This window comes from Rhinatrema bivittatum, chromosome 2, assembly GCF_901001135.1.
Source record: "Rhinatrema bivittatum chromosome 2, aRhiBiv1.1, whole genome shotgun sequence".
NCBI classification, from domain to species: Eukaryota; Metazoa; Chordata; class Amphibia; order Gymnophiona; family Rhinatrematidae; genus Rhinatrema; species Rhinatrema bivittatum.
In genome coordinates, this window is record NC_042616.1 from 30,167,603 (window position 1) to 30,239,691 (window position 72,089).

A 72,089-nucleotide genomic window follows, 5' to 3' on the forward strand; every position below is an offset into this window, starting at 1 on the left:
TGGAGCTGGGTTGTAGTAGCCTGGTTCCCCTCAACATCAGACTTTTCCTAAAGAGAGGTCACATCAGGAGGAGTCCGGACAGAAGGGACAAGAACTTTTGAAATCCCAAAATTGGATTTCCACCCTTAGGGACACAAGGCACAGGCTGGAGTTTTATTGGGGAAGTGGACTCTGCGGGCCTCAGTTATGATTTTTTGGGACTAAGCTGATCCCCTGCCTCCACAATCAGGATTTCCTTGCCCAGCTGGGACACTTGTCCATTCACATCAGGAGATGTGAATCCCAGAAGTTAGCATCAGGAACACATACACCAAGGAAACCCAGAAGAGTCCAAAATATATATACCCTAATATGAGCACAGCTGTAACTTGGAACAATGTATGCACTTGAGTAGATATTTATTTTGAATAAATCTTATTCCATTTTAATTTGAACACCTGAATTGTGTCCTGCCTGGTCCCTGCTGCACCTTTACAAGGTACAGTATCACCCAACAGGGAGGAGTAGCCTAGGGGTTGGAGCAGTGGGCTACGAACCAGGAGATTAGGGTTCAAGTCCTACTGTCGCTCCTTGTGACCTTGGGCAAGTCACTTTACCCTCCATTGCCTCAGGTACAAAACTTAGATTGTAAGCCCTCTGGGGATAGGGAAATACCTGCAGTACCTGAATGTAAACCGATGTGATATGTCAGTAAATAAAATAAATAAGTCTCTATAAGACTGGGATCACATCACTGCAGCCCAGATACATCTCATGAGATTCACCTCTCCCTCTCTCCTCCTTCCACTGCTTCCTTGCTTCAGTAAATTCCCCAGGGCTGTTGCTACTGCTCCTACACCTTTCAGTGAGGGGCAATCTTCAAACTGCCTACAATGCTGCACAGTCCTTGGGGAATTTCTACCTGCGCTCTTTGTACCAGTTTTCAAAGGGAAAGTGCACAAGTGACAAAGAAAAAGAACCTGCAAAGATTTGCACTGACTTTTCTGTGGGACTCTTTCCAGCCAAAACTACACATCATTTTTTCTCCCCAAACCTGATTCCACCACTTGCTGAAATGATCACCCCAGCTTCAAGGTGAAGACTGATTTGGGCCATTTATTTCATAATTCAGCAGTTTCTGAGTATTACGATCTGTTGATACTGTTAAATATTCTTGAAGGCCTATAATAGATGTATATTAGTAATCTTATATCTATCAGACCATACCCAGTGTCCCAAGGTTTTAAATGGGGTTCATAGCCCATAGTAAGACACGGAGTAGCCCAAAACTAGCCCAAGGATCCTGGGAAAGGAAGGTCCCAAGCCCAAAGATAGTCCAATGGAACACCAAGGCTACAGAGAAATTTGAAAATATTTAAATCTAACCTGAAAACCTGGCTCTTCAAACAAGCTTTCAATAAAGATAAAGAGGAGAAAAACAATTGATTGACAAGGACGCACCGAACAAACAGTTGTTGTTGTTTTTGTTTTTTTAAAACCTACAACTGCACTTTAAGCGGTTCAAATTTAACATTAAACAATTTCCTACCAAATAGATAAACTCAACTTAAACAAATAGCTTAGTGTACTATATTGTTACCGTACTTTGACGGCACGTGCTTAATTTGTAATCTATACCACTCATATTTTCATTATCGTGCCTTGCTGTAAACCGTTGTGATGGTTATCTAACTTAACGACGGTATAGAAGAGTTTTTAAATAAATAAATAAATAATATAAAGGCTAATATAAATGGTGTTTTCAATAAGTGTTTTATTTCTGATGTATTAAAACATATAAACTTGTAGTGATACACAAAACTGCATTAAGCAAAACTGAAAAGAAATTAAAACAAATCGGAGAAAGCATTTTTCCGAGCAGCGCACAATCAAGCTGTGGAATCTGTTGTGAGGATGGATCCAAGGCATCGAGCAAGGTGAGGTTTACAAGGGATTTGGACAACTTCAGAGGAAAAGTCCATAAACCATTAGCTGCGGAGACCTGGGAATAAGCAGCAAGGAATGATCTGCTCTTCGGGATCTGCTTGGTGACCTGGACGAGCTACTGCCAGAGGCAGGGTGTTGAGCTCGATGGCCTCCGATCTATCCCGATATGGCACATCTTATGTTCTTAGCTGGTTAAACCCAATAAAGATACTCACTGCACAGTGCAATTCTGCAAATATTTTAAGCAAAATCTTGCATGGCAATGTTGGAATAAATTCGAAAATATATTCATCTTGAGCAGGTTGAAGCTTCCTGCCCAGGAGACAGACAACTCCATCCACTCCAGCAGTTTTTAACCATTGTTTTGAGAGAGGGAAAGGGGTGAGGGAGACAGGGAAGGATGGTGCGTGAGAGAGGAGGAGGGTAAGAGAAAGTAACATAAAAACCCGTGTTTTGATGGCCCCAATATAAAACACCTCCCTTCCCCTTACAAGACCATCACCACCAATATCCCTTCCCGATCCTCTTCCCTCTCCCCCACTGCAGTGTGCAGTCGACAAACCTCTCTGCCCTACTTCCTCACCCTTCTACCTCACCCCATTTATCTTCCCCATCCCCCACTCCTTTCACTCGTCCTCACAATCCCCTTTTCCTCTTATGGCCTTATCACCCCAATCCAGTTTGTGTTCTTCACCCCCCCCTTCTCCCTCCTACTCCCCTCACTCTCAGCCTCTTCTACCCTCTATATAGCACCAGCATCCCTCCCCACCCAAGCCCTTCTACAATTTCCTACGATTCTCACCGGCCTCTTTTCTTCCCCCATCTAATTTCTCAATGCTACTCTGTCCTTTCCCCCTCTCCCAGGAGCCTAAATCCTGTTACCAGCAGAGCAAAAAACGTCTCTTTCCCTAGTCTTGCCTCTTATCTCCCGTGGTGGTATGCAAAACTCGCTGGGGTCGAGAGTCGGCAGGATAAAGTGGAGACTTCAGCAGCTCTGGAGCCAGGATGGAAGAATTCAGCAGCTTGAGAGGGCTGTGTGGGCTGGCTGCACCAATCAGGCAGATTCAGATCACTTTATTGGCAGGGCAATTTTACATGTGCTTGCAAAAGTAACGTACAAACTAATTAAAAGAAACGGGGATGAAAAGAAAGGAATAAAGTTACAAAATAACAGCAAAACTAAAATTACAGGATACAAAAACTTACAACAAATCTCAGGTTCTGCAGTGATTAAAAGCCGCATTATTGGTGTGAGTTAAACACTTTTCTCATTCTATGCTATCTCCCCACCCCATACGTGGACTGGGTATTGAGTGCCTGTTTCTTTTTTTCTTTCTATATTCTCTTTTCTTTTATATGTGCCCGATTTCTTGCTCGGGGCCAGACTGCTTGATTAATGTATTTGAAAAATTAAAGAAATAATAATAACAGAACAAGCTGTAAAAAAAAAAAAAAAAAAAGCTACTTATTTTCCAGGTTTGAGTTTTGTTTAGACAATTAATTGCTTTATGAGCAGGGTGCAGAAAAGAAGAAACACACAGACACAGGTTTTAAAGCTCTCCCTATGCGCCAAATGCACGGTGCCTTCTTCCCACCATAAATGGCAGGTCAGTGCGCGCTGGGCTGAGAGCCTGAAAGCAAGCAGACAGAAACCAGCAACAGTCGCATCCTGATGCAGTCGATCCTGTTGTGTCGCCTCTGATTGGCTGCTACCTGATGAGTCATCACTCTAACCCTGCTGACAGAATGCATGCTGGAGGGACGTCCTGCTCAGACAAATCAAAATGGTGTGGTTGTTAGAACAACTCGGCCATCCAGTCACCTAGCCCAAAACTAGCCCAACTTGCAGAAATTATTTTTTCCCTACACAAAAGCAACAAAATAAAAAAGCTAGCCAAATTGGGCATGAAACAGACCAACCTGGCAACCATGCATGGCCTATAAATACAGCGAGGTTCTGAAGTTCACCAGAAGATTCAGTGCTATCGCTACCACCATCATTAGCTCTAGAGGTTAGAAGAAGGGTGGGCACATTTTTATTGAGGGCAATGTGCAGTCAATGTGAATTACCTATTTGCTTCTTCACATGCTTCAATAGTAGATGTCACGTGACTGAGATTAGGCTAAATATTGTACAACAGGATCATCACGTGAAGGTTCTCTACATGATTTACAAAGAGTTAAAGTATTCCATTTATTCCATCTAAATATTCTCTCACTCCTAGAAGCCTGTGTGGAGCCCTTGATGCGTTTTCAGAAATGATTTCCAACTGAAGCTTTTAATCATAGTGAATATGTGTATATGGGTTCTATATTGTGTGACTCATTTGGTGCTTTTTTAGTCGAGATTTCTGCCCAAAGCTTTTACCACACTCAGAGCATGTAAATGGTTTGTCTCCTGTGTGGATCATTTCATGCCTTTTCAGTTCTGATTTCCAAATGAAGCTTTTATCACATTCGGAGCATGCAAATGGTTTCTCTCCCGAGTGGATCCTTTCATGCCTTTTCATTTCTGATTTCCAAATGAAGCTTTTATCACACTTATTGCATGTAAATGATTTCTCTCCAGTGTGGATCCTTTGGTGCATTCTCAGATTTGATTTACAACTGTAGCTTTTATCACACTCCGTGCATGTAAACGGTTTCTCTCCAGAGTGGATCCTTTCATGCATTTTCAGTTTTGATTTACAACTGTAGCTTTTATCACACTCTGTGCATGTAAATGGTTTCTCTCCCGAGTGGATCATTTCGTGGATTTTCAGTTTGGGTTTATAACTGTAGCTTTTATCACACTCTGTGCATTTAAATGGTTTCTCTCCAGTGTGGATGTTTTCATGTCTTTTCAGTTGCCATTTCCAACAGAAGCTTTTTTCACACTCAGTACATCTAAATGGTTTATCTCCTGCATGCATCCTTTCATGCTTTTTCAGTTTGGATTTACAAATGAAGCTTTTATCACACTCTATGCATGTAAATGGTTTCTCTCCTGTGTGGATCCTTTCATGTATTTTCAACTCGGATTTCCAACTGAAACTTCTATCACACACAGTACATACAAATGGTTTCTCTCCTGTGTGGATCCTTTCATGTCTTTTCAATTCCGATTTCCAAATGAAGCTTTTATCACACACAGTACAAGTGATTGGATTTGCTCTGGTGTGAATTATTTCATGCTGTTTTGATTCTGATTTCCAACTAAAGCCGTTCTCACACTCAGAACATGTCAATGGGTTGAAGCTGAGGTGGATCCATTTATGTGTTTTCCGTTCTGATTTTGTATCAAAACCTTTATCACACTCAGTAGAGGTGAATGTTTTTTCTCCCTTGTGGTTTATTTGGTGGTGTTGCAGATGAAATTGCTGACCAAAGCCTTTATTACACACAATACATGTGAATGATTTCTCTTTTATATGGATCAATTCATGAATTTTCAGTTTAGATTTAGAACTGAAGCTTTTATCACACTCAGTGCATGTAAATGGTTTCTCGCCCGTGTGGATCCTTTCGTGCATTTTTAGGTTTGATTTAGAACTGAAGCTTTTACTACACTCAGTGCATGTAAATGGTTTCTCTCCTGTGTGGATCCTTTCATGAATTTTTAGGTTTGATTTAGAACTGAAGCTTTTGTTACACTTAAAGCATGTAAATGATTGCTTCAGTGTGCGACTCTTTTCATGGTTTTTCAGTTCTGATTGCTGTGTACTTAGTTCACAGGAAGTTACATGCTGAGTGGAGTCTCCTGCTAGATTTCTCAGCCTTTCCTCTGGCTTGCTCTGATTCCAGCAGCTTTTCTCCCAATCACAACATGGGCAGGTAACAGCTCCATCTTTCTGAGATACAGTTTTATTCACTTCCAGATGTTTACAGGGTTCCTCAGGTTCACTCCCCTCGTGCCTTCTCTTGCACTTATCGCTCTCTGGATAAGAAAATAAAGTACAGACATTACTTAATATGAGGGCAACTCACAGTAATAATGTTCAGGGTTTTCCCAGCATTAACACACCTCAGAGGGAATAGGAGTGTAAAGCTTAAGAACATAAGAAATTGCCATGCTGGGTCAGACCAAGGGTCCATCAAGCCCAGCATCCTGTTTCCAATAGAGGCCAAACCAGGCTACAAGTACTTGGCACGAACCCAAACACTTAAGTCTATTCTATGTTACTGTTGCTAGTAATAGCAGTGGCTATTTTCTAAGTCAACTTAATTAATAGCAGGTAATAGACTTCTCCTCTAAGAACTTATCCAATCCTTCATTTTGGTCACCCTTCTCCATACTTTCTCCAATGCAGCTATATCTATGAAGCCGAGGATTGAACATCTCATCATCAGGTGTATAAAATTCTAAGAATGTTGTTTTATGTAACTTACACAAAACAAAAATTACTTTGTAAGTTAAATTAAATAGCCCTTTATGATTTTCAGCACTTAATTCAAAATATTAATGGAGGTATTCAATTACAGCTACCGTTGACCTTGGAAATGCAATCAGTGCTTTACTGTAATCATAGACCTCACCTGAAAGTCCTTCAAAAATAGGATAACAGTGAGCTTTTTTAAATTTTAAATTATATTTTTGGGTATTTTTGTCACATTTGCAATCAGAAGTACTTATCACAGGTATGACTTTTAGATGTCTCCTTTAAATGAAGCTGTCTCCAAGTGATAATCAATATTCCACTATCAAAACTCAACACATACAGCTGAAACAGATAATTTTCGAAACACGGATCCACGTCAGGTTTTGATAGCTGAATGTTGAATATCACCTAAGGAATGCTTCATTGAAAGAGTCAGGCACCTGTAGTGATATTAGGGGCCTAGCAGGAAAAAGTAGTGTGCACAGAGCAATCAGATCCCTTGGTAATGTATAAGACCTAGAAAGCAAAAGGACAGTGTGCTGTCAGGTCCTTGTGATGGTGGTTGAGGTAGAGCAGGCAAAAGAAGTGTGGGCTTTCAGGCTCCTGTAGTGGTGTTGGAAACTAGCAGGCAGAATGAGTGTGCACAGAGCAGTCAGGCCCCTATGGTGGTGTTTGGGGCATGACAGACAAAAGGAGTGTGTGCTGTCAGGCCCCTATGGTGGTATTTACATAGTAACATAATAATGATGGCAAATAAAGACTAAATGGTCCATCTAGTCTGCCCAAAAATGTGCTTATGGCAGTACATAAGAACATAAAATTTGCCATACTAGGTCAGATCAAAAGTCCATCAAGCCCAGTATCCTGTTTCCAACATTGGCCAATCCAGGTCACAAGTACTTAGTAGGATCCCAAGGAGTAGAGAGATCCCAAGCTGCTTATCTAAGCAGTGGATTTCCCCAAGTCTACCTTAATAATGAAGAAATTACTTACCTGATAATTCTGATTTCCTTACTGTAGACAGATGGACTCAGGACCAATGGGTTTATGCTCCTCTGCCAGCAGATGAAGACAGAGTCAGATTTCAAAGCTGACATCACCCTAGTTACACCCCTACAGTGACCTCAGCCCTTCAGTGTGCTCTTCAAAACCACTGTGGACATTCTAACGAAAAAAAAACTTGATTAAAAACGGATAACCGTAACTGTACTCAACCAAACAAACACTGAACCCCAGTAAGATTACAGATTCCCTGATCTAGGGACTGGATAACGTAATCTCTTGGGATCAATATCAACTCCATGGGCAAATCCTTGGCACCGCTCTTGGGCAGCCGTGGACGGGATGCTGAGTCCATCTGTCTACACTAAGGAAAACAAAATTATCAGGTAAGTAATTTCCTCATTTCCTAGCATGTAGCTAGATGGACTCAGGACCAATGGGATGCAGAAAAGCTACTCCTATTTGGGGCGAGAGGCTGCCTGCGATCTGGTTAACACCGCCCTTGCAAAGGCTGTGTCCTCTCGGGCCTGAATGTCCAGGCAACAGAACTGGAGAAGGTGTGCAAGGAGGACCATGTCGCTGGTCAGCAGATGTCGATGGGAGACAGCAATCTAGCTTCCGCCCATGAAACCGCCTGAGCCCTAGTGGAATGAGCTTTAACCTGAGAAGATAATGGCTTTCTTGCCTGCACATAGGCTCCTGTGACCACTTCCTTAATCCAGCGAGCTATGGTAGCCCAAGAAGCTGGTTCTCCCTGCTTCCTTCCACAATGAAGGCCAAACAGGCAGTCCGTCTTTCGGACCAGTTCTGAAACTTCCAGATACCACACCAAAAGTCTACTGACATTCAAATGGTGGAGGAGGTGGTATTCTTCCGTGTCCTTGTGCTTATCTAGGGAAATGGATGGATTCAAATGAAACTCCAAGACTTCCTTGGGCAAGAAGGATGGAACGGTATAAAGCATAACGCTCATGGGGTCATTTGGAAGAACGTTTCCTGACACGATAATGCCTGTAGTTCAGAGATGCAACATACCAAGCATATAGCCACCAGGAATACCATTTTCAGGGTTAATAAATGCAAGGAAAGACTGCACAGCAGCCGAAAGGAAGGCCCTGCCAAATTTCCAATACTAGATTAAGATTCCACAAGGGAACCGGCCACCATAGGGATGGCTGGAGGTGCTTCACCCTTTCAGAAAATGGACCATGTCCGGATGAGCCAACAGGCGGGGTCTATTCACACCTCACCCCTGAAACAGGAGAGCGCCGCTACCTGGACCTTCAAGAAGTTAAGGGTCAAACCTTTTTCAAGCTGTCCTGCAAAAATTCCAGAATTAGTGGGATTTTGACCATCCGAGGGGAAACACAGTGTTCCTCCCACCAGGCCTCAAACACTCTCCAGACCCGCACAAACGCTAAGGAGGTAGAGAACTTCCACGCGCGGAGTAAGGTGGCAATTATTGCCGCTGAATATCCTCGCTTCATCAGGCGAGCCCTCTCAAGGGCCAGACCATAAGACAGAATCGAGTCAGATCCTTGTGAAGGACCGGTCCCTGCTGTAGCAGGTCCCTGTATGGTGGGAGGCACGGGGGGAGGGGGGGTGTCTCCACTAGGAGTCTCGACACGTCCGCATACCACGGACACCTGGGCCAATCTGGAGCTACTAGTAGGACTAATCCCCTGCGGTGCTCAATTCTGCGAATGACCCTGCCTAGGAGAGGCCACGGAGGGAAGGCGTATAGCAGCTCATCTTCTGGCCAGGTCTGAACCAGAATGTCAATCCCCAGGGTCAACTGATCTCTCCTGCGACTGAAGAACTGGGAAGCCTTTGCATTGTGAGATGCAGCTAGTAGGTCGATGGACGGGAGGACCCAGCTGTAAGGTTTTGGCCGACAACGCCCATTCTTCTGGATCCAGACTCTCCCTGCTTAGAAAGTCTGCTCTGACGTTGTCTTTTGCTGCGTTGTGGGAGGCTGAGATCATCTGTAGATGTACATCTGTAGATGTAGCATACTTCCTGTGACACTTGTTGGCTTCTGGTTCCACCCTGGCGGTTGATGTAGGCTACAGTTGTTGCGTTGTCTGACATTACGTGGACCGCTTGACCCTGGAGTATGTGGCTGAATTATAAATATGCCAATCTGACTGCCTGGGCTTCCAGGCGGTTTATATGCCAGATGGCCTCTTCCTTGGTCCAACGCCCCTGGGCCATCAATTCCTGACAGTGAACTCCCCAGCCCTGAAGGCTCGCGTCATCGTGAGGACCAGCCAGTTTGGAGGGGACAGGGTTACACCTCTGCCCAGATGAGCTTCCTGCAGCCACCACTGGAGCAGAGAGCATACTTCCATTGGTAAGGGGAGGCGAATCAAATAATCTTGAGACTACGAGTTTCAATGTGACAGCAGGGAGAGTTGAAGTGGTCGCATGAAGCCCTCATCCATGGCACTACGTCCAGTGTTGACGCCATCAAGCCAAGGACTTGAAGATAGCTCTACACAGTCGGGTGTATCGTGTTCATCAACAGATGCACTTGGGACATCAACTTCCTTATCTGCATGGTCTGAAGGAAGACCTTGCACTGCTTGTTGAAGAACCAGACTCCCAGATATTCCAAGGACTGGGAGGGTTTGAGACTGCATTTGTCCAGGTTTATGACCCAACTGGGTTCCTGAAGCAAGGAGGTCACCCTGTTGGTCAAGCAAAGACTCTCTTCCATGGACTTTGCCCGGATCAACCAGTCGTCCAAGTACGGGTGTACCAGGATTCCCCCTTTTCTCAATGCTGCTGCTACAACCAGGCTAAAGAGCAATGCCCGGAACTGATAATGGCAACCAAGTACCGCAAAGCTTAGGAAACGTTGATGTTCTTTCTGGATTGGAATATGTAGGTAGGCCTCAGATAGGTCCAGGGAAGTTAGGAACTCTCCTGATTGTACGGCCATTATCACAGATTGTAGGGTTTCCATGCAGAATTTAATCACCCGTAGATGTCGGTTGATGCTCTTGAGGTCCAGGATGGGGCGAAAGGAACCTTCTTTTTTGGGAACGATGAAATAACACCCGTATTTTCCTGGGGTGCAGGTACTGGGATTATAGCCCTCATCCTGAGGAGCCTTAACAGGGTAGTCTCCATTGCCTGCTTCTTGTGCTGGAGTGGAAAGGAGATAATATGAATACATCCCGAGAAGTGCTGCGAAATTCCAGCACAAATCTTTCTCGTATGACCTCCAGTACCCATTTGTCCGACGTAATCTCGACCCACTGTTGGTAGAAGAGGTACAGTCGACCCACTATCTCCTGTTCCAAGGGTGGGTCAGCAAAACTTCAATGGTAGGTTTGGGACGAACCTGAACCCGAGCCTGACCCTCTCTTGGGCTGCCGACACCCAAGAAATGAGGCCTCCCCAAAAAAACCGTGTCCTCTGACATGTCGAGTTTCTGTAGGGGCAAAAGTGTTGGGAGCTCCTGCATTGTCTCCTCATGGTAGAGGGGCACTTTAACTGCTTTCTTTTATCTTCTGGTAGCCAGGCTACTAGAGATTCGCCCCATTTTCTGGCCAGCTTTTCCAATTTACGTCCGAAGAGAAGTGATCCTTTAAAGGGCATCTTTGTAAGATTTGCCTTGGAGGTTACATCTGCTGACCAATTCCGCAGCCATAGCTGTCTTCTGGTCATCACCACTGAGGCTATTCCTCTGGCCGAGGTACGGACTAGGTCCAAGTCCGCATCAGCTAAAAAGGCGGAAGTGGGTTCCATAATCGCTCTGGAATTCACCCCCAAATCATCCACCTCCCGAAAGAGGAACAGGCACAAACAAACTACCAGGGCACAACAGGAAGCAATCTGTAAGGTCATTGCTATTGCATCAAAGGCCTGTTTAAGGATGGACTCCATCCACCTATCGAGCGCATCCTTTAAGGCCGCTCCTCCCTCCACTGGGATAGTTGTTCTCTTAGAATAAACCAGGGTTCTGAAGGACAATTTTCTCAGTGGAGGGAGTGGGCAGTGCAGTGCCTCAGGGATCTGTACTTGGACCCGTGCTTTTCAATATATTTATAAATGATCTGGAAAGGAATACACAATTGAGTTAATCAAATTTGCAGATGATACAAAATTGTTCAGAGTAGTTAAATCACAAGCAGATTGTGATAAATTGCAGGAAGACCTTGTGAGACTGGAAAATTGGGCATCCAAATGGCAGATGAAATTTAATGTGGATAAGTGCAAGGTTATGCATATAGGGAAAAATAACCCATTCTATAGTTACACAATGTTGGGTTCCATATTAGGTGCTACAACCCAAGAAAGAGATCTAGGTGTCATAGTGGATAACACATTGAAATCGTCGGTGCAGTGTGCTGCGGCAGTCAAAAAAGCAAACAGAATATTTATTAGGAAGGGAATGGTGAATAAAATGGAAAATGTCATAATGCCTCTGTATCGCTCCGTGGTGAGACTGCACCTTGAATACTGTGTACAATTCTGGTCGCCACATCTCAAAAAAAGATATAATTGCGATGAGAAGGTACAGAGAAGGGCGACCAAAATGATAAAGGGGATGGAACAGCTCCCCTATGAGGAAAGACTAAAGAGGTTAGGACTTTTCAGCTTGGAGAAGAGACGACTGAGGGGAGATATGATAGAGGTGTTTAAAATCATGAGAGGTCTAGAACGGATTATGTGAATCAGTTATTTACTCTTTTGGATAATAGAAAGACTAGGGGGCACTCCATGAAGTTAGCATGGGGCACATTTAAAACTAAACTGAGAAAATTCTTCTTCACTCAATGCACAATTAAACTCTGGAATTTGTTGCCAGAGGATGTGGTTTGTGCAGTTAGTGTAGCTGGGTTTAAAAAAAAGGATTGGATAAGTTCTCGGAGAAGTCCATTACCTGCTATTAATCAAGTTTACTTAGGGAATAGCCACTGCTATTACTAGCATCAGTAACATGGGATTGGCCATCACCGCCATGCTCTGCTTCCTGCACCCGCTGCCTTTCAGCTGCTTCAGCAGCAAAGTCCATGCCGGAAACCGGCTACCGGACCAAGGCTCACCTCTGCGGGATCTCAGAAATCACCTCAGGAATTCTCAACTGAGGGAGGGACCATTAGGTATCACCGCAGGAGAGCAGGGCTCGAGGTCTCTCCAATTTAAAAGTAGAATTTCTTCTTCCAAAAGGTACAGCGATGCCCATAGGGAAAGCATGCCCACATCTGCTAGAGACAGAGAAATTCTGAAGGGCTGAGGTCACTGCAGGGGTTATCTAGGGTGACATTAGCTTTGAAACCTGACTCCGTCTCCATCTGCTGGCAGGGGGGCATAAACCCTTTGGTCCTGAGTCCATCTGGCTACACGCTAGGAAATGGTTTATGGACTTTTCTTCCAGGAACTGTCAACGAATTCCAGAGCTTAATTATGCGTTGAGTAAAAAAATACTCTCTTATTAGTTTTAAATGTATTACCTTAGTCTTTGTTCATTTTGAAAGAGTAAACAATTGTTTCGCATTATTTTATAGACCTCTATCATATCTCCCCTCAGCCGTCTCTTCTCCAAGCTGAAAAGTCCTAACCTCTTTAGACTTTCATCATAAGGGAATTGTTCCATCCCCTTTATCATCTTGGTCGCCCTTCTCTGAACCTTTTTCTAATTCTGCTCTATCTTTTTTGAGATGTGGTGACCAGAACTGCACATAATACTCAAGATGAGGTGAGGTCGCACCTCTCTGTGCAAGTTATCCCCATGCGTTCTGTTAAGCGTAATAGCTGCCGCTCTGTGCAGGTTACCCCCCTGCAGTAATGTTTCACCATCCCTTTTCTTCAAGCCTTGTTCTATGCCCTTTTGAATTCATTAACTTTTTCTTGTCTTCACCACCTCTTCTGGGAGGGCATTCCAGGCATCCACCATCCTCTTTGTGAAGAAATACTTCCTAATATTGGTTCAGAAACACAGGTCTGAGGTAAATTGTACTCAGATAGCACTAGTAGAGCATTCCTTTCAGATCCTAAAACAAGAGATATATGAGCATGGTAATGATGTCATGAAAGAAATGGGCTGGCAACGTGATTACTGGAATCCGTACCTCTATGAGGGTAATTAAGTTCCAAATGATGGGCATTAATTGCACTTTTGCAACTTTTTTTTTCCCCCAGCTCTACTCTAGAGAGGAGGGGTTACTGCTTTCTGAACGTAATGAATATCTGAGCAGCATTCATCTTCCCCAGGTGACAAAAAAAATGCAAAACAAGAGATGGATCACACTAGATGAGATTCAAATGACAGTGAAACAGCCGCCTAATGGTAAATGCCCTGGCCCTGATGGCTATCACCTGGATATTTATAAAATAATTTTTTCCCAAATAGGACCTATTTTACATAAAGATTTTCAGTATTTACAGGTGAATCCTAATTGTCCCCATAGAATGACGGGTGCTACTATTGTGGTGATTTGTACAAAAGGTAAAGACGCCTTGGAACCTACCATCCCATTTCATTGCTTAATGCTGACAGCAAGATTCTCTCTAAATGACTGCAAATACGACTGGAAAAAATGCTAGATATTATACACCCTGATCAAACAGGCTTTGTCAGGGGAAGGCAATCCTCAGCAAATACCAGGAGGGTTTTTTTTTTTAAACATATGGCGTTGGCTGGAAGAGGTGCAGGATCTGGGGTTACAGTAGCATTAGATGTGGAAAAGGCCTTCAATTGCCTGCATTAGTCATTTCTTTTTGGCTATTTTTGGAAAATATGGGCCAGACCCTCAATTTGTTGCATGGTTGAGGGGATTATATGCTCATCCAGAAGCTAGGGTTCTGACCAGTATGGGTCTATCGGATCCTTTTATAATTCTGAGAGTTACTAGGCAGGGTTGCCCACTACTCTTGTCTCTTCTATCTCAGCTCTGGAGTATTTACCAAGGCAGGATCGTCTAATAGCTGGATTCAAATATGATAGCAGAACAACATACAATTCTGCTTTATGCAGACGATGTTCTTTTATTTTTGACGGACCTCAGGACTACAGTCCCCAGACTGCTGGAAGTCTTGGCTGAGTATGGCAGAGCTTCTGGTTATAAAATTAATCATCAAATATCGGAAATTCTCCTGCTGCATCAAGGATCGGTGGGGGAAGGACATAAAGCTACTTTGCCCTTTCAACAGGCTAAAGATGGACCTCGTTACTTGGGAAATGTTATTCCTTATCACTGGAGGCACAGATACAAACTGAACTATGCTCCTGTGGTCAGTAAGCTGCAAGCTGATTTAAAAGAATGGAATGACCTGTTGCACTCATGGGTGAAGAGAACAGGAGTATTAAAAACAAACGTTGTGCCAAGATTGATTTGTGTGTTTCAACAAGTTTTAATTCCTCTTTGGAGAGCCATATTTCAAAATGTATATGGAGGGTTAAGACCCCCTAGGATTAAACTGGCAACTGAAGAGGGAGGAAGCTGCTTCCTAAGCTGCAGGGCTACCACGGGACTGCAAGTTCAGGCTGTATTAATGGGGGGGCTTGCTCGGGGATCCTGCTTCAGCATGGTTTGCCCTGGAGTGTGGAACAGCAGAGGGATTGGACCTCATCAATTTGCTTTTTCTTCCTCAAACATCATCTGCAGGGGTCCAAAAGGTGGCCAGATCCGACCATGTGATAGCCCACGTGTTGAAAGGGTGGAGGGAAGTGTGAATATATCTGCAGCTTCCCGAGGGGGAGGGGTCCTGTCATTAGATTCCTTGCTTAGCTGTAATCCAAGCCTTTACACACACACCTTTAATAGCGAAACGCAGGCATGGTGGGACGCAGGTCTTAGGCATATAGGGCAGATCTGGGAAAATGCAGGATGGGTGTCTTTTGACCACTTCCAATCGGACTATGGTATAAATCTGACATCCTTATGTGCTCTCTGACAAAATGAGAGAGGTCATTCAAAAACTGGAAAGTGCCGACTGGGTCCAGTGACTACTCTCCGCTTCTTAACACGCATTTTGTGATGGTGTGACTCTATTTTCCCTCTTTAACATGTGCAGGACCAGGCATTTAGCTTGGTCCACCTTAAATCCCACAGAGAGCTCTGCGGGAGGGGAATAAGATTCTGAGCTCAGCTGGGATCCGGAGGCCTCCATGTCTCCAGGAGTAGGAGCTCCTGACCCTCTGTGAGAAGTGTGCTGCGAGTTTACTGCACAGGTAGGAAGCTACTGTTGGGAGTATTTTCTGTTTATTGTTAATAAAAGTGGAAATTGCGTGAGAACAGGCTGGATGGAGTCAGTGTGGTTCCCGCTCATGCCCACCAGATGTCGCTCAGTCATCCTGACACATGGTGACAGGTTAAGGACTCTCTCAACGCAAGGCACAGAAGGAAAGAAAAACAAACAAACCGAGTCTCCTGGGAAGACTGTAAAAAGAAAGTTTGTTGGGTGTGGCCTGCCAAAACATTTGGAGGCACAGCAGCGGTCTTGGAAGTGTGCACAAGAGCAGAGAAGTAAAAGCAGTGGAAAACTGGGTGGCTCAGGGAGCAAAGCAGAAAAGGGAAAAAAAAAAAAAGGTCTGGCTACAGTAAAACCAGGACTGGACTCAGTACAGCTGGAAGGGGAGAGCGCGCCTCAGCTAACCAAGTCACCTGTCTGCTCTACCCTTAAAAGGGCCACTGCTTCGGAGGAAGCTGGAAGCAGCTGATTTTAGTGCAGGTTCTGACTGGCAAGAGCCCACTGAGAAGCGCGCAGGGGGAACCCAAGAGTGTCCTGGGGAACCAGATGGTCCGGGAAGCGCGCTGGGTTCAGGTTACAGACCGCCTGGCAGAGATAAAGAGGGAAGGAAGGGGAGCACAGCGGCTTCACTAAGTCCCAAGACTGCAGCACTACCCCTTCAGAAGAAAGAGCTGAAAGCTTACGGTAGGAGCTTCACAGCCTGGCCTGGAAAACCCAACACAGACTGCATAGAAAGGGGCAATACAGAAAGGCCTGCTGGATGCAGCACTGATCGACCTGTGGAAGGCAGCGTAGAAAGGCCCCCAGAAGTAAAGCCAAGGGAGGGCTCAGGGCCATCTGGAGGCTGCGAGGAGGCCCCGGCAGCCGTTCGAGCCACGGGGCAGGTGCTTTTCCCTCCAGAACGACAAAGCTGCAAAGGAAGAGAACAGCAGCAGTGGGGCTGGAGCCAGGGGAAAGCCTGTGAACGGTGTGAGAAGGGAGCCTGAAGGGAAACCAGTGCTCAACTCCGCGGGAACGGATGGCAGAAGGAGAAGCCTAACTTGCCAAGAGACACAGCTGCAAGCCAGAGGAGAGGAGAGGAGTCGGCTGACGGAACTTGCAGCGACCGTGACTGGGGTGCAGAATGGGTCGTGGCGGAGCTTCGGAGAGTGGCCTGAAGTTGGCGATCCAGGTGACCCTGGGGGTGGCCGTGCAGCATGGCCTGTGGAAAGCCAACTGGCCGCAGGAAGCCAGCATGGAGGACCCAGACAGAGGGGCAACAGAGAGCCCTGAGAAAGGGGGTGTGGAGACACCAAGTGAGAGCAACTGCAGAGGAGCAATGCATGGCGCTACAGAGGAGCCAAAGAGTGGCGTGGTTGAGAGCAAGGAAGCAGCCTCTGCAGAACAGCCAGAGGGAGGCGCTGCAGACTGGTCAAAGACAGGCATTACCGGGAGCCTGAGGGGGGTCGCTGTGGAGGAATGGAGCCACGGCCAGGAGCAAGCCAAGGCTCGGGAACGGGAGGCCAGCAATGCTGAGCTGCATACACCTCAGGGAGAACAGTGCTCTAAAGAGAGAGGAGGCAGTCCCTGCAGACCCGGGGAGAGTCTGAGGAAGGAATTGGACTCATTACACAGACACTACGAGGGGGGCAGAAGACGAGGTGACCAAACTCCCGCCCACAAAGCAGCCCGGAGTGAGGCACTGGCTGCAGAATGCGGGCAAACCCAGGTGATGGCAGATAAGCAGATCCGGGAACCGGAGAATGCGCTGCAGGATGTACAGAAACGCATGTCTGACTTGAAGGAAAAGGGCAAGCGGATGCGACGTCAGTTCCTGGCACTGATGAGCCAGGATGCACTGGAAGGAAGTGCCCGGCTAAGGAAGCTGTGGGAACCAGGCTTGAGTGGGCCCAAGGACAGCCCATGGGTGCTAAAGCTGAAGTCAGAACAGCAAAATGTACTGGGAATTTTAAAAAATTAGCCAAAAGGCTGGAGAGATCCGCTCTGCCCTTTGGACACCACGAAAGGTGGTTTGAACAGACTGCAGGTGACTGGAATTAAGATCAAGGAAGCGGAGGCACTGCCAGTAAAATGCAAGGGATAAACGGGTGGCACAGACCATTTTACAAGGCAGATGTTAGCCGCTGAAAGAAGAAGATAAACCTTGACCTATAAACAGGAAGCCAGCCCTGAAGGGAAGCTGGATACTCAGGACGCTGAAAGAGAAACCTGCCAAGAAAGGAGGTGGAAACGGGGAACGTTCCTCTGAGGTAGCCGGGACGAGAAGCCTGCTGGTCTCGGGAATCAGGGGGCCTGCTGAGCGTCACTTCCAGGACTCTTCAGCAGAAGAGCTCCAGGGTTAGGAAGAGGATCGGGGAGGCTAAGAGCTTCCGGGAAAGAAAGCCAAGCAGAAGTGAAAGTGCAAGAGCAGCGCCGGAGAGAAGTCACAAGAGTGGAACTCAGAGGACGGACTCTGGGTGGACACTGGCGATAGTGCCAGCTGGGGTAACCCTAACAGGTGGGGGGAGGGGACCCTGGAGCCCCGACACCCCCCCCCCCCATCCCCCCCAAGCCTAGCTGGCAGGAGGCCAGGTGAGCAGGAGTGGGGTTGTGTGGAACTTCCCTGGATGGGATCCAGGGGCAGTAATAACACTCGGACTGACGGGTCCAAGCTTGGGGGGGGGGGGGGGGGGGGCGGTGTGTGAGGGAGTGACCCTAAGTCTCCTCTTTAACCTGTGCGGGACCAGGCAAATTTAGCCTGGGAGTGGATTAAGATCATGGAAGAGCTCCAGCAGAAGCGCGCCCTTCCCCAGAAAGTCTCCAAGAAGCAGCCGCACCGCTCCGACTTCTCTCTTGCGCGCCTCCTCGCGACGCGCAGGCTCAGCGGCACCGGATCCGCCGAGCGGCAGCAGGCCAAATTGGGGGGGAAAGGGGGGGGGGGAATGCTTCACGCCAATACGTCGGCATTCGGGGGCCCCCTTGCCGGCACATCCTGACAAGGGCTGTGAGGTCAGACAGGAGTCGCCGGAGAGACCTCCCCGAGAATCCTCAGGCTTCCACGGACTTTAACGAGCCACCGGGCTCCGGGAGGGCTAACTGAGTAGGAAGTGTGGCCATTCGTGGGAAATACTCCATTTGGGGAGGCGAGGGGAGAGCAAGGTGGAGAAAGGAACTCACCAGACATCGTTTCTCCAATCCCCTCGGAGAGCAGCTCCAGCAGGCCCCGAGGGAAATGGGGAGCACAGCCCTGGGGAAGCACAAGAGTAAGCAGCTCTCTTATTTTTATTTGAAGCACATAACATTTCACAATAAACACTATTTGCTTTTGTTTGTTAAACAATTGCTTAAGCACATCATAATAAACACTGTATTTTAAACATTTGCATAATAAACATGAACCAACATCATATTATTTCTGCATTCTTATTTATTTAACATTTTTCTATACTGAACTTCATGACAAGCTTCATATCAGGCCGGTTTACATCAAACTTAGGGGTTAACTTAACATACCTTAGACCAACATGTACAAACAGTTCTTTAATGCCCCCCCCCCCCCCCCCGCTCCCTCCCCTCCCTAACGTACCGTGCTGGGATGAAGTAATAGATTTTTTTTTTTAATTTATACTTTATTGATTGTTCAAACAAGTTGCAAATCCAACAATACTGTGTTCAACAGAGTAACTGTCAACAATAAACAATACTCAATAAACATTAAGCAATACGACTGTCATCACTTCGTGTCTTGCAATGCTACTTCAGTTGACCACGTCCAACGGTCAGCAATCGCTGCACGTTGTCTGCTCAGTCCCGGTACACTCCCTAACCCTCCCCCCTCCAACACTTAACTGGCATTCAATGATAGGAAAAGATATAAAGGGGAAAGAGCCGTAGCCCTACCAGAGACAACTTGTTCAGTGGTGATAATAATAGGCCTTCGGATTAATCGCATCAGAGGAAGCACAACATCACAATTAAGGAATAAGAAGAGAGAATACAGGATATATAATACAGAGAGAAACCATAATATAAAGATCAGCCGATGATTCAAAAGCCATAGAGCAGGGGCACCAGATCAAGAGTAGGATCCTCCGTGTCGTCGGGATAACCAGCGCTCCAAAGGTGCCCATATCTGTGCAGTCCCCTGTGTGCTATACCGGTGTGGAGGTTCCATAAGTTATGCAATCTCCGACTAATACTATCCGCAGAGGGTAGATCGCTCGATTTTCACAGCTTAGCTAACTCGCACCGGGCTCCAGTTATGATAAGGCGTACTAATTTCCAGTGGGTTGGGGATATGTCTACTGGTAAATTCAAAAGGGCGAACTCTGATTCCAGCGTAAGTGGGGTCTCTATAAATTTGGGTTATAGTTTGCGTAATATCGGCCCAAAAGGTAGCTACTCGAGGACAGGACCACCACATATGATAAAATGTTCCTACATGTCCACACCCCTTCCAACATAAAAGGCTCGCAGAAGGTTTAAATTTATGTACCCAAGCAGGAGGTAGGTACCACCGTAGCAATACTTTATAGCAATTTTCAGCTAATGGAGTAAATTGGGAGCTTTGCTTGGTAGCCGCATAGACATCGCTCCATAGGTCCTCAGTGGCTAATCGACTAATGTCCACCTCCCATGCCTTCATACAGGCCGGTTTTAGGCTAGGGTCCTTATTTACTAAGTTATAAGATCGAGATATTCCCTTATTTAAGGAATCTGCGCGCTCACACCGGTGCTCAAAGTGGGTTTTCCCCAATGCTAAGTCTTTATGAATCCCCTCCGTATGGAAGAGATGGCGAAGCTGTAAGTAAGCAAAGACATCTGTCGAGGGCAACTGGTATTGTTCCTGTAATTTGGGAAAGGGGAATCATGTGTTCTTCCACCCAAATTTTCCCCAGGCCGTCAATACCATTTGTGTCCCATGTTCTGAGGGATTTCACCTGACCCCCTTTATATAAAAGAGCATTAGCAACAATACTGGAGCTATAAAAGTACTTCCTGTCTCCCACATAGTGAGAGTGGTTTGGACCGACAGAGGGGTATGTTGTAATGGAGTCCACGCCTCCCGGGGTAACCATATAAGCGTGCGGAGTGGCATTATACTCACCAAGAACTGTTCGACATCTCCCCATTGCTTTTTCTCCCCCTTTCGATGCCAGTCAAATACCGCCCGGAGCTGAGCCGCTGCATAATTCCATTGTATATTGGGAATGCCCAGCCCCCCCCCCCCCCCCCCCCCATCTTTGGGCAAAACATTACCAGTTGGGATACCTGCGGGGGCCGGCGTCGCCAGATATAGGAAAAGATCTTCCGTTGCCATTGTTTTAGGATTGCATTAGATATATGTATGAGGGGGAGAATCAAAATGGCCGCGGTCAGAGAGGTTGTGCGTTGAGGAACTCTCTTGGTTTGGATTTCCTCGAAGATATGCCCCATACAAAGCGAAAGGGCAAGCTCCGGGTGGAAACCCCGACCACCCCGACTCAAACCCTTTCTCAAATGAATATTGAGAACTTTTTCGCGCCGACGGCAAACTCGACCCCAGAGGGGAGATCCGCTGCAGCGTCGGGCGGGGAGCTTGGGCGGACGCCGCTGGATATGATGACATCTTTGAATCCCCGGGGGCTCCCAAAACACCTTCACCTCCCCGAGCTGACCCGATGCAGGATCCGGGACTGGACACCCGACCAGAGATGCCGAGTGATTCTCAGCCCCTCGGGAGGGAACCTTCAGAGGAGGAACGGCTTGCCGATGCAGTCGGGGGAGAAAGTTCACCGCAGCACACGGAACAGCTTTTGCTGGTATCGAGTACAAAGAGAGACCGGGAACTGAACCAGACAGCTTCTTCACATCTGGAGGTGGAAGGACTTTCGGCGAACTCAGTTTTGGGGAAGGAATGCCGGAATGAAAGTGGGGTAAGAGCTGTTTCTTTCATTCCAACTGAGAAAAATTTTCAAAATGTGACTCTAGAAACTGTATGGAGGACGCTCACTTCCTTGGAATCCGCTATTGGAAATTTAACAAAGATCATGACAGACACTCAACAACATGTTTGCCAAAGAGAACCCTTATTAACAACACATTCAAATAAGATACAAGAACTGGAAAAACAAGTAGCACAGATACAAACAACACAGAATACCCTTATACAAGGTGAACTGATCAATACCAGGAAAATTGGAAATCTGGAAAACGAACTGAGAGCAAGAAATTTAAGGATCTTAAATTTCCCACATATTGCTCTAATTTCACCATTAGAGCAATTTAAGAAGTATCTGTTGGAAACTCTGATGATATCAAAAGAAGTAATACCAACTATTACAAAAATGTATTTCATTAAAACAGAGAGAAAGGAAGGACAATGTAATCGACCTCCTAACTTTGAAGCTGGAAATTTAACAGAATTTCTTGAACAGCCTTCGGAAGAACAGATAGATTATTGTGGGACGTTGTCAGTAAGTTTCTCATTAGTCTCTGAGAGAGACAGATTTTGAAACTTTTTTTGAGACATAGAGAAAAAAAGCATTTGGGGTATAAGTTATGGATGTTTCCAGACTTGACGAAAACAACTCAGCAGAGAAGAAAAATATTTTTGGCTATGTGTCAGGAGGCCAGGGATATAGGTGCGCAGATTACCATACGATATCCCTGTAAATGCATTCTTAGATTAAATAATGTGAGATATATTTTCTTTGATCTTTCACAGTTGAGAATATTCCTAGATACACACTCTTTAGGTAATCAAAGCTCTACTTGAAACTTGGTTTTGGGATTAAAATGTATAATTGCCATCCCTCTCTTGATTTCCTAAATATATTCTACAAATATATTCCCATTTCTTAATGATCTCCCCTAATTTCCTTATAATGGGTTGGATTTAAGGTTGTAATATATGCCTAAGTTTTTTGAATAAGTTATGGATATACCTGTGAAAAATTGCTGGTTTTTGTTGTTTCCTATGTTATTCCTAAAGACCCTTGTATTGATATGCGTTTATTGCTATCAAAAATTGTTTGAAAATGCAATAAAAAAATTAAAAAAAAAAGATATATGTATGGAAGAGATTGAAATAAATATCCCAACCTAGGGAGAATATTCATTTTGATGGAGGCTATGCGGCCAAACCATGAGAGATAGAGGCCAGACCAACGGTCTAGGTCCTGAAAGATCTTATTGACTAGTGGGGGATAATTTAACCGAAAGAGATCACTAGGATTCTTGTTGATGTATACCCCCAAACATTTAATTTTCTGGGGCACCCAATGGAAGGGAATCAACGACTTAATTCATGGATCTGGTCTGCAGGTACGGAAAAATTTAAAATCTCAGATTTCTCCACGTTTAATTTAAAGCCAGATACCTCGCCAAAGTTCTGCAGTTCAGTTAAGGTTGCAGCCAGCATAGAAGCTGGGTTGGTAAGGGAAAACAGAACATCATCTGCAAACATTGACATCTTATAATTTTTATCTCCCAGCATGATGCCCTGAATGTGAGAATTCTTGCGAACTCTGGTGGCCAAAGTTTCCAAAAATAAAGCGAAAAATGGAGAAAGGGGACATCCTTGTCTTTTGCGGCATCGGATGGAGAAGGCCTCGGAATATGTTCCATTTACTTTCATCCTAGCTTGAGGGGCTGTATATAATTGCTGCAGACCATTTAAGAATTTCGGACCAAAATTGAATTTCCTCAGGGTGCTAAAAAGAAATGGCCAGTGGACCATATTGAAGGCCTTCTCCTCATCGACCGACAGTACAACAGTCGGTATATCTTTGTCCTGAACCCACCATATTAGGTCTACAATCTTGCAGACATTGTCCGCTGCCATCCTACTGGGAATGAAGCCCACTTGGTCTGTGTAGACTAGTCGACCCAGAATTCTATTAAGGTGAGATGCTATCATTTTAGCAAGAAGCTTAAGGTCAATATTTATGAGTGAAATCGGTTGTACGACCCCCAATTAGTTAGGTCACGTCCCAGCTTACCAAGAATAGTAATTCCAGCTGTATTGGCTCCCTCTCCCATTTGATTCCCATCCCATAAGTAGTTAAAGAATTCTTGTAGAGGGGTTATTAATACTGGGGCGAACTTTTTGTAAAACGAGGGAGTGTACCCATCGAGCCCTGGGGCTTTGTTGGCCTTGAGGCTCCTAATGGCCTCGACAATTTCATCCTGCGAGATCTCTCGCTCCAAGTACTCCCTATCCTCCTCCGACAGACAGGGAAGATCTACATCTTGTAGATATGCTGCGATTTGTTCTGTACTAATGGTGGGATTATCGGTATAGAGATCCCCATAGAACTGTTGAAATCTGTGTCTTATGTCGGGAGGAGACTTAAGGAAACTCCCATCGGAACTACGAATCTTAGTAATCTGTGACTGGGTTTGCTTATGTTTCAGATAATGAGCTAAGAGTCTCCCCAACCAGTTACCCCATTCAAATTTCTCTTGGGTCAGCAAGGCTAATTGGGCCCTCAATTCGGCCAGTGCTTGCAACTCTTCTCTTGTTTTCTGCAACTGGGCATATACTGGCTTAGCCAATGGTCTACGATGTTGCTCCGACAGTTTGGCGATAGTGTCAATCAGGTCTCTTTTCAGTTTCTCCTTTAGTTTTTTGAGTTGGGCACCCCTAGAAATCAAGCATCCCCTTAACACTACTTTCAAACAGTCCCATATAACCCTAGGGTCTCCCTCATTAACATTGAGGTAGGATATGATTTCCTCTTCCAGTTTTTTACAGAAGGTATCATCTCCAAGGAGTGAATCATTTAACCTCCACGGGTGGAAACCGGCTCCTGCTGCCATTGCCCCCATATCTAGACTAACTAAAGCGTGGTCAGACCAGGTTATGGAGTTAATATACGCCCTCTGGGCCCGTCTGTGTAATGTTTTATCAGTCAAGATATAATCAATTCTCGAATAAGATTGATGTGGCGGGGAGAAGAATGTATAATGTTTGACACTTGGGTGTATTTGACACCACACATCCTCTAGTTCCCATCTGGTAATGAGGGACTTGAGCTTCTTTCTGGGTTTCCCTGCTCCCGTTATGTTCCCTCCCGAGTTATCAACTTGTGGGCAAAGTGTGAGATTGAAGTCCCCCATTATTAATAAAGACCCTTCCGCTTCCTGGGTGAGTAGCTGATCCATAGAGTCCCAGAAACTCAGTGGATTTGTATTGGGGGCATATACATTCAACAGAGAGAACAGCTCTCCTTGATATTCAAATTTAACCAATAGATATCACCCTTCTGGGTCTTCAATATGAGATTTAATGACAGTCATACCCTTGCTTAAACAGGACACATACCCCAGCATATTTGTGATTTTTAGTCACTGGGGAGAAGAATCGGTAGGCAAACATGGGCCTCTGTAATAAGTGCTCATAGCGCCGTCTCAGATGGGTCTCTTGCAAGCAGATAATCCCTGCAGGAGAGTTACGTAAATCCTGCTTCAAGAGATGGCGCTTGCGCGGGATGTTAAGCCCCTTGACATTTAATGATACAAATTTAAGAGCCATAGGTTACAGGGCTATAAAATGAGTGACTGAGTCCACATGCTCCTTTCTCCTGATCTCAATAGTTCCCTCCCAAAATATCCCCCCTTCTAAGGTGATGCGATCTACAAAAGGCGCCTGACTTCTCTTAAATCCATTGCAGCCACTGACCACCAAGAAATCTTGGCTTTCCTGCGTGTGCAGGTGTAGGGGCTCTGTGCGGCCCCGGTAGCGAAATAGTCTAGCCCCTTACACCATTTACCTCCTCATCCCATCATCTCGATCCCCCCCCCCCCCCTTCGCAACAAAAAAACCCCTTTCCTTACAACAGTTCAACTTATATAATCGGCAGTTACCAAAACTTTACCTCCTGAAAGAACGTAACCCCTGCCGCCATACCAAATTATCAATTAGAATAGAAAACACTCCATTCATGTATTTTTAGAGCTCACAAAGGTCCACCGGGGATCCAGTTCAGCCCAGTCCTTCTTGTGTCCCAGTATTACAGGAAGCCTCCTGTCTCCGCAGTCTTCTGCCCCCTTTTTCAACAGCGCGGTGCTTCTGGGCGGCCTTCGCTCTCTGCTACAGTGGACTGAGGGAACAGGGAGACCCGCAGCGGCTAAGATAGCTGCCGCTTCATCCGGGGTAGTTGCACATGAAGCAATGCCCTGAATGGTCACGGATATCCCTACCGGGAAGAGCCATTTGTAGCGAAGACTTTCTTTTCTTAACACGGAGGTAATCGGGCTGTAGGACTGTCGGCGCTTCAATGTTCCGGGTGAGAGATCTGGGAGAACTGAAACGGTCACGCCTTTCCATTGCCATGCTTGCTTTTTCCTCGCCACCATTAGGACCTTGTCTTTGTCCGGATACCGCAGAAAACAGGCAATGATATCGCGTAGCAGGTTCCCGTTGCGCGGCCCTAGTGTTCGGTGTGGACGCTCCAGCTTGATCGTATGTTCAGGAGCCGGCTCATTTTCTGGGCCTGCCACCTGAGATAGAAAAAAGTTACAGCGGGAGCGGATCCCCGGATGGCAGTCGTTACAGGCCTCCACTTCAGGGATGCCTCTGAAATGGAGATTGCTTCTCCGATTTCTGTTTTCAAGATCCTCTACTTTGAGAAGCAGCTCATCTCCACCTTTAGTCACAGAGTCGCATTGTAATTGCAATTTCTCGATCTTACTTGCATGCGATTCTAGCCTAATATCGCAGTCGTCCACTCTGTGTCCTATCTCTCCCATGTCCTCGTGCATTTCCGCCATTTTATCGAGAATTTCTTTTTTGTTTTCTTTCATAACACGGCACAAATCACTGAACCAATGTCTAAATTCATCCCTCATGGGTACCTCCAATAGCTGAGGACTGTGCTCCTCTCCTGATGACTCAAAAACGTCCTCGGGTGGAGTCGCCATATCGAGATCCATGCTGCCACCCTGTATCGCCGGATCGTCTTGGGACTTCAAATAGGAGTATTTGCTCAGGTCTGTCCCTTTTTTCTTAGTATACATGAATATATAGGATCAGAAAAGTCTCTCTCATCAACTTAGCTTCAATTTTTGGGGGGGATGGATGTTGATGGATCTTAATTTTCGTTCGTGGTGCACTGGAGCTCTCCTCTCAGGCTGCCATTCCGCTCTGTGGCCAAACCACACCCCCAAGCACCTCTCTTTCTAAAAGGCCGGATAACTTAAAAACCTAACTGGCTATATTCAAACACAGCCCGATAGGTTTTAAAGTTATCGGCTACACTGGAGAAATTACTTACCTGAGAATTTCGTTTTCCTTAGTGTAGACAGATGGACTCAGGACCAATGGGTATAATGTGCTCCTGATAGCAGTTGGAGACGGAGTCAGATTTCAATCTGACGTCAGCACTACATATACCCATGCAGGAAACTCTGCTCTTCAGTATTCTCCTCGAACAGCAATAGTGGATACATGTGTAGCTGGATAACTTGATTAACTTGAACTGGTTGATTTGGACTATAGCTGGAGACCGCCAATGCACTCAACCGAAAAATGCCGACACCCGGCAATTATAGGTGTCTTAACTAGGGGTAAAGTCCAACTTACCCATGCTCTTCTTCCTCTCGAGGTTTCCGAATTTTGGGGCAGCCGTGGGCGGGATGCTGAGTCCATCTGTCTTCACTAAGGAAAACGAAATTATCAGGTAAGTAATTTCTCCATTTCCTAGCATATAGCAGATGGACTCAGGACCAATGGGATGTACAAAAGCTACTCCTGAACCGGGTGGGAGGCTGCCCGTGACCCACTTAGTATTGCCCTTGCAAATGCCGTGTCCTCCTGAGCCTGTACATCCAGGCAGTAGAACCTCGAGAAGGTGTGGATGGAGGACCACGTCGCCGCCTGACAGATCTCGGCGGGTGACAGAGTCTTGGTTTCTACCCAGGACATTGCCTGGGCCCTTGTTGAATGGGCATTGACTCGCAGAGGTGGAGGCTTGCCTGCCTCTATGTATGACGCCTTGATTACATCTTTGATCCAGCGGGCTATGGTTGCTTGCGAGGCCGCTTCTCCTTGTTTCTTCCCGCTGTGAAGGATGAATAGGTGGTCCCGTCTTTCGTACAGATTCCGATCTTTCCAGGTATCGGACTAGGAGTCTGCCGACGTTAAGATGGCGAAGACAGCGAGAGTCTTCTGAGTCCTTATGCTTGTCTGGAGATGGTTTGGTTTAGGTGGAAATGTGAAACCACTTTTGGAGGAAGGAGAGGACAGTGCGTAGCTGTATGGATCCCGGTGTGAATCTGAGGAAAGGTTCCCGACAGGATAGTGCTTGAAGTTCGGAGATGCGACGGGCTGAACATATTGCCACTAGGAATGCAGACTTCAAGGTCAGAAGTCGTAGGGACAGACTGCAGGTAGGTCTGAAAGAGGCTCCCGCTAGGAAGTCTAGTACTAGGTTGAGGTTCCATAGGGGTACTGGCTACTTTAGTGGTGGTTGGATTTGCTTGACCCCTCTCAGGAAGCGGGAGACATCTGGATGGGAAGATAGATTGATGCCGTCCACTTTGGCCCTGAAGCAGGTCAGCGCAGCCACATGAACCTGGATGGAGTTGAGGGACAATCCCTTCTGTAATCCGTCCTGCAGAAATTCCAGGATCATGGGGATTTTGACTGTCCGCAGAAGGATGTTGCGGTCTTCACACCAGGCTTCGAATATTCTCCAAATTTGTATGTAGGTCAGAGACATGGAGAACTTGCATGCTCGGAGCAATGTATCAATCACTGCCCCCGAGTATCCGCTCTTCCTCAGGCGAGTCCTCTCAATGGCCAGACCGTAAGAGAGAATCGAGTTGGGTCTTCGTGGAGGATTGGTCCTTGCTTGTGCAGGTCCCTGTGTGGAGGTAGACACAGGGGGTTCCCTGCCAGCAGTCTTCGCATGTCTGCGTACCACGGCCTTCTTGGCCAGTCCGGGGCCACTAGAAGTACTAGCTCCCTGTGGTGTTCTATCTTGCGGATGATCCCACCCAGTAGTGGCCAAGGAGGAAAGGCGTACAGCAGGTCTTCCTGTTGCCAGTTCTGGACGAGGGCATCGATCCCCTGGGATTGTGGATCTTGTCTGCGGCTGAAGAACTTGAGAACTTGGGCGTTGGACTGGGTTGCCAGAAGGTCCATGGCTGGTGTTCCCCAGTGTTTTACTATCAACTGGAAGGCTGTGCTCGACAGCATCCATTCCCCTGGGTCTAAACTCTCTCTGCTGAGGTAATCCACAGTGACGTTGTCTTTTCCCACGATGTGGGCGGCTGAGATCCCTTGTAGGTTTGCTTCCGCCCACGCCATTAGGGGGTCTATTTCTAGGGACACTTGTTGGCTTCTGGTTCCTCCCTGGCAGTTGATGTAGGCAACTGTTGTGATGTTGTCTGACATGACTGACAGATTCGCCCCTGAGCCTGTGACTGAATCGTAGGCAGGTTAGTTTGACTGCCCGGGCTTCTAGTTGGTTGATGTTCCATCCCGACTCCTCCTTGTCCCATTGCCCCTGTGCCGTCAGTTCCTGGCAGTGGGCTCCCCACCCTCGTAGGCTCGCATCTGTGGTGAGCAAGATACAGGTCAGGGGGGATAGCTTTACTCCCTTTCTCAGATGGTCTTCTTGTAGCCACCATTGAAGCTGGATCTGCACCTTCTCCGGTAGCTGGAGGCGAACGGAGTAGTCCTGGGACATCGGGTTCCATCGTGACAGTAGGGAGCATTGCAGCGGTCACATGTGAGCTCTTGCCCATGGGACCACTTCCAGGGTTGATGTCATGAAGCTGAGGACTTGGAGGTAATCCCATACCTTGGGGCGAGAACCTCCCAGCAGATTTTGCAATTGGTTCATCAGTTTTCTTCTCCTTGTACGAGGAAGAATGACCTTGTCTTGATTGGTGTCGTCCCGGACTCCCAGGTATTCTAGAGATTGGGAGGGCTGCAGGCCGCTCTTGGTTGTGTTGACAACCCACCCGAGGTTCTCCAGTAGATTCTTGACTCTGGTGGTCGCCTGATGACTTTCCTCTGGAGATTTTGCCCTCATCAGCCAATCGTCCAGATATGGATGTACGAGGATTCCTTCTTTCCTCAGTGTCACCGCCACTACAGCCATGACCTTGGTGAACATCTGGGGGGCTGTGGCCAGCCCGAAGGGTAGCGCCCAGACCTGGTAGTGGTGGTCCAAGATCATGAAGCATAGGAAGCGCTGGTGATCGTGATTGACTGGGATGTGCAGATAGGCTTCTGACAGATCCAGGGAGGTCAGAAATTCTCCCGGCTGTCCCGCCCTTATGACTGAGCGTAGGGTTTCCATGCAGAAGTGCGGTACCCTCAGGTAGCGGTTGACAGACTTGAGGTCCAGGATGGGCCGGGTAGATTCCCTCTTTCTTGGGAACGATAAAATAGATGGAATAGTGCCCAGTATTTTGTTGGTGCATGGGCACCGGCGTTATGGCTTTTAAGGCGAGCAATTTGGTCAGTGTGGTTTCCACTGCCGTCCTCTTGGAGGGAGCGTAGCAAGGGGATTTTAAAAATTTGTCCGGAGGGATGTTGTGGAAGTCCAGATATTATCCATCTCGAATGATGGTTAGGACCCACTTGTCTGACGTTATCTCTGCCCATCTTTGGTAGAATAGGGCAAGTCTGCCCCCTATGGTTTCTTCCTGTGGATGGGTCGGCTGATTTTCATTGAGGAGTGCGGTTGGAGCCTGGACCTGAGTCGGCTCCCCTCTTGTTGTTTGTTCCGAAAGGACTGGCCCCTGCCTGCGGGGCGAGGTGCTTGATATGTATTTTTGTATGGTCTAAAACACTGTGATCCTTTGCCCTTAGATGTTTGGGGAGAGGGACGTTGGCTTCTTTTGTTCTTGTCCTCCGGTAGCCGAGGTACTGGAGATTCGCCCCATTTGTTGGCTAACTTCTCCAGTTCGCTTCCGAACAGGAGGGCTCCTTTAAAAGGGCATTCTTGTGAGTTTTGTCTTGGAAATCGCTTCAGCTAACCAGCTTCGGAGCCAGAGTTGCCTTCTGGCTGCCACAATGGATGAGACGCCCTTGGCTGAGGTGCACACCAGGTCGGAGGTCGCATCCGTGAGGAAGGATATTGCAGGTTCTAGTGTTTCGACGGGCATGGTGGCGTTCCTGGCAAGTGACAAACAGGCGCATGTCACCATGGCACAGCAGGAAGCAATCTGCAGTGACATAGCTGATATGTCGAATGACTGTTTAAAGATGGATTACTGACATCTGTCCTGGGATCCTTGACTGCCGCTCCTCCCTAGACTGGAAAGGTAGTGAGCTTTGTGACTGCGCAGACCATGGCGTCCTCTTTGGGAAACATCAGGAGTTCTTTAGCTGAGGGTTCCAGTGGGTAGAGGGCTTATAGGGCCTGTCCTCCTTTGAAAATGGACTCCGGAGCCGTACAACAGCTGATCGACTCCAGGTCGATCAGCTGTTGTACGGCTTGCAGCAATGGGAAATGGCGGGAGGCCAGACGGAGCCCTACTAGGAGAGGATTCGTCTTCGGTTCCGCTGTGGCACTTGTGCCTGGGATGCCGAGCTCCTTCAGGCTCATTGATACGAGATCTGATAGCTCGTCTTTGGAGAAGAACCGCCTCATAGTTCGGTATGGTTCCATTCCTGGAGGGATTTCCCCTTCCTCCAAGGAGTCTTGATCTTCTTCCGAGGTGTCTGTGTCCCCTATGGTGAGGCTTTTGGCCAGAGGAGGAACGTCTCTGGGAGGCCGAGAGGGACCTGGGAGGTTAGGGTCCTCTTGTGGAGGCTGTGTCACAGGTAGCGCCAGGTTGCATCTGGACAAAGGTTTGTAGACCTTTAAAGAATTCCACCCAGGAAAAGGTTCCTGGGTCTATGTTGAACCCAGCGGCGTTCCCCGAGGGCCCCTGTCAGAGGAAGGGCCGAGCTGGGGATAGAGAGGTCCGGGGTATTATCAGTGGATCCGGATTCCTGTACTGGCTGGGGGGGGGGGGACGGGACCTTGCCCTGGTTCTCCCAGAGCCGCCTCACACTGTAGACACAGGGCAGTAACCTCTTCATGCTGCGCAGCTCTTATGTGGCAGGCTGGGCAGAGGGCTTGTGCCTTGGCTTTCTTGGCTGGTGGTGCTATGGTTTGTGCGCTTCGGGTCGCTGAAAGCCCGGTCTGTGCATTTATGTGCGCGTGCCGGGAGGCTTAGATATGCGCGCCGGGTGCCACGAAGATGTGTGTGCAAGCAGCGAAGATATGTGTGCAGGCTGAAATGTGCGCCCATGGAGATGTGCACGGCTGTAACTTGTGCCCCCGGCACCCACTTGCGTGCCGCTGTGCGCACGGCACCTATGTGCGCACAAGTAAGTTTTGATCCCGGCTCGCCGCTGTGTGCACGGCTCAGTTAGGTGGACAGATCGGCGATCAAGGGGGGGGGGGGGGGGGGGGGAATGGCTCCGGCGACCATGCAAGCAAGATGGCAACCACCCCGGAGGTTCTCCATGTGGGAGGACCCTCGAGCCGGATCGGGGTCTAGCCTGGACGGGGCTGATCAACCCGATGGGACAGACGCCGGATGGCGACTTGTACAGTTGTCCGAGCCTCGGAGACCGGAGACTTAAAGTTTTCTACCTTAACTTGTCCCGGCGTTTCCAGGTCTGGTGCCGGGCGGTCTCTGGCTGCAGGGGGAGAGGGGAATACCTTCACCGCCCCACTTGGTATTGCACCCGCTGCCTCTCAGCGTCTCCCGTTCCTGGGAGCTAAGTCCACGGCGAGGAACCGGCTGCCAGATCGAGGCCTACGTCTGAGGGATCTCGGAAATCACCTCAGGAGTCTCGACTGGGGGAGGGACCCAAGGGGTGTCACCGCAGGAGAGCTGTGCAAGGGTGTGTATAGTCCCGAACTGCTAAGGAGATGGAGAAATACTGAAGAGCAGAGCTTCCTGCACGGGTATATGTAGTGCTGATGTCAGATTGAAATCTGACTGCGTCTCCAACTGCTGTCAGGAGCACACTATACCCATTGGTCCTGAGTCCATCTGCTATACGCTGGGAAAGTAGAGATTATGAATATACTCTTAAACACACAAAAAAATAAACATGTTATGTAAATCACACACTCTGCGGGCTTTGGGTATCTGAATATGAATAAATGACCCAGACCCAAGCACTGCCTGTCACAGACACCCTGTGAGTGATTCCAGAGATCTGCAGAGGAGCTTGTGAAGGGGTCTCTGCACTTCCACTCTCCAGCTCAGCAGTTTGACCCCGCTCCCTCTTATTCCTGCACTCACCTGAGCAGCTGCTTTTCCCAGCGCCTCCTTCCTCTGATCCCGGCTCATCCCTGATGTACGGCTCTTCCCCTCGCTCAATGTGGGATATAATCTCAGGGGTGATGGTCGGGGAGCCTGTTCCTGGGGTAAGAGCACTGCATTAGGTTTCTCACAGACACTCAGCATAGTATCACTGGTAATTCTCTGGAAACGACTTATACTGAAGGTCGCCCTTCTCTGTGCCTTTTCTAATTCCGCTATATCTTTCTTGAGATGTGGTGACCAGAACTGCACCCAATACTCACAATGAGGTTGCATCATGGAGGCATTATGATATTCTCTGTGTTATTCTCCTTTCCTTTCCTAATAATCCCCAGCATTCTATTTGCTTTCTTGGCTGCTGCACAGAGCAGAAGATTTCAAGGTATTTTCAATGATAACACCTAGATCCTTTTCCTCAGTGCTGACTCCTTATGTGAAACCTTGTATTGTGTAGCTGTAATTTGGGGTACTCTCCCCTAAATGCAGAACTTTGCACACGTCCATATTAAATTTCATTTGCATGTCCAGTTTCCCAGTTTTGCAAGGCCCTCTTGCAATTTTCAATAATCGAGTCACTGGCAAATTTGATCACCTCATTTATAAATGTATTAAAAAAGCAGTGGTCAGCAAACAAATCCCTGGGGTTCGCCACTATTCACCTTTCTGCACTGGGAAAATTTACTTTCTAGCCCTACTCACTGTTTTCTATCTTTTAACCAGTTCCCAATCCACACTGGATGATTAGTTTAGAAGTAATCGAGTATAAGTTGTTTTTTTTTAAACAAACAAATAAATAAATACCTAATGGACTGCAACACTGTAGCAAAGGGGGCATTTTCTATACAAAAAGGCTCCAGGTACAGAGGTGGAAGAAGGGAGGCTCAGAGGAATGAGGAGGAAATATTTCTTTACTGAGAGAGCAGTGAAGGCCTGGGAGAGCCGACCAGAGGTGGAAGAAAGCACAACAGTGAGAGAAATTGAGCAGGTTAGGGGCAGATATTGAAGGGGCAGATGAGGGAGACGAGAGTCAGGCAGGATCAGGGGTGACACGATAGGGAGTGTGGAGGGGGAGAGCCATAGGGAAACCAAAGTCATAAAGCTGCTGTGTAATTATTACAAAAACATTTAATCCTTGTAACTTCCTCCATATCCCCCTCAGAAGAGGTATAAATACAGTGCAGTGCACATACATGAACTAAGCATACCCTGATTGCAGAATACGGCCTTTCAGTCTCACAGCAATACCCACTGGGTCAGGATCCCCTGGAGTCTCTGTGCTCCCCCTGAAGAAGGGACCTGTGGGGTCTCAGAGCTCAGGCAACAACTTCATCTGTGGATGATTCTTATCCCAGTCTTATAAAAGGGATCACAGCCCACAGAGGGTCCAATCTCCTCCAGGACTGATACAGGTCTGAGCCCTCTGCAGGTCAAGTTTATTTAGGACTCTAAAGAGAAAATCCATGGCTCAGACCCTTCTCTCAATGTCAGGAGTCAGTCTGTCTGTCTGTCCTTCCACCGACTGCATCACAAACTCATCTCTTCATTTCCTCCTCCTCACTACAATGACTAAGAAATACTTTACCTTTTTTAACATGTTACATTCCTCTCCCACCTCCCCTCCCTCATTTATCCCCATCCCCTGCCTCTTCCTCACTACAACTACTAAGAAATACTTTGTGCTTTTATTGTTTGTGACCTGGGAGTTTCTCCTGCACCTTTGTCCTTCCAGTTCAATCAGATCCAGGGTTGGGGACTGGCACCGTGACCCTTCATTCCCAACTACCGTGGAATTTCTCCCCCCATTTTATACCCCTTCCAAAATATTAGTCTGCTCTTTGCAGACTAATATTGCAGTGATGGTCCTGGACTGGAGGGAGTTGGTACTTGCCAGGTACCTGTGACTTGGATACTGGGCTTGATGGACCCTCGATCTGATCCAGTATGGCATTTCTTATGTTCTTATGTACACCAGGGCTCCTTCTGGAGCCCTGCAATCATGGATTCCTGTATCACCCCTGAGCAACGACCATGACTCCCTGCAACCCCAAAGGGCTATGAACCCTGCCTGTGCAGCATCCCCAACTGATTCAGGGCGCATAAGATCCAACTTCACTCAATAATGGAATTATCTTCTAATTCCCCCTCTTAAAATATGAATTTCTAAAAAAATAATAAATAAAAAGTCCCCCCCTTACCCAGTGAGCTGAGAGTCTGATAATTCTCCATTCATCACATCCTTGTAAAGCTCCTTCTGCCATTCTTCTAAATCTTCCCACTCCTCCTGGGAGAAACAGACAGCGACATCCTCAAAGGTTACTGGGACCTGAAACACAAACCAGAATCAAATTCAGGAGACCTCCCAATGCCAGGACTCAGCAGGGTGGGGGGGCGAGATTTCTGGGTGTAAATAATTTAGTCACTTAGAACAGTCCCAAAGCAAACTGGAAACCAGCTGCACACAAAACTGGGACACCAACTTTTAATTTGATCAACTACTGATGTCTCTCCTTACACTCAGGTGGGTCCTAACCTGTCTCGGGTCTGCTCAGGGTTCCATTAAAGTCAGTGTTGACTCTACTGTGTCCCAGATTAGAAAGCTGCAGCAGTGTTTAATACCTGTCATTATTAAGTTCTGCTTTTTTTTTTCTTTTTTAACCACTAACTTAGTGGCTAAAGGATATACAAAGCATAATATGATAATGTTTGAGCAGATATGTTTGTCAGAATCCCCAGCACCCATTTCTTTAAACTTTATTAGATATAATGAAAGGTTCCATAATAACACAGAGAGGAACGATTATTTATTTTATTTATTTATTTAACTTCTTTTACTATACCGATTCTCAAGACCAGGTCTTATCGTACTGGTTTACATTAGAACATGGGGAAACCAATTAACGTCTAAGTAGAAATGACAAGTTACATTAAAACAGGGAGCGTAAAACATGGATGTCGGAAGATAGGGCAGAATTAAACTATAACATTAATGAGTGATAGATATAATCAACAAAAAACAATAAATTAACAAAAACAATAAATTAGTAATACAGAAACATGGATTATAAACAGCGGATATTTACATGGTATGTCCGGTGGGAGGAGTGGCGGGGAGGTGAGAGGGGGGGAGGGAAAAGGGTGGGTTGAAGGGTGAGAGACAGAGTTGGTTGAGATGGGTTCCTTCAACGGTAGGCTTGTGTAAACAGCCAGGTTTTAAGTTTTTTTCTGAATGTTAGATGGCATTGTTCCTGGCGTAAGTCTTGAGGAAGCGAATTCCAATGTAGTGGACCTGCTGTCGAGAGTGCTCGCTTGTGAATAGAGTTGTGGATTGATGATTTGTTGGGAGGGGCCCTGAGCATACTTTTGTAGGCAGTTCTTATTGGCCTTGTGGATGTATGTAGTTCCAGAGGGAAGGGAGTTGGAGAGTGGATTGTTGGTAGACAGTTTTGTGGATGATAGTGAGAGCTTTGAACAGTATTCTATATTGAATGGGAAGCCAATGTAAGATTTTTAGGATTGGTGTGATGTGGTCCTTGCGCCATGTGTTTGTAAGGATCCTGGCCGCTGCGTTTTGCAGCATCTGAAGAGGTTTGGTCGAAGAAGCGGGGAGACCGAGTAGAAGAGCGTTGCAATAGTCGATCTTTGAAAACAGTATTGCTTGAAGCACAGAACGGAAATCCTGGAAGTGTAAGAGCGGTCTTAGATGCTTCAGGACCTGTAGCTTGAAGAAGCATTCTTTAGTTGTAGCATTAATGAATTTTTTGAAATTCATTCTAGAGTCAAGGGTGGCCCCAAGGTCTCTGACATGGCTTGCTAGTGGGGTTATTGTGTTATTAGAGAAGGGGTGGTTATCGCTAGGGGAGATAACCAGGAGTTCCGTTTTGGACGTATTTAGGGCCAGGTTGAGACTCGAGAGAAGCCGGTTGATGGCATGTAGGCAGTCGTTCCAGAAATTTAGAGTTGAGGAGATTGGGTCCGAGATGGGGATTATGATTCGAGATGGGGATTATGATTTGCACATCGTCCGCGTATATAAAATGGGTGAGGTTGAGGCTATTGAGTAGCTGGCATAAAGGAAGTAGATATATTGAACAGGGTGGGGGAAAAGAGAAGAACCTTGTGGTACTCCTTGTTTTGACGGGATGGAGTGGGATTCTTTGTCGTTTATTTTAACTTTGTAGTGCCTGTTGTTCAGAAAGGATTTAAACCAGAGCAGTGCGGAGCCAGAGATGCCTATTTCCATTAGACGGTTGATGAGGATGTCATGATTTACCGTGTCAAACACCGCAGAAATATCGAGTAGGGCTAGAAGGTATGAATGTCCCTTGTCAAGGCCCATCAGGATGGTGTCCGTTAGAGAAAGAAGGAGGGATTCTGTGTTTTAGGCGTTTTCTGAATCCGAATTGAGAAGGGTATAAGATATTGTGAGAGTCAAGTAGTCGGTGAGACGGAAGTTGACAAGTTTTTCCATTAGTTTAGCTATAAAAGGTAGGTTAGAAACTGAGCTATATATATTTCCTTAAATATCAACTTCCAAACTCATTGACCTGTGCCCTTTAGTTCAGCAGCTCCCCAATTTGCCTGCTTACTATTACCTTGGCATTCCATAACACCTCCCCTACCCCACCAATTTTTCCAATACATCACTTTGTAATGGTTTTTTTACCACCACTACATGTAACTACATGACTGATCCCATGCCCCAACTTACTACCATTGGTTTCTACCACTATGCAGATACCCTTCCTCTCTGCTGCTGTCAGTCTCCTGCTCTGTGTAGCCACCACCTCACATCTGCAAGCTGGTAATTACTGTTACCAGTTTATCCTCCCTGACAGCTTCTTCTGGCACAGTGTTTACAGTAAACAAAGACCCGTCATGTTTGCTGAAGTGATGGGGCACAAGAGGATAACTGCAGCAGTAAATAAACCAAGGTCGACTTATGGGGGTGAGCTGGAGAAGAAAATGAGAAGACTGCACTGTAGGATAGGGAGACTGAACAGGCATGGAAGAGAGGAGAGAATGGTTGTTTGAGACAGAGACAAAAGCGGGAGAGTGGATTGAGATGAAGGAAAAGGAATAAGGATAGACCGTGGGAGATAGATAAGAGGTGGAGAAGCCAAAGTCTATTTCTTGTGGCGAGCAACATGAAACAGACTTTCGTTTGAGATTTGCCAGGTACATCCTGGCGACCTGAAGGGGCACCTGTGGGAAACAGGGGACTGGACTCGATGGAGCATTGCTCTAACCCAGCCTTGAATTTCTTATGTTCTTAGTATTTATAAAGAGAAGACATGAAGTGGGGGGGGGGGGGGCAATCTCCTACCTGAGCAGAAGCTCTCGCGGGCATTTCTTCTCTGCTTTTGCTGTTTTCAGGATTACAAATGAATTGAGGGCTCTTTGTCGGTTAGGGAAAAGCAAATTAAAGCTGAGAATCAGAGCTGCAGAACGAGGGGAATCTCTCGTTTCCCGAATCTGAATTTCAAAAGAACCAAAGCTGCAGTACAACACCATCTCCACCCCACATCCTGCCCGGGACAGACTGATGACATCACACTGAAGCCGGGGCAGCGTTCCACTGAGGGCGCAGACTGATGACATCACAGAGCAGGGGCGCTTTCCACTGAGGGCAAAGACTCATTCGGCCTTTGCCACTGCCTTTGTCAATCAGAGGGAGATTTTTAGAAATGTGAACGCGGCAGGGAGATAATTTAATTATTTTTTTTTTTAACTTTAAGACAAATTTGGCGCCTTTTTCACATTTCTAGAATTTCTCCTCCCCCTGCTTCCTACTGATTGAACAAGGCTTGGCCGTAGAGCCCCGCCCCTTTGGGGCTTCCCGGTGACGTTTCCATTTCCACCGACCAATCCCATGCGGGAGGTAGGAGACGTGGAAGGCAGCGCCAGACCTAGGAAGGAAGGGGAAGGGTTGTGGGTGAGGGGATGGGGGCGGGATCTAGGAAGCTCAGGGAAAGCAGAGGCCAGGGGCAGCGGGGCTTCCAAATCTTTGCAACATCAACACAGGGGGGGAGTCTGCTGGAAGTGCGGCCGGCCAGGAAAAGAGCAGGCTCTGCACCGACTTGCTAATTTTAAAAGGAATGCGTGTGGGCTCTTAAACGCGCGAATCGGCATGCAAGCAGCTATACGCTTTATTTTCTAGCATGCGCACAAGTGCACGCGTATCATTTAAAATATCCCCGCCGTGCGTATGTGTGCATATTTTAATAACTCGCGCAAGTGACTGTATTGATCTCCCACTGTAAGAGGGGCACTTTCAACTCAGGGTGGGTTTTGGCGGGGGGGGGAGGGGGGGCAGTATTACAGGGGTCTAGATACCATTGCGCCTTAGGCAGTCCAATGCAACACTGCTCGCCGCATCTCAAAAAAGATATAGTTGCATTGGAGAAGGTACAGAGAAGGGCTACCAAAATGATAAAGGGAATGGAACAACTCCCCTATGAGGAAAGACTAAAGAGGTTAGGACTTTTCAGCTTGGAGAAGAGACGACTGAGGGGGGATATGATAGAGGTGTTTAAAATCATGAGAGGTCTAGAACGGGTAGATGTGAATCGGTTGTTTACTCTTTCGGATAATAGAAGGACTAGGGGGCACTCCATGAAGTTAGCATGGGGCACATTTAAAACTAATCGGAGAATGTTCTTTTTTACTCAATGCACAATAAAGCTCTGGAATTTGTTGCCAGAGGATGTGGTTAGTGCAGTTAGTATAGCTGTGTTTAAAAAAGGATTGGATAAGTTCTTGGAGGAGAAGTCCATTACCTGCTATTAAGTTCACTTAGAGAATAGCCACTGCCATTAGCAATGGTTACATGGAATAGACTTAGTTTTTGGGTACCTGCCAGGTTCTTATGGCCTGGATTGGCCACTGTTGGAAACAGGATGCTGGGCTTGATGGACCCTTGGTCTGACCCAGTATGGCATTTTCTTATGTTCTTATGCCCCCCCCCCCCCAACCCATCCTGACTTGAAAGTGCCCCTCTTACCGTGGGAGATACATACAGGCCGATTTAATAAAAGGTGTGGGAGAGCGGTGCTCCGAGTTGAGCACCTGCTCTCCAACGCACACCCAGTCATCTCTCCTGAGCACATGATTCTGTATTTAAATTAGGCCAGGTGCTAGGGACAATAGCGCATCCCTAACACCTCCTTAGCGGAAGAGTCTGCTGTCAGTGGGCCAACAACTGACGCTTAATTTTACCGGTGTCGGTTTTCGAACCCGCTGACAGCCATGGGTTCGGAAAACGGATGCCGGCAAAATTGAGCATCTGTTTTTGAACCCGCTGACGGGCGAGCAGATTTTTTTTTTTTTTGGTGCCTCCAACTTAATAGTGCTGTTAAGTCGGAGGGTGTACAGAAAAGCTGCTTTTCTGTACACTTTTCCCAGTGCTTTCTAAGTTAGCGCCTGCGTGGCTGCACATTTTACTTTCAGTATTCCAGGTGAATAACTAATAGGCTCATCAATATGTATCTGCATGTGATGAGCACTATTAGTTTCAGTGGGGTTGGCCACGTGCTATTACCCTTTACAGCGCACTGTCCTGTATTGGCCTGATAGTGTCATATTGTCTCTCTCTTTCCCACTCCCTCCCTCTCTCCCTACGTGTGTATGGGGCCATTTTTGCCAGAGCAACTCTTTTAAAATGTATCTGTAAGGTTATGTCCTGTGCCTGACTGCAGCATCAAGCCCAGACCCAGGATGCTGAAGAGGGGAGGAGCAGGGCAAGAGCCCATTCAGTGCAGAAACAAGAGGAGGGAGGGGTGCCACTGCTAAAACCTTGGTCCCACAGTGAGAAGAACAAATAATAAAAATCTTAGAATCTAAGAAGTTCAAAATAAGCTCATGTTTTATTATAAGACTACAAATTACAAGGCGATCAGATTACAATATATATATTTTATAATGTATTTCTCTACAGCAATTTAGTTAAGTGAATTCACTGGGGATTTGCAATAGGTCATATGCAAACAGAAAGAGAGAGATCTGCTAAGTATCCCTTCACACAATGCTAACACAGTAGATACTACATGTACTTAAATGTAGACCACAGCAAATTTGTGAAGATTATGATGCTGATGAAGGAAATTCTTGCAGGCTTATATTCATAATGTCTCCACAGTCTTTTGATCTGGGTCATCTGAATGAAGAAAACAGGAAACAGCATAAGCACTAGCAAGTCAGATGCAAAGCACTGATAAGAAAGGCAAAGAGAGAATTTGCAAAACAAATTTGCCGTGGAAGCAAAAACTCTTAATAAAAATGTTTTCAGGTATATTTGAGGTAAAAAACCCGCACTAAGGCACGAAAATGCCATAGCAGAGAGACTGAATTAATTCTTTGTTTCAGTATTCACTGAGGAAGATGTAAGAGATATACAGGCATGGTTAATATGTCACTATATCCAAGTTAAATAGTTAAATTATACAGATTATATTACATAATTTTATTAATTACAATGTTAAACTATACTATATTATTTATTATCATTATGTTAAATTGTCATCCAGTTATATTGTTCCATATGTGCCACTGTTCTATGTAAAGCCCCTTATCTCTGTTGGGCAGTTTATCGTTATATGTAAACCGGAGTGATTTGTAGTCTCTATAAGAACCTCGGTATATAAAAATTAAAAATAAATAAATAAAATAAATACCCATGCCAAAAATGATATTCAAAGCTGATGATTCAGAGGAACTGAAACAAATCTCAGTGAACCTGGAAGATGGACTAGGGCAAATTCACAAAGAGTAGCAAATCACTTGGACCAGAAGGTATACATCCCAGAGTGCTGAAAGAACTGAGAAATGAAATTGCAGACTTGCTATTCGAAATTTGAAAACTATCTATGATCCCTGAAGACTGGAGGATTGCCAATATTATCAACTTTCGCTTCGAATTACTAATGCAGAAGTAAATTATCTTAGACTACTGTTAACAATTTCTTGTAAGACATCTGTACAATTAGGAATATTGCATAATACCATATTTTAGACATTGTTTTTTTGGCTATTTATTTCTTCTTTTAAATGCTATTTAGAAAAGCTCAATCAAAAACATTAAGATTTAGACATATAAGACTTTGTTTTGTCATGTATTTTTTGCATGTTATTCAAAAAAGTTATACAATATGTTACTCAAAAAGTTCTTTGTTATATGTAATTGCCCACAAGCAAGCTTATTCAACTGTTCTCTGTAAACCGATTTGATTTACATATAATGTAAGAAGATCGGTATATAAAAACCATAAATAAATAATAATAATAATAATAATAATAAATAAATAATAATAATAAATCAATATTAGCCCCTACCATGTGACAGGGGCTGAAGGCCCCCGGCGCCATTTTGCTTAGTGGCAGCGGAGGCCCCGGGAGTGGCAGATCGCTCCCGGGCCCTCCGCTGGACCACCAGGGGGGGCGTCGGGAGGGTGGCACTGGGGGGGAGGCAGGGAGAGTCGGGGGCTGGCTGCCTGCCGCGGCGCCCCTTAAGTCTCGGCGGCTGGTCTCCGGCTGCACCGATCTTTCTTTCTTCGGCCACGTGATCAGCTAGACCAGCTGCGCCGATCTTCTTTCTGTGTGTGTATGTGTATGTGTATGTGATGTGATGTATATGTAAGAAAGGAATGGAGCTTCTGTGTGTGTGTGTGTGTATGTATGTATGTATGTGTATGTGATGTGATGTGATGTATATGTAAGAAAGGAATGGAGCTTCTGTGTGTGTGTGTGTGTATGTGATGTGTATGTGAAAAAGGAATCTGCCAGTTTAAAAAAATGGAGTGTGATAATACATATACCTCGACTTTTGGGCTGATGTTGTTGAAAAGTTGGATGAAAGATGAAATTACTAAATTTTAAGAATCCCTCTGCTGGAAAATAAAATTTAACAAAGTGGGTAGAGACAAATACTAAAGTAAAAAAAAAATTAAAGTATTTAAGATGTTCATCTCAGCAAAATCACAAATTTAAGATACTGATGCCAGGTGGGTTTTTTTTTTTTTAAGCATAATTTAAGCATGAAGACTAGAATAGTTCCAATCTGAAACAGTTTTGCTTTTTTTTGCCTTTAGAAAATGTATATTTTTAAATGACTAAGGGGGTCATTTTCCAAGGTGTTATCGCGGGAGATAAATTCGCACTAACAGCCGTTAACGCGATTTGCGAATGCAAATTCGTAATTATATATTCAGGGGGCGGAGTTGGGGCAGAGCATATGTAAAGTTATCGTGTGCCGCGAAACAGCCGCAGTGTTAGCGCGGCTAATAGCTACAACCATTTCATTTGCGGTACCGTGTGCGCTACAGGTCAGTAAAGGGTTATCGTGGTCCACGACAATTCCGAACGGCTCATTTCGGGGGGGGGGGGGGGGGGGGGGGGAGAGAGAGAGAAAGAGAGAGAGACTTGCTATAGTGCCTCCTCCCTAGACAGGTATTTGTATCCCTATGGGAGGGCCACCTAGTAACTCGAGGTGGGGATTAGGTATGAGCGTAGGGGGTTGGGGGCCACTTTCACATTCAACATGAGACATACGGAAAGAACAGTGGTCTCTAGTGAAGATTTGCTGGCCGTCGGAGTGAGGACACTCACTCCAAGAAGAGATTTGGGCAACATTCTCTCAACCTAGCTTGATGGACACTCTACCTGGGCAATGTTGGATCAGGATGGAGATCTTGTAAAATAGTCATTAGGTGTGCCGAGTCCCGTATGAATGAAGTTATCTGTGGGATGAACCCACGCAATGATCTATCTACGAATTGTGACAATGGTTCAAGGACAATTCGTAGATAGATCATTGCGTGGGTTCATCCCACAGATAACTTCATTCATACGGGACTCGGCACACCTAATGACTATTTTACAAGATCTCCATCCTGATCCAACATCCACATTTTTGGTTACTATCGACGTAACAGCATTGTACACAAGCATACCCCAAAGTGAGGCTATTGAAGTCATTACAGCAAAATTGTCATCAACGGGTATACGACTGAGAACTCCGACAGCCTTTATCCAAGAACTTGCTAGTATTGCACTACAGGAGAATTATTTTATGTTCTTAGGAAAATATTATAAACAGGTTAAAGGAACAGCTATGGGGGCCACTATGGCCCCTGACCTTGCAAATCTATACATGTCAGCCTTTGAGGAGAAGTGGGTTTATCGGAACAATCATGAAGATCATATAAAATTATGGAAAAGATTCATAGATGACATTTTTGTCATATGGCAAGGAGATGAAGAAGAACTCCAACTATTCATACAATGGTTAAATGGCTGCAATCCACATCTGAATTTCACAAGCCAGCATCACAAGAACAGCATACCGTTTTTAGACATCCAAGTTATACTTACAGAAGAAGGATTTCACTTTACCATCTATCGGAAACCAACAGATAGAAACACACTCTTGCATTATTCATCATTCCACCCGAGCCACTTGAGAGATAATTTACCGGTAGGGCAGTTCCTCCGATTGAGGAGGTTATGCTCCACGGTCACAGAATTTAAGATACAAGCAGAAGATATGACCAGAAGATTTTTACAGAGAGGATACCCAGCAGCAATCATAAAAAAAGCATACAAACGAGCGAGATGGGCTAATAGAGAACTACTCCTCCAACCGAAACCTAGCACAGATAATGATAAGTTGATTTGTGTGTTGCCACATACACCTCAAACACACATGTTAAAAAAGAGCATTTTAAAATACTGGTCCCTTCTACAAGTTCATCCGAACTTCAAAGATAAACCCACGTTTGCTCTTACTAAAGCACCAAATTTAAAGGATATGGTAGTTCATTCTAACTTGCTTCCTGAAGCCACACAAGCACAGGACACACAAAGAGGTCAAAAGTCATGTGGTAAATGTAGTGCATGCCAGTTCATGCATGAAGGCACAGAGTTGAAAATTCCAGGACGGAGAACGTACACTTTTAAAGGATTTTATACATGTGGATCAACTAGAGTGATATATGCACTGTGGTGCACATGCCACAAAGTGTACATTGGCAAAACAATGCGTAAGGTCAAGAACAGGATTCAGGAACATGTGAGCTGATTAAGGCATCAGATTGAAGGGGCACCTTTAACTGATCACTGGCAACAAATGGGACATTCACCAGAAGAGTTTAAGGTGGCGGTACTCTTTCAACTACAAGATCATCCAAGGGGTGGTGACCTCAATACTAAATTAATACAGATGGAACAAAAGTTCATATACATGTGGGACACTGTGGCTCCAAAAGGACTCAACAGAGAAATTGATTGGACAATATATTGGTAATTTGATTAAAAAGTAAGCAACCATAATCATCAGTGAGAGAGGAGGATTTCATTCATTCCACAAGAGGAGAAAGGCTTCATTACAAATGCACAATAGAAATGAATAAAATCCTCCACAAGGATCATGTTTTAGTATAACATCAGTGAGCAGTAGTTTCCCATTAGGTTAGCAACAAGTAAATCAAGTTTTTAAGAATAACTAAAAGGTACATCTAATAAGAGAGACTGAGCATAGCACTAAAGAGTAATACTATATTTGGAATGGCTATCCGCCCTACCGAACAAGAGAGACTGAGTACAGCGCTAAGGAGTAACACTACCCGGATGGGCTAACCGTCTTGTTTCAAATCACTTACAAGAATAACTAGTACCGAGAGAAGAATCTTGACACATTACTGACACAGATAAAGAAACTTTTTTGTATTCATAGAGATCAGGACCACAATGTCCTTAGTAAAACGGCTGATTATTTTGATTGTTAGGTCTGTTAGGTTTAGATACGTAAGGATCGGGTGGAAATTCAGTCACCTAACAGGTCCGATTTGCAAATATACAGAATAGCAATTTACCACTAATTAAACAGAGACATAAGCATTTATAATGATGATGTACAGTACACACAGAAACGAGTATCTTTATTGCATCAAAGACGATTTTTCAGAACGCACAATCAGCATTGCTAATCTATAGACAGGCACGGCCCTGAGCCCCGCCCGGGAAACGCCCCCACTGCAATCAACGGCGTTTAACAAGTCTTCAGCAGGAGAAGCGGACGTGATACGGACAGGTTCCCTACCAGGTCCGCCCGGCATGAATAGGCAACACGGCATTAATGAGATGCAGTCCACTATCAGGTCCGCCGTTGCCGAAAATTGAAAATAACTAAAGCCATCACTATTTTGAATGGTTGCACACAAAAAACATTATCACAAAAGGGTCAAGAACGTAGAGAGATTAATACTGAACCTATTTAGCCTTTTGGAACATAGATATAAGTCAGTAAAAAAGGTTATCAGCTTAATTGCATGCATCTGAGACAGCCTCGATCTGGCTGAGAGTTGGAGGAAGACTCCCTAGGCAGGCTTATAAAATGAGTCAGAATAGACCAGACGCCCAGGCAAACACAGAAGGCGTCGCACGTTTAACAGAAGAAGTGCAGAGAAGTAAGTTATTAATGTAAAGGTGGGTAAGAAACTTAAGAGTGCATTGACATATGTGAAATAGAGTTTTTAAGATTTCATGTTTAAACTGATATTTTTATATATTTAAGGTTAATAGCATGCTGTGAACCCTATATAGGACACAGCTGATTCTCCCATAGTCCCTGAAGCAGGCACACAGTGCCGAAACATGGCCCGTGTCGGACGTGCAGCTCCGTACCCGTGATACACCAATAAAGGCGACGACCTTGATAAGTATGGAATAAAATTGTAGTGGGTCGGAAAAGCAGCAGGGGAGAAGGGATTTTAAGAAAAATTGAGAAATTGATTAAAAAAGAGCGTTTTGAGAAATTATTTTGAATTTAATAAAAGAACAATAGACGGAGGTTAAAGTAAGGATAACTGCAAATCGGTTACCCTTATCAAAAAAACCTCCGTACAAAACAACCACCAAACAAGCATTCCCTTGTATGTTTAAGTTGGTGTACTGATGCAATTAATAGCAGTGGCTATTCCCTAAGTCTACTTGATTAATAGCCATTAATGGACTTCGCCTCCAAGAACTTATCCAAACCTTTTTTGAACCCAGCTACACTAACTGCACTAACCACATCCTCTGGCAACAAAGTCCAGAGCTTTATTGTGCGTTGAGTGAAAAATAATTTTCTCAGATTAGTTTTAAATGTGCTACTTGCTAACTTCATGGAATGCCCCCTAGTCCTTCTATTATTCGAACCGAGTCACATCTACTCGTTCAAGATCTCTCATGATCTTAAAGATCTCTATCATATCCCCCCTCAGCCGTCTCTTCTCCAAGCTGAACAGCCCTAACCTCTTCAGCCTTTCCTCATAGGGGAGGTGTTCCATCCCCTTTATCATTTTGGTTGCCCTTCTCTGTATCTTCTCCAAAGGTACAGAGAAGGGCAAAGGTACAGAGAAAGGCAGACCAAGAGAGGATCAGGCTCCAGCTGTGCTCCACAATGAGAATTGGCCGACCCATCCACAGGAAGAGGAGATAGGGGGTCGACTTGCCCTCTTCTACCAAAGATGGGTCGAGATAACATCGGACAAATGGGTACTAAGCGTCATTCGAGAAGGTTACTCCAGTTCCGCTGCATCCCTCAAGACAAATTTATGATGTCACCCTGCCACTCCCACACCAAGAGACTGGCAGTGGAAACCACTCTAACAAGACTACTCAGCCTGAAGGCAATAACTCCGGTCCCCCACACCCCCAACAAAAACACGGGGCAACTATTCCATCTATTTTATCGTTCCCAAGAAGGAAGGATCCTTCCAGCCCATCTTGGATCTCAAGAAAATCAACTGCCATCTGCGGATCCTACACTTCTGCATGGAAACTCTTCGATCCGTCATAATGGCAGTACAACCAGGAGAGTTTCTAGCATCCCTGGACCTCTCTGAAGCCTACCTTCACATTCCAGTCCATCAGGATCACCAGCATTTTCTACGCTTTGCAATACTGGGTCACCATTACCAGTTCCGAGTGCTATCTTCAGCCTAGTAAACGCCCCCCAGAACATTCTCCAAAATTATGGTGGTCATGGCAGCAACACTAAGGAAGGAATGGATCTTGGTACACCCTTATCTGGACGACTGGTTGATCAGGGCAAAGTCTTTGGAAGAGAGCTGGCAGGTGACCAGCAGAATCAAGAACCTACTGCAGGAACTTGGTTGGGTTGTGAACACGGGCAAGAGCAGCCTGTAGCCCCCTCAACCTCTAGAGTACCTGGGAGTCTGTTTTGACACCAAACAGAACAAAGTCTTCCTCTCTCCCCCGAGGAGAAGGAAACTGATGGAGTAATTACGACGACTGATGGCCAATGCACGCCCCAAGGTTTGGGACTATCTTCAAGTCCTCGGTCTCATGGCATCAACCCCGGAGGTCGTCCTGTGGGCAAAGGCCCAGATGCGACCGCTCCAGCGCTCCTTACTGTCATGATGGAATCCAGTGTCCCAGGACTACTCAATTCGCATCCAACTACCAGCAGAGGTATGCTCTCAGCTCCAGTGGTGGCTACAGGAAGATCACCTAAGTAAAGGAGTAAGCCTATCCCCACCAAACTGGACCTTGCTCACCACGGATGCAAGCCCTCGAGGATGGGAGCCCACTGTCAGGAACTGACGGCCCAGGGAGAATGGAGCAAGGAAGAAGCAGAATGGAACATAAATCGCCTGGAAGCTCGAGCAGTCAGACTAACGTGCCTGCAATTTATTTTTATTTATTTATTTAACATTTTTTATATACCGAGGTTCTAGTAACAATGTTACTAATCACTTCGGTTTACATATAACTTTGGGATGACATAACAAATGTGTCTTACAGAGAACAAGGATATGAAACTTGGAAATATTAATTTACGAAAACAAATTATGAGAAACAATAAATTATATGAAACAAATTATGAAAAACAAAATTATGAGAAACAAATTATGAGAAACAAGGATATGGAACTTGGAAATATTAATTTACAAACACAAATTATGAGAAACATTTGAATTAAAGCATCTAGCATACTAGCGAATATTATCTGTCAAGTGAAAAAACAGGAGGGAATAGTCGTTGGCAGGGGAAATTACATTTGATTGTGGATTAAATTAAGCAGTGGGACATTTGATGTGATGCAATTCAGACACAGACTCTGCGGAAAAGCGATTCGAGTAATGTCGGACAACGCTACAACAGTTGCTTACTTCAACCATCAGGGAGGAACGAGGAGCCAGCAGGTGTCTCTGGAGATAGACCCTCTCATGGCATGGGCGGAGATAAATCTACAAGGGATCTCGACCTTCCACATCGCAGGAAAAGACAACTTATCAGCAGACTTCCTCAGCAGAGAGAGCCTAGACCTGGGAGAATGGACGCTGTCGACCACAGCCTTCCAATTAATAGTAAATCGATGGGGCCTCCCAGCCATACGTTGTGTTTGTGGCATTGTGGACCTTTGGTCACTGTGAAGATGACTCCGCCCACGGGGAGGGGCCCCGTGGGGAACCACAGCGATAGGCTGAACTCAAATAGCAGACACAGGATGGATGGAAGACTTTATTATACTGCTTGTAGATAGATGTTGAAAGCAGGAAGGTGAGGCACTGAGATCCGCGAGGTGCCAATACGTTCAATAGACTCGGATGTAGAATCTCACCCAGATGTTCATGATAGGCGGGAACCCGCAGTGCGGGCAATGCCGTGGCTGGTGGGTGGAGTTGGAGCACCGGATCCTAGAGGTACTCACAGGAATGTAGGCTTCTTCCTGATGTTGAAATGGTGGGACCAAAGGTCCGTGGTGCAGGATACATAGGCTGGTAGGCCCTCGAGGAGCGAGTACCTGATAGTCTGGAGATCCTGAACTGAATAAGAGAGAGAGACCCTCCGAGGAGCGGTTGTCTTAGTTAGTAGAGGCCTGAAGGTAGTTGGAAGTGAGAGACCCCCGAGGAGCGGGTGTCCAGAGCTTCTAGAGGAGCGAGGCCCTTGGAGTGATAGTGGCATCTAAGCATGCAGCTTAGAGCGGTCGGAGTAGCTAAACCGAAGTCCTTGCTAACTCAAAGGTGGTAACGAAGTGGAGGCTTGATATACCCGGAGGTATTGACGTCATGCGGTGGGGACGCCCCTGAGGTTCCTGCCATGACATGTATTTCAGCATAGGAGATGTGCACATGTGCCCTAGGAGGCCACGGGAGTGAGCATGGAGGATTGGCACTGGAAGCAGCCATCTTGCCCAAGGAGGGAGAAAAAGGAAGAAAAGAGGTAAGGCAGAGCGGTCGCAGCCATCTGCGACCAATGGACGCAACACCATGGACCTACTGGCCACCCATCTCAGTGCCCAAGTCCCCAGGTTCTTCAGCCGCAGATGAGAGCCACACTCCCAAGGGATCGATGCTCTCATCCAGACTTGGCTAGAGGAAGACTTACTGTACGCCTTCCCCCCATGGCCGCTACTGGGCAAGGTCATCCGCAAGATAGAACATTAACAAGGGATTAGTTCTACTAGTGGCCCCGGATTGGCCAAGATGACCATGGTATGCAGACATGCAAAGACTCCTTGTGGGGAACCTTCTGCGCCTACCTCCACACAGGGACCTTCTCCGGCAGGGCCTGATTCTCCATGGAGATCCATCTCAATTCTCTTTTACGGTCTGGCCCTTGACAGGACTTGCCTGAAGAAGTGTGGTTACTCAAAGGCCGTGATTGACACCCTGCTCTGAGCACGCAAGTTCTCCACATCCCTGTCATACATACAGATCTGGAGAGTATTCGAAGCCTGGTGCGAGGACCGTGGGATACTCCTGCGGACAGCCAAGATTCCCATAATTCTGGAGTTCCTACAGGACGGTATGAAGAAGGGGTTGTCACTCAACTCCCTCAAGGTCCAAATAGCCACATTGTCCTGCTTCAGAGCCGAAGTGGACGATATCCGACTATTTGTCCCACTTTCTGTTAGAGGTTAAACAACTCCGACCACCCCTAAAGTGGCCGGTACCTCTATGGAATCTCAATCAGGTATTAGACTTCCTAGCTGGGGCTTCCTTCAGATTAACACACAGTCTGTCACTACGCCTCTTAATATTGAAGACGGTATTCCTGGTGGCAATATGTTCAGCCTGTTGCATCTCCAAACTACAGGCACTATCCTATTGGGAACCATTCCTTAGGTTCTCGCCTGGAACCATACAGCTGTGCACCATCCCCTCCTTCCTACCAAAAGTGGTTTCCGAGTTTCACTTGAACCAAACCATCTCCAGATGAACATAAGGACTCGGAAGACTCACATCTTCTTCGCCATCTAAATGTTGGCAGACTTCTAGTGTGGTACCTGGAAAGATTGGAACCGGTGCGCAAAACGGATCGCTTGTTCATTCTTCACAGTGGGAAGAAACAAGGAGAAGTGGCCTCACGGGAGACCATAGCCCGCTGGATCAAAGAAGTAATCAAGGCAGCCTACATAGAGGCAGGAAAGCCCTTACCACTACAGATTAAGGCTCATTCTATGAGGGCACAGGCAGTTTCTTTGGCAGAAACCAAGCTGCTGTCCCCCGCCGAGATCTGTCGGGTGGCAATGTGGTCCGCCATACACACCTTCTCCAGGTTCTACCGCCTTGATGTTCAAGCCCAAGAAAACGCAGCCTTCGCAAGGGCAGTACTAAGTGGGCCATGGGCAGCCTCCTGCCCTGTCCAGGAGTAGCTTTTGTACATCCCATTGGTCCTAAGTCCATCTGCTACACGCTAGGAAATGGAGAAATTACTTACGTGATAATTTTGTTTTCCTTGCTGTAGACAGATGGACTCAGCACTCCGACCACGGCTGCCCCAGAAAAGGAGAACCTCAAGACTAAGTAAATATGGGTAAGCCGCGGCCTACCCCTAGTTCTTGAGTATCGTGTGCAGTTCTGGTCACCACATCTCAAAAAAGATAGAGCAGAATTAGGAAAGGTAGAGAGAAGGGCGACCAAAATGATAAAGGGGATGGAACAATTCCCCTATGAAGAAAGGCTAAAGAGGTTGGGACTCTTCAGCTTGGAGAAGAGACAGCTGAGGGGAGTTATACTAAAGCTCTATAAAATAATAAGTGGAATGGAACGAGTAAATATTAATCAGTTGTTTAATCTTTCAAAAAGTCGAAAGATGAGGGGACACACAATGAAGTTACTAGGTAATGCATTTAAAACTAATAAGAGAAAATATTTTTTTGCTCAACACATAATTAAGCACATAATTAAGGCAACCAAAATGATAAAGGGGATGGAACAGCTTCCCTATGAGGAAAGGCTGAAGAGCTTAGGGCTGTTCAGCTTGGAGAAGAGTCAGCTGAGAGGGGATATGATAGAGGTTTTTAAGATCATGAGAGGTCTTGAACGAACAGATGTGAATTGGTTATTTACACTTTTGGATAATAGGAGGACTAGGGGGTCATTCCATGAAGTTAGCAAGTAGCACATTTAAGACTAATCGGAGAAAATTCTTTTTCACTCAACGCACAATTAAGCTCTGGAATTTGTTGCCAGAGGATGTGGTTAGTGCACTTAGGGGCAGATTTTATAAATCTGCACACGCGCGAACAAGAGTACGCGGGATTTCAATAGATACGCGCGTAGCCGCACGTATCCATTAAAATCTGGGGTCGGCGCACGCAAGGCTGCCCAAAATCAGCAGCCTGCGCGCACTGAGCCGCGCAGCCTGCCTCCGTTCACTCCGAGGCCGCTCCGAAATCGGAGCGGCCTCGGAGGGAACTTTCCTTCGCCCTCCCCCCACCTTCCCCTCCCTTCCCCTACCAAACCCACCCCCCCCCCCGACCCTATCTAAACCTCCCCCTACCTCTATCCATGTTCCGGTCCGGGGGCTGGTCCAGGGGCCGCTGTCATGCCCCCGGACCGGAACATGCCCCCGAAATGCCGCGTCGCCCCCTACACGACCCCTACACGCCCCCTACACGCCGCGTCACTCCCGGCACGCCCCCCGACATGCCCCTCCATGCAAGCCCCGGGGCTTGCGCGCACCGCTGAGGGGGTTTGGGGTAGGTTTTCGGGGGGTACACGCGTACCCCTTTGAAAATCTACCCCTTAGTGTAGCTGGGTTCAAAAAAGGTTTGGCTAAGTCCTTGGAGAAGTCCATTAACTGCTATTAATCAAGTTTACTTAGCCACTGCTATTAATTGCATCAGTAGCATGGGATCATCTTAGTGTTTGGGTAATTGCCAGGTTCTTGTGGCCTGGTTTGGCCTCTGTATGAAACAGGATGCTGGGCTTGATGGACCCTTGGTCTGACCCAGCATGGTAATTTCTTATGTTCTTATGCTCCAATATTTTACTTTTGTTTGCTATTAAGTTTTCTACTTTGGGACTCGATCTTTATCACATGAACCTGGAGAGGCAGCGCATTTAAGCTTCTCTTTGTGGACTTTTAGTTTCTTGGCTGCAACCTATGGGACTTGGAATCCTCAATGGGCATGGGTGTAACATTTTCTTTCATGGCTGCTGTGCGCTGGGGGTTATGCATTGATTTTTTTGGTGTAAATTTTTCTCATTGTGCTCTGCTCCTTTATCTTACAGTTACTTTTCTTTTCTCTGGTTTCTTTGCATTGGAATGTGCTGTATGATGTTTGCCGCACTGGGAGGGAGCCATGGTGTTTGTCGGGTTCTTAACGTGGTTGGTCTGGGAGTAGGGTGGGCTTTTCTCATGCCGGGGTTTTGTGAGTTGGCGGTGGAAGGGGGAGGGGCTCGTTTGATTGGGCAGTCGGGATTGTGCAGGCTTGTGGCTGGTCTCCTTCGGTTTAGATGGCTTTCTCACCAAAATGAATGCTGGCTTTGGGAGTGGGAGATGTTTCTTAGATCCTGGTTCGGGGTATTTCAAGAATTTTTGGGTGGGTGCTTCAGCCTGGTATTTTAAGGGTGGGGGAAAGATGTTACTGAAGGGACTTTGTTGAGGATGGAGAGGGAGGTGCAGGATCTCAGGTTTACTGTTTTTCATAATTGTGCTTTTGCTGTATACTTCCACGGTGGGACCCACCTGGTTGGGACAGGTCACAGGTGTGCTCGGCTGTCCTATTCTACGGCTGGTGTTTCCTTTTCTTTGTCTCTCGGTCTCACTCATGCTTTATTATCACAAGTCTGAAACATGGTGGACTCAGTTAAATACATTTCATTGAATGTCAGGGAATTTCATCTCCCATTAAGAGAAATTGTATTTTGCAGTTTGCATGTAGACAGGGGGCCCAAATTCTTATGCTTCAGGAAACTTGATGAATGCGGAGCATGATAAATTGAAACAGGATTGGATGCTGTTTATTATTTTTCACATAATACTCTTAGTAGGGTGGGTTGTATTCTAGTGGATAAGAACTTGCCTCTTACAGTGCTTCATCAGCATAAAGACGTGGAAGGGCGCTATGTGATTCTGGACCTCGTGCTCTTTAACACTACCTCCACTCTGGTGAATGTTTATGACCCTAATAGTGATCAGGTGTTGTTCTATCAGGTACTGATGGATACTCTTGCAGTATTTGGCTTTGATCATCTGCGTCTGGGTGGTGCTTGGAATGTATGCCCGGACTCGATTTTGGACAAAACATCAGTATCTGCTTCTGGGACTCGGCCACGAGAGAATTGATGGAGGCATGTGTGCTCATGGATATCTGGAGATTTTTATACCCTGCTGCTCAGGTCTATACCTTTCACTCCCCAAGACATAATATGTATAGTCAGTTGGATTACTTCTTATGCTCCCCTGCTTTTGTCTCTACAGTTAAAAGTAGTGATATTCTGGTTAGTAAGCTGTCTGATCATCCACCTGTGGAAATTACTTTGGTTCTTGAAGCAGGGACTCCAAGGATCTCTCTTTGGAGACTGAATAAGGCTTTGTTAGGGCATCGCCAATTTCCCATATTGCTGAAGGACGCTATTTCTGAGCTTAACATTCATAATCCAGTCAAGAATTATTCTATGGTTCTCCGTTGTGTTGCGGTCTCCACCGCTTCCCCTCTACCCGCTCTGCACGGCGCTTACCTACAGTGCTGGAAACGCCGCTCCCGCGGCTCTGCCGACCCTTCAAGGCGTCCGCCATTACCGGCTCATCTCCCTGCCGCCACGCGCGCGCGTGTGAGGACGCGCACTATGGACGCACAGCTGCCGGAAGTCTGGCCACGCCCGGCTTAACGACGCCACGCCCCAAGCCCGATTTAACCGGCGTTCGGTTACCATCTCATTGCCTTGCAACGAGGGTCGCTACTGGATAGTAGTTCTAAGTTGCGCTTCGCTTGTTCCACGTTCCTGATTTGACTTCAGCCTGTTCCTGACTCCGCTTCTGCCTGCCGCCTGCCATTGACTTCAGTCTGTTCCTGACTCCGCTTTTGCCTGCCGCCTGCCATTGACTTCAGCCTGTTCCTGACTCCGCTTCTGCTCGCCGCCGGCCACCGACCTTGCTCGTGCCTGATTCCGCTCCAGCCGGCTGCCAGCCTGACTTGGGTTCGTCTCCGTTCCGGCTCACAGCTTGCTTCAGTTCTCAGCACGCTACAGACTCCGTTCCTGCTCACAGTCTGTTCCAGTTCTCAGCACGCTACAGACTCCGTTCCTGCTCACAGTCTGTTCCAGTTCTCAGCACGCTACAGACTCCGTTCCTGCTCACAGTCTGTTCCAGTTCTCAGCACGCTACAGACTCCGTTCCTGCTCACAGTCTGTTCCAGTTCTCAGCACGCTACAGACTCCGTTCCTGCTCACAGTCTGTTCCAGTTCTCAGCACGCTACAGACTCCGTTCCTGCTCACAGCTTGCTTCAGTTCTCAGCACGCTACAGACTCCGTTCCTGCTCACAGCTTGCTTCAGTTCTCAGCACGCTACAGACTCCGTTCCTGCTCACAGTCTGTTCCAGTTCTCAGCACGCTACAGACTCCGTTCCTGCTCACAGTCTGTTCCAGTTCTCAGCACGCTACAGACTCCGTTCCTGCTCACAGTCTGTTCCAGTTCTCAGCACGCTACAGACTCCGTTCCTGCTCACAGCTTGCTTCAGTTCTCAGCACGCTACAGACTCCGTTCCTGCTCACAGTCTGTTCCAGTTCTCAGCACGCTACAGACTCCGTTCCTGCTCACAGCTTGCTTCAGTTCTCAGCACGCTACAGACTCCGTTCCTGCTCACAGTCTGTTCCAGTTCTCAGCACGTGAGCAGACTCCGTTCCTGCTCATGGCTTGCTTCAGTTCTCAGCACGCTACAGACTCCGTTCCTGCTCAGTCTGTTCCAGTTCTCAGCACGCTACAGACTCCGTTCCTGCTCACAGCTTGCTTCAGTTCTCAGCACGCTACAGACTCCGTTCCTGCTCACAGTCTGTTCCAGTTCTCAGCACGCTACAGACTCCGTTCCTGCTCACAGTCTGTTCCAGTTCTCAGCACGCTACAGACTCCGTTCCTGCTCACAGCTTGCTTCAGTTCTCAGCACGCTACAGACTCCGTTCCTGCTCACAGTCTGTTCCAGTTCTCAGCACGCTACAGACTCCGTTCCTGCTCACGGCTTGCTTCAGTTCTCAGCACACTACAGACTCCGTTCCTGCTCACTGATTGCTTCAGCTTGCCTCAGTGCTCGGCACACTAGAGACTCTGTATCTGCTCACCATCTGCTCCAGCACCGCTGGACCCAACTAGCCCACAGTCTACCGAACTACCTTACCCTACTCTCTGCCCAGGCCTTCTTCTACTATAGAGACTTTCACTGTGCTCCTAAGTCCCAAGGTTCTAGGACCCTACGGGCTCCTCCTGGGGGGTTCCTGGTTACCGGGTGAAGACCTCTGCCTGTGGCTCCGCCTCCCGACCTGCCCCATCTTGGGGTAGTTCGGCCCAAGGGTTCACACCTGGTCTGCAGCTTCCCAGACTGCAACACGTTGGGAAACTAAATTGATTAGTTTTGCGCATTTCCTCAAAAAAAGATCAATTGGCTGGCTGCCTAGCCTGGAGAAGGTTAACAATCACTGGTTCCGAATATCTTCATACGCAAAAGTCGCCTCTCAAAAGCCAGGCCGCTAGACAAAAGCGATCCTCCTGATCCAAAAATATGGGACCATGGCGCAGCAAGCCCCACAGATGAGCGTAGAAGAGGACCATCCACCGCCAGATGGACTAGATCCGTGAACCACGGACGCTGCAGCCACTCGGTCGCTACTAGTACCACCATCCCTGGATGTGCTTCTATGCATCATGGCACATGCCCTATGAGCAGCCATGGGGAAAAGACATACAGCAAAATCCCCGTCAGCCATGGACATACTAAGGCATCCAGCCCCACTGCACCGAGCTCCCTTGTGCGACTAAAAAAACTCCATTGTCTTCACATTGGCCCGCGTGGCTACGACAACTAGATGAGGAAAGGAGGAGCAGAGGTGATATGATACAGACTTTCAGATAATTGAAAGGTTTCAACGATCCAAAGACAACAACAAACCTTTTCCGTCAGAAAAAAATCAGCAGAACCAGGGGTCACGATTTGAAACTCCAGGGAGGAAGACTCAGAACTAATGTCAGGAAGTATTTCTTCACGGAGAGGGTGGTGGATGCCTGGACCGCCCTTCCGGAGGAAGTAGTGAAGACCAAAACTGTGAAGGACTTCAAAGGGGCGTGGGATAAACACTGGATCCATAAAGTCTAGAGGACATGAATGAAGAGTGGGTGGCTCGCGGGAATGACGGCTACTACCTGGAGATAATACCCTTATTCAATAAACATACAAACGATTAATGCGACTCCAACATTGCTCCAAGCTTCAACGGCAAGAGGAAATGTGGAAAAAAGGATTTGCATTCACAAAAAGCGGGGAGTAGCTTGCTTGTTACGGCGGTTACTACCACAAACCAAATAAGCCTGATACTTAACTTTCAATGCATAACCAGCATAGCTCTCTGCTTCAACGGCAGGGGAGAAAGTCTGATATTTCGTGCAAATCCATAAGAACATAAGAAAATGCCATACTGGGTCAGACCAAGGGTCCATCAAGCCCAGCATCCTGTTTCCAACAGTGGCCAATCCAGGCCATAAGAACCTGGCAAGTACCCAAACACTAAGTCTATTCCATGTTACCGTTGCTAATGGCAGTGGCTATTCTCTAAGTCAGAGCTTTCCAAACTTTTCATGTTGGTGACACACTTTTTAGACAAACATAATTTCACGACACGGTAATTCAGTCTACTAGTAAACCAGAGGTTAAAGGTTAAACGAACGAAACATATTTTGACAATTTATGTATGTTTCCTTAAATATATACATAAATAAAATGTTTCACGACACAACCTATCTCATGAAAACCTTAAATTTATATTAAAAATATATATTCCAAGATTCATGTTATTGTTATAATTTATGAGAAACAATAATAAAACAAATTGTCTGTCCCCCACACACTCATCTCTCTCCTCCCCCCAGCACATGTCTGGCCCCCACACACTCATATCTCTCCCCCTCAAGCACATGTCTGTCCCCCCAGCACGTTTGCCCCCCACTCACTCATCTCTCTCCCCCCAGCACATGTCTGGCCCCCACACTCATGTACCTCGTCTTTTTGATTGTTGCCAGTTAAGTGCTTCACTCCCTTCCATGATCAACAGACACTGCTGCTTGCAGTCAGAACTCCTCATGGCCAGGCCTCATCGGCAGCAGCAGCCAATGCAAGGATGGCTGGGCTCGTTCCACCCACCAAGCCCCCCCAAAAAATGCGATTGACAGCAAAAATCACCCAATAATAAGCAACCCATAAACTGAAAAAAAAAAAGTGAATCTCTAGGGAAAAAAAAGCCCAAACTCGCATCAGAGTTGACCGGGCTTGCGCGACACACCTGCACACTGCAGGCGACACACTAACGTGTCCCGACACACAGTTTGGAAAGCTCTGCTCTAAGTGAACTTAATAGCAGGTAATGGACTTCTCCTCCAAGAACTTATCCAATCCTTTTTTAAACACAGCTATACTAACTGCACTAACCACATTCTCTGGCAACAAATTCCAGAGTTTAATTGTGCGCTGAGTAAAAAAGAAATTTCTCCGATTAGTTTTAAATGTGCCCCATGCTAACTTCATGGAGTGCCCCCTAGTCTTTCTATTATCCGAAAGAGTAAATAACCGATTCACATCTACCCGTTCTAGACCTCTCATGATTTTAAACACCTCTATCATATCCCCCCTCAGTCGTCTCTTCTCCAAGCTGAAAAGTCCTAACCTCTTTAGTCTTTCCTCATAGGGGAGTTGTTCCATTCCCCTTATCATTTTGGTAGCCCTTCTCTGTACCTTCTCCATCGCAATTATATCTTTTTTGAGATGCGGCGACCAGAATTGTACACAGTATTCAAGGTGCGGTCTCACCATGGAGCGATACAGAGGCATTATGACATTTTCCGTTTTATTCACCATTCCTTTTCTAATAATTCCCAACATTCTGTTTGCTTTTTTGACTGCCGCAGCACACTGAACTGACAATTTCAATGTGTTATCCACTATGACGCCTAGATCTCTTTCTTGGGTTGTAGCACCTAATATGGAACCCAACATTGTGTAATTATAGCATGGGTTATTTTTCCCTATATGCATCTCCTTGCACTTATCTACATTAAATTTCATCTGCCATTTGGATGCCCAATTTTCCAGTCTCACAAGGTCTTCCTGCAATTTATCACAATCTGCTTGTGATTTAACTACTCTGAACAATTTTGTGTCATCTGCAAATTTTATTATCTCACTCGTCGTATTTCTTTCCAGATCATTTATAAATATATTGAACAGTAAGGGTCCCAATACAGATCCCTGAGGCACTCCACTGTCCACTCCCTTCCACTGAGAAAATTGCCCATTTAATCCTACTCTCTGTTTCCTGTCTTTTAGCCAGTTTGCAATCCACGAAAGGACATCGCCACCTATCCCATGACTTTTTACTTTTCCAGAAGCCGCTCATGAGGAACTTTGTCAAACGCCTTCTGAAAATCCAAGTATACTACGTCTACTGGTTCACCTTTATCCACCTTTAACTCCTTCAAAAAAGTGAAGCAGATTTGTGAGGCAAGACTTGCCTTGGGTAAAACCATGCTGACTTTGTTCCATTAAACCATGTCTTTCTATATGTTCTGTGATTTTGATGTCCAACGAGTACCACGGAAGCTGCGAGACAACCGACTTTATGCTAAGTTGGAAAAGTGCGTTTTCAAGCAGGATTCATTACCCTTCCTAGGGTACATTGTATCCTCCACCAGTTTCCTTATGGACCCGGAGAATGTCGCAGCGATCAGAGACTGGCCACAACCTCAGGGGGTGAAGGCACTCCAACGATTCCTGGGATTTGCCAACTTTTACTGGCAATTTATTCCCCACTACTCCCAGAAGGTGGCACCACTGACGGCCCTTACCAGAAAGGGCGCCGATGCTAAGCACTGGCCACCTGCGGCCCTACGAGCCTTCCAAGAACTGAAGGAAGCATTCCTCCAGGACACTTGCCTTCGCAACCCTGACCCTCAACGGCCATTCATTGTGGAGGTCGACGCTTCCGACGTAGCGGTCAGGGCCGTTCTAAGCCAGCTGTCCAATGGAGGTAAACTGTCATGTTCCTACTACTCCCGCAAGTTCTCCCCTGCAGAAAGGAACTACAGCATTGGGGATAAGGAACTACTGGCCATCAAACTTGCATTAACTAGCGTGTAGCAGATGGACTCAGGACCAATGGGTATAGTGTACTCATGCTAGCAGTTGGAGATGGATCAGATTTCAATCTGACGTCAGTCCCTAGTACATATACCCCTGCAGGAAGTGCAGATCCTCAGTATTTTCCGTCTCCAAAGCAGTTAGGAGCTACCTGCACGCTCTCCGAGCGTGAGACCAAATTTAAAGAACAAAATTGGAAGAGAATCCTACCTGAAGACGAGCCCCGCACTCCTGCGGTGATACCCTCGGGTCCCTCCCCCAGTTGAGTTTCCCGAGGTGATTTCCGTGGTCCCTCGGAGGTGAGAGCCTCGGTCCGGTGGCCGAATCGCGGCAGGGACCTAGCCCCCGAGCGAGAGGAGTTCGGGCGCGGCGTACAGGCAGCCTCGGTCTGGTGGCCGAATCGCGGTGAGGACTTAGCCACCGAGCGAGAGGAGTTCGGGCGTGGCTGAGAGGCAGCGGGTGCACCCCCTCGAGCACGGCGGTGAAGGTATTTACCCTCTCCCACCGCAGCCGGAGACCGCCCAGTGCGAAACCGGGAAGCACTTAAGACAAGGTAAGGCGTACATCTTCTACTTGAACCGGTCTCCGAGGATCGAGGAGGAGCACAGGTCGATCGGAACCAGTGCCACCGGGTTGATCCACCCTAGCAGGGCCAGGCCCCTGCTGTTCCAGGGTCTGCCCACATGGAGACACTCCAAGGAGGTCGCCATATTGCCCGCACGCTCGCCGTCCGATCCAAGCGCACAAATTAAGCTAAGCGCACAAAATTATTTGTGCGCATATTCTTAGGCGCACGTAAAACCTTACGCGCATAAGTTACGCGCACAGTACAAGGTGCACATCTACGGCTAGGCGCACACCTGCGCGCACATATCAGACGCAATGGAGCGCATAAGAGCTTACGCGTCCACAGAAATGGCACCGCCAGAAACAGGAATAAAAGCCCAAGGCCTCTGCCCAGCATGCCACATCAGAGCCGCACAGAGCGAGGAGGCAGACACCCTGTGCGCACATTGTGAGGAGGCCCTGGGAGATCCAGGCCAGGGCCAGTCCCACCCAGGGCCCAGTGCTAGCTCCTCAGGGGGCACCCCGGACCTAGCAGGCCCCAGTGAGTCCATCCCACAGACGGGGACCCCCAGGAAACCGGCGCCCGTCAACTTAGACCCAGCATCGATCTCCTGGGTAGAGTTATTTAAGGGGATTCACGCCTTTGTCAAGATGCAGACTGAACCCTGGGCGGACCAGCTATATGTGACACCGGAAGACCCTCATGCCCCAGGACCCTCGAGGCCTAGGCACAGGCTCCCACCTCCCAGAAGCCCCACCTTCGGGGACACGGATTTCTCCGAGGAAGAAGTCGAGCCCCTTGAGGAGGGAAACTTCCCTCGGGGACAGAGCCACACCGAACCATGAGACGCTTCTTCTCAAAGGATGAGCTTCCGGACCTTTTATCCCAATGCCTATCGGAACTCGCTATCCCGGGCCAAGGCACCCCGGGGGAACCTAGAATGAACCCCCTGCTGGAGGGCCTTCGACAGACGTCTCGCCATTTTCCTCTCTTACAGGCGGCACAACAGCTAATTGACCTGGAGTGGAACGCGCCGGAGTCCTCATTCAAAGGGGGTCGAGCCTTATCGGCCATGTACCCCCTGGACCCAGCAACCAAGGAGCTTCTGGCGTGCCCTAGAGTGGACGCCATAGTTTGCGCGGTCACTAAGCGCACTACCATCCCAGTGGAGGGAGGAGCGGCGCTCAAGGATGCACACGACCGGCGCCTGGAAGCCATACTAAAACAAGCATTTGAGGTGGCAGCCATGTCCCTGCAAATTGTGACCTGCTGCACCGTGGTGACACGTTCCTGTTAATCCCAAGCCAGGAACAACACTCCGGGAGAAGACATGGAATCAGCACTATCATTCCTCACTGACACGGTTTCCGATCTAGTGCGCACAGCAGCCAGAGGAGTGTCATCCACAGTGGCAGCCAGGAGACAACTCTGGCTTCGAAATTGGTCGGCTGATGCCTCCTCCAAGACACGCCTCACGAGAATGCCCTTCAAGGGATCCCTCCTGTTCGGCAGCGAACTAGAGAAACTGGCTAACAAATGGGGCGACTCCCCATTACCTCGCCTGCCGGAAGACAAGACGAAGAGAAACCAGCGTCCCTTTCCCAGGTCCACCAGAGGCAGAAGCTCACAGCGCTTCAACCCTTACAAGAATAACTATCAAGCGCCCCGCCCCACGGGCAGGAACCAATCCTTTCGGAACAAACACAACAAGAGGGGAACCAGCTCGGGTCCAGGCCCCAGCTGCACCCCACAATGAGATTCAGCCGACCCATCCAAGGGAAGAAGCCATAGGGGGCAGGCTAACCCTATTCTACCGCAGATGGGTCGAGATAACTTCGGATAAGTGGGTCCTAGCCATCATCCGAGAAGGGTACCACCTGGACTTCCTTCGAACCCCCCTGGACAAGTTCGTGGAATCTCCCTGCCACGACCCCCACAAGAGGGCGGCAGTGGAAGCTACTCTGACCAGACTCCTGACCCTAGAGGCTATAACCCCGGTGACTGCACGGGAAATAAATACTGGGCATTACTCCATTTACTTCATCGTACCCAAGAAAGAGGGTACATTCAGGCCCATCCTGGACTTCAAGTCGGTCAACCGACACCTCAGGATCCCAAGATTTCGCATGGAAACACTGCGATCAGTCATACGTGCAATACAGCCAGGAGAGTACCTCACATCCCTGGATCTGTCGGAAGCCTACTTGCACATCCCAATTCATCAGGAACACCAGCGCTATTTATGCTTCAAGGTCCTGAACCATCACTACCAGTTCCGGGGACTACCCTTCAGGTTAGCCACTGCACCGCGGACCTTCACCAAGGTAATAGTAGTGGTGGCGGCAACACTCAGGAAGGAAGGAATCCTCGTTCATCCCTACCTGGACGATTGGCTGATCAGAGTGAAATCACCAGAGGAGAGCCACCAAGCAAACAACAGAGTCATAACACTACTGGAAAGCCTAGGATGGGTAGTCAACACAAACAAGAGTTCCCTACAGCCATCGCAGTCGCTGGAATACCTAGGAGTCTGATTCGACACCAAGGAGGACAAGGTCAGCCTGACCCCTACGAGGAGATCAAAGCTGTGGAACCAGCTCCAGACCTTGCTGAGCGCCTCCCGTCCCACAGCATGGGATAACCTACAAGTTCTCAGACTAATGGCATCCACACTGGAAGTGGTACCATGGGCGCGAGCACACATGAGGCCCTAGCAGCGCTCACTTCTATCACGGTGGAGTCCACAATCCCAGAACTACACCGTACATCTACCTCTACCAACCAGAGTCCGGACCCAGCTACAGTGGTGGCTACAGGCCAACCACATGAGCCGGGGATCAAGACTATCCTCCCCAACCTGGATCCTGCTCACCACAGATGCCAGTCTACACGGATGGGGAGCACACTGCGAAGAGCTAACCGCCCAAGGGCGGTGGAACGAAGATGAGGCGGGGTGGAACATCAACCGCCTAGAGGCACGGGCAGTCAGGTTAGCCTGCCTGCGATTTGCCCACAGACTTCGAAACAAAGCGGTCAGAGTGATGTCGGACAACGCCACCATGGTGGCCTACATCAACCGGCAGGGCGGAACCAGAAGCCAACAGGTATCCTTAGAAATAGCCCCCCTGATGGCCTGGGCGGAAGCAAATCTCCAGGACATCTCCGCCGTCCACATCACCGGGAAGGACAACACCACGGCAGACTTCCTCAGCAGGGAAAGTCTAAACCCAGGAGAATGGAAGCTATCAATCACAGCCTTCAAGATGATAGTGGATCGGTGGGGGACTCCAGACATGGATCTTCTAGCAAACAGATCCAACGCTCAAGTACCCAGATACTTCAGTCGCAGGCGAGATCCGCAGTCCCAGGGGATCGACGCCCTGGTACAGACCTGGCCACCGGGGACCCTACTATACGCCTTTCCACCATGGCCCTTGCTGGGCGCAATCATTCACAAGATTCAGCGACACAGAGGACTAGTTCTTCTGGTGGCCCCGGACTGGCCAAGAAGACCCTGGTACGCAGACATGAGAAGACTACTGGCAGGGAATCCACTACCCCTGCCTCCACACAGGGACCTACTACAACAAGGTCCCATCCTCCACGAGGATCCAGCTCAATTCTCTCTTATGGTCTGGCCATTGAGAGGGCCCAACTGAGAAAGAGGGGATACTCGGGGGCAGTAATAGATACTCTCTTCCGAGCACGCAAGTTCTCCACATCTCTAACATACATAAGAATCTGGAGAGTATTTGAGGCCTGGTGCGAAGATCACAACATCAAACCACACTCCTCTAAAGTTCCCATAATTTTGGAATTCTTACAGAATGGGCTACAGAAGGGTCTGTCCCTCAACTCCATCAAGGTACAGGTGGCAGCATTGTCATGCTACGGCCCCAGGAGCGAGGGCGACAGCATAGCCGCGCACCCAGATATATCACGATTCCTGAGAGGGGTCAAACACATTCGCCCATCACTAAAGTGGCCAGTGCCCCTGTGGAACCTCAACCTCGTCTTGGAGTTCCTAGCGGGATCCGCCTTCAGACCCCTCTGAGGCCTTTCTCTCCGTCTGCTAACCCTAAAGATGGTGTTCTTGCTGGCCGTGTGCTCGGCCCGCCGCATTTCAAAGTTACAAGCACTGTCCTGCCATGAGCCATTTCTCAGAATCATCCCGGGGACCATCCAACTATGCACGGTCCCCTCCTTCCTCCCCAAAGTGGTCTCACACTTCCACCTCAACCAAACCATCTCCTTACCTACGATGGAAGGTTTGAAGAAGTCGGAAGAAGCCCGGTCTCTACGCCATCTCGACATCGGCAGACTCCTTTCCAGATACCTGGAAATGTCAGAACCAGTACGAAACCTGTTCGTCCTTCACAGCGGGAAGAAGCAAGGGGAAGCGGCCTTGCGGGCAACCATTGCTCGCTGGATCAAAGAAGTCATCAAGGCGGCCTATGTAGAAGTGGGAAAACCACTACCTCTACAGGTCAAGGCCCACTCTACCAGAGCTCAGGAGATTTCCTGGCCAGAAACTAGAATGCTGTCACCTGCCGAGATCTGCAGGGTGGCAACGTGGTCCTCCATCCATACCTTCTCCAGATTCTACCGTCTGGATGTTCAGGCTCGGGAGGACACAGCATTTGCAAGAGCAATCCTAAGCGGACCACGGGCAGCCTCCCACCCAGTTCGGGAGTAGCTTTTATACATCCCATTGGTCCTGAGTCTATCTGCTACACGCTAGGAAATGGAGAAATTACTTACCTGATAAGTTCGTTTTCCTTGGTGTAGACAGATGGACTCAGCAGCCCACCCTCGGCTGCCGTTATACATGGTTGTTCATCGAATCAAGGGTAAGCCATGTTTTCTGTCACATAGGGCATCCACCCTGCTGGGTGTCGACGCTTTCCGGTTGAGGACACTGGCAGTCTCCAGCTATAGTCAATCAACCAGTTCAAGTTAATCAAGTTAATCAAAATTAATCAAATTTTTAACGTTACAACAAAGTTATCAGAGTTAACCACATTAAGTTAATCAATCGGTCAGTCACACATATATCCATAATGCTTTGCAAGGAAGAATACTGAGGATCTGCACTTCCTGCAGGGGTATATGTACTAGGGGCTGACGTCAGATTGAAATCTGATCCGTCTCCAACTGCTAGCACGAGTACACTATACCCATTGGTCCTGAGTCCATCTGTCTACACTAAGGAAAACAAAATTATCAGGTAAGTAATTTCTCCATTTGAAGAGTGGCGGCAATGGCTGGAGGGGGCCCAGCACCCGATCGTCGTTTACACAGATCACAAGAACCTTGAATATCTGTGCCATGCCCAGTGTCTCAATCCATGGCAGGTGCGCTGGTCACTCTTTTTCAGCCGGTTCAATTTCTCTCTTCGTTACCGACCAGCCTCCAAGAATGTCCGGGCGGATGCTCTCTCCCGTACGACGGAGACTGAAGACACCGCCAACCCACCTCAGTACAGATTGGACCCAGCCAAAGTCCTGCTGGCCACCTCCGAGGTGGCTTCCGCGGGTAAAACTGTGGTACCCTCTCGCTCCCGCAGGAAAGTCTTAGCATGGGCTCATGATTCACTGACCGCCGGACACCCAGGAATTGCCAGGACTCTAGAGCTTCTGACCGAGTTCTATTGGTGGCCACAGGTTAGGAAGGATGTACAACAATATGTTCAGTCGTGCCCTACCTGTGCCCGACAGAAACCTCTACACGGAAGCCCCTGGGTTCTCCTGCAACCGCTACCCATTCCCACTGAACCCTGGACTCACCTATCCACGGATTTTATTGTGGATTTGCTGGTCTCCGACGGGAAGACGGTGATCTGGGTCACGGTCGACCGTTTCTCAAAAATGGCCCACTTTGTGCCTCTCGCCAAACAACCTTCAGCGCTGGAGTTAGCCAGCCTCTTCACACAACACGTCTTCCGACTACATGGACTCCCTTTGCATATTACCTCAGACCGTGGCCCACAGTTTACGGCGAAATATTGGAGGTCCCTCTGCAGAAAGTTCGGTTTACGGCTGGATCTCATGACTGCTTTCCATCCCCAAGTCAATGGTCAGGCTGAACGACCAACCAAACCCTAAAGGCCTTCCTCTGGGCCTTCGTCGGAGAACTGCAAGACGACTGGGTCACCTTGTTACCGTGGGCGGAATTTTCATATAACCACCACAAGCATTCTGCTACTGACCTGTCCCCTTTCCAGCTGGTCTGTAGGAAGAGCCCTAGACCTCCAATACCTCTGCCACTGACGGTACCCTCGCCAGCGGTCCAGCTCACAGCGCAACAGTTGCACGCCCACTGGACTTCTACCCAGGAGAAGCTCCGGGCAGCTTCCGCCAAGGCAAAGAAGTACGCGGACAGATTAAGGCGCCCGGCCCAGATCCTCCTTCCAGGGAGCCAGGTCTGGTTGAGCACCAGAAATATTCGGTTGCGGATCCCTTCTATGCGCCTGGCCCCCAGGTATATTGGTCCCTTCACAGTGTCTAAGCGAGTGGGGGCTGTATCCTACCACCTACGGCCACCGTCCATGTTGCGCATTCACAACGTGTTCCACGTATCTCTGCTTAAGCCCGTGGTGCTCTCACCCTTTCATGCTGAGCCGCCGGAACCCACCACCACTGAGGCCGAGGCCGACGGCACTTATAAAGTAAAGGATGTCTTGGACGTTTGGTTCCACCGTCGCCAGTGGGAATACCTCCTCCCGTGGAAGGGGTACGGCCCAGAGGAAAACTCCTGGGAACCTTCCTCCAATATCCTGGATAAAAGCCTCCTCCGTCAGTTCCATCTCGATCACTCAGGTAAACCCAGGCCTCCAGGGAGGAGGCGTAGGAGGGGGGGGGGTACTGTTGCGGCCCTGGGCTGTGCCATGGGTCCCCCACTTACCTCGAGGCCAGCCCGGGCCGCCGGGGTCCCGATACGGCCTGTCCAGGCCTCTGCCACGGCTCTCCCTCCTCAAGGGAGACGCCGGCGTTCTGTTGTGGCTGGCCCCGCCCCCTAGGCACGCGCATGCGCAGGGGCTAGAGATTTAAAGGGGCCAGCGCGGGAAACCTCAGGACTGCCTCGGATGACATCAGACGCCCAGTCCTATTTAAACTCTGCACTCAGGTCTCTTCCTTGCCTTGCAACGAGGTTCCCTCTGTCTTCAGAGTGTCTAGTTGCCGCTTAGGATCTTGGATCATCTCTGTTGTCTCCTGGCTTGACCTGGCTTCGTCTCCTGACTTGTCTCCAGCTTCTGCCCTTTGGTTTTGGTATCGACGCAGTGGCGTAGCCAGAATTGATTTTTTGGGTGGGCACAAGGTTAACATGGGTGGGCTGTAGGCATGCAGGTCTACTAGTTGTTTTTTTACTGATAAATAATGCCAAATTATGCAGCATAGCATTCACATCTACGCCTAAGTATGAGGTTTACTTAATGATACAAACATAATTCAAGGTGATTTGTGGTACTTTAGCCTTCTTATTATTACGATTTTATACACGGCTCCTACCTGTCCATAAATTTTGAGAGAGCGGTTGTGTTGCTTATATTTAAATTGCTAACATCTCAAAATATAGATATATATTTTTACCTTTGTTGTCTGATCTTTGTATTTTTCTAATCAGTTGGTCCTGGTCTCTTTTTCCCATTTTTTCCCTTATAGCTCATTTCCTAATTCCTTTTCAGTGTCTTTCTTCTATTACTGTCTTCTTCCCTTCCACACACACACACACACATACACGCTTTCTCTCACAGACTCCCTCTCACACACTCAAGCTGTCACTCTCATATGCTCTCCCCCCCCCCCCCACAAGCTCACATTCTCTGCAGACACACATACAAGTTCTCACTTTCTCACCCCTCCCCAGGCTTATATTCTTATGCACACACAGACGCACATCCAGGCACCCATTCTCACCCACACACATAAACCCAGATTCCCATTCTCACCCACAAACCCATGCTCCCAGTCTCACCCACACATATTCAAGCTCCCATTCTCATCCATACATATACACATTTAAGGTCCTATTCTCACCCACACATACACACATTCAAGCACCCATTCTTATCCACATATTCAAGCTTCCATTCTCACCCACCCACACAAACCCAGGCTCTCATTCTCACCCATATATACACACATTCAAGCTCCCATTCTCACCCACCCACAAACCCAGGCTCCCATTCTCAACCACACATACACACATTCGAGCTCCCATTCACCCACATATTCAAGCTTCCATTCTCACCCACATACACACCCAGGCTCCAGTTTTCACCCACACACACACTCCCATTCTCATCCACAACATACACATTCAAGCACGTGCACAGCTTCCGCTTTCTCCCCCAGAGCAGGAAGATCAGCTGCCTCTCCTGCTGCCACCCGTTCTCCTGCTATCTTCGGGCCACGAACTTCCTGTTTGGGGGTGGGGGAGTGGAAGCGCCGCGCACAGCTTCCGCTTTCTCCCCCAAAGCAGGAAGATCAGCTGCCTCTCCTGCTGCCACCCGTTCTCCTGCTATCTTCGGGCGTCGGGCCGTACAGCCCGCCGAACCTCCTGTCGGGGGGGGGGAGCGGAAGCGCAGCGCACAATGTCCGCTTCCCCCCCCCCCAAGATCGGCCCGACGCCCGAAGATAGCAGGAGAACGGGTGACAGCAGGAGAGGCAGCTGATCTTCCTGCTTTGGGGGAGAAAGCGGAAGCTGTGCGCGGCGCTTCCGCTCCCCCACCCCCAAACAGGAAGTTCGTGGCCCGAAGATAGCAGGAGAACGGGTGGCAGCAGGAGAGGCAGCTGATCTTCCTGCATTGGGGGGGAGGAAGTGGAAGCTGCGCGCGGCGCTTCCGCTCCCCCCCCCCGAACAGGAAGACCGGTTGGCCATACGGCCGCAGCAGCGCTTCCCCATGTGTGCCGTGATGGCGCGCGAGGCGTGGGTTCTCTTGTTCGCTGTCGCGGGGATGGGATCCCGCGACAGCCTTGCAGTTCCAGTGCCAGTTGGGTGGGCCTGGGTCTAAGTTGGGTGGGCACCTGCCCACCCAGGCCCACCCGTGGCTACGCCACTGTATCGACGTCTGACTTCTGGCTTCTGACCTGGCTCCTTCCACGACTCCATCTTCTGCTTTCATCCCTGGCTTTGGTTTGGATCTCTGACTCCTGGCTCCTGACCCGGCTTTGCTCCTGGACTCCGACTTCTTCATCACTTCAGGTATCCGGTACTCACTTGCCCAGAGGATTCTCCTAAGTCCCAGCGGCTCGGGCTCTCACAGGCTCCTCCCGGGGGAGCCACGGGCTTCCAAGGGTGAAGACTCTACAGCCTGGGTCCAGCCATCCATCGTCCATCTCGCCGGCCGCCGCTTGGGTCCTTGGTCGCATAGGATCCCACCTAAGCCCAAGAGGTCTGGGTCCCTATGAGCTCCTCCTGGGGGGACCTCAGACTTCCAGTGATGAAGCCTCTTTAGAGTCTCTTCCTTGCCACCTCCCGGCTGTGACGCTCGCTGTGGTCCTCCACAGCATACTATCCACCGCCTCAGCCGGCCCAAGGGTCCACAACCTCAACACCCTGCCTATTCAACATCTACAGTGCAGTCTTCCTCAGGGTACCCCGTTGCATGGGCCACTACTGGACCTGTACCAGTGAGTTGCCTGCACTCCTCTGAGGAAATCCCTGGCATACTCCGCTCTGCGGACCACGACCGGGTTTCTCCAACTACACTCCTGCTCTAGGTATTCCCAGTTCTCTGGACTGTGCTAATCTCTCTTCTTCCTGTAATAAAGTACATCCTCTTAGCTGTGTCCCCCGTGTCTGAGAATAAGCCTGCTGACGGTGAGGCCCAAGGGGCTCCTCCCTGTGGGCGGAGACATCGCTCATCTCAGCCCAGGGTTCACATCATCGCTAAAACATAACAATTTCAAAGTATTATCCACTATGATGCCTAGATCTCTTTCCTGGTTGTTAACTCCTAAGATAGAACCTAACATTGTGTAACTACAGCAAGAGTTATTTTTCGAGGGTCACGTGGGGTGATGTGCTAGAGAAGACGCGTTCTCCCGTAGCTCTGGGTGCCCTGGCCGAAAATACACCGCCACAGGCTCTATAAACCGGCAGAAAGAGGGTGAGACTACAAGACTGTGTGTAGCGAATGTCGATTGTTCACTATATGAATAAATCGCCACAACCTATGGCCTCCAGAGGCGGAAAAAGAGACAAAGACAAAGAGAAGGGGAAAGCTGCGGATTCTAAGATGGCGGCCGGAGCAGGAGACTCAGGTATGTCGCAGCCTACCCCACTAACAGTAGAAGTCCTGCAAGCAACACTGGAAGCTATGTTAGATGCTAAGCTAGCGGGGATAAATCAACAATTGGCGGAGGTAAACGCCACCCTTACCGAAATTGGCCCGAGACTCGAAACGCTTGAAGGCAGACTTGTCGGGGTGGGGGAGGGGCTGACCGAACACGATGCGAAGTCCAGCGCTACTGCTAAAGCGTTACAGGAATGTCAGCAGAAATTGGACGACCTTGAAAATCATCTGAGGAGAGACAACTTAAGATTTTTAGGTTTACCAGAAATCATCGACAATCAAGGACTGGTAGCTTTTTTCAAAGACTGGCTCCCGGACGCTGTAGGGCTCCCGGATCTAAAAGGCACCCTGAAGGTGGAAAGAGCGCACAGATTGGGGATACGTTGCGCCTCTGACACTAGGCCTCGTGTTGCAATTGCAAAAATTTTAAATTCTGCGGTAAAACAGAGAATATGGTTGGCCTATAGGAATAAGCAGGAGCTCTCCTATAAAGAGCATAAAATAAGGATCACCCAGGATTATTCAGCTCAAGTATCCACGCAACGCAAGACGTTTCCCCAGATCTGCTCACGCCTCTTTGAAAATAAGACCAGATTCACACTACAATTTCCTGCAACGTTAAAGATTTGGAAAGACAATACTATTCACGCATTTAAAGAACTGGCAGAAGCAGAGAAGTTCTTACAGAGGACAGGGAATGGCTCTCCATCACCCACTTCTTGAACCCGGGACTTTTTTCTTTTTTTCCAGTTTCAAGCTCCTTTGGACCATAGTTATCTTAGATTACAGTGTTTCTCACCTTGAGAAGGCGTTCTTCATAGGTCGTGGGACCGCTGCTCCACGTGGCAACATTTTGGAAG

At 47.7% G+C, this 72,089-nt stretch overlaps 1 protein-coding gene across 1 annotated transcript; it reads right to left on the minus strand.

Moving 5' to 3' along the window:
* Positions 1-2,959: 2,959 nt before the first annotated feature.
* LOC115083730 (oocyte zinc finger protein XlCOF6-like) lies at positions 2,960-38,280 on the minus strand. Its single transcript, XM_029587720.1, has 4 exons — positions 38,062-38,280; positions 34,934-35,061; positions 32,718-32,837; positions 2,960-5,842 (listed from the first exon to the last, which is right to left on the minus strand). The coding sequence occupies exons 2-4, from the start codon at positions 34,962-34,964 to the stop codon at positions 4,236-4,238; spliced, it is 1,758 nt and encodes a 585-aa protein (XP_029443580.1). The 5' UTR covers positions 34,965-35,061; positions 38,062-38,280; the 3' UTR covers positions 2,960-4,235.
* Between the last annotated feature and the right edge of the window lie 33,809 nt (positions 38,281-72,089).

What these genes read in the sequence shown, in the direction of transcription:
- LOC115083730 (XM_029587720.1), bottom strand. Translation starts at nt 34,964, where the DNA reads ATGGAGAATTATCAGACTCTCAGCTCACTGG. An exon ending in TCAGACTCTCAGCTCACTGG is followed by an intron (nt 32,838 to 34,933) that starts GTAAGGGGGGGA and finishes CTCTTACCCCAG; the next exon opens with GAACAGGCTCCCCGACCATC. An exon ending in TGGGAAAAGCAGCTGCTCAG is followed by an intron (nt 5,843 to 32,717) that starts GTGAGTGCAGGA and finishes TTTCTTATCCAG; the next exon opens with AGAGCGATAAGTGCAAGAGA.